General features: G+C 35.9%; 1 protein-coding gene across 1 annotated transcript; it reads left to right on the top strand.

Annotated features, from left to right (window-relative positions):
• The first annotated feature begins 5,268 nt into the window (after positions 1 to 5,268).
• On the top strand, positions 5,269 to 34,094 carry LOC142335407 (uncharacterized). Its single transcript, XM_075383883.1, has 3 exons — positions 5,269 to 5,431; positions 31,234 to 31,955; positions 33,804 to 34,094. Exons 1-3 carry the CDS (start codon positions 5,284 to 5,286, stop codon positions 33,906 to 33,908), a joined length of 975 nt encoding a protein of 324 aa, XP_075239998.1. The 5' UTR covers positions 5,269 to 5,283; the 3' UTR covers positions 33,909 to 34,094.
• Positions 34,095 to 51,464: the final 17,370 nt, after the last annotated feature.

Below are 51,464 nucleotides of genomic sequence, written 5' to 3'. Positions count from 1 at the left end.
CTGGAAATTTATACAAGAAGTTAGGAACAATGAAAAACAACGAACTGTAATAGACACTCTGCGTAACAGCTTCGGTGAGCTTATTACGAACGGAAAAAACATCGCAAACCTTTTGAACTTCAAGTTTTCAGTTTTGGGGGAATACTTTGGCGGAAGAAAAAAATTTGATAAAACATTGTTCTCAGCTGATACGGGAAATGCAAATAGATTCTTCTTCAAATATGTTACTTGTAAAGAAGTCCATGATTTAATAAAATGTTTGAATGTGAACAAACCTTGGGTCCTTCAAAAATTCCCGCATGGGCGTTGAAAGATGCTCAATCGGTCCTAGCGGAGCCTCTTTGTTTTCTGATAAATGAGTTTATTTCTGAGTCTTCTTTTCCGACTGACCTCAAAAAAGCTTTGGTCTCACCTCTTTATAAAAAAGGAAACACAGAAGATCCCACTAATTATCGTCCAATATCAGTAACCGGCGCCTGACAAAAATTTTTGAGCAAGTTATAAGAACCAAATTAATGACTATTTGATCTCAAATAAATTGCTGTCACCTAAACAATTTGGATATAGAAAAAAAATGTCCACAACAGATGCCATACTACAATGTACGGAATATGTAAGACCTGAAATGGATAAAAAGAATACAGTTTGTGGAGCATTCCTCGATCTCTCAAAAGCATTTGACTCAATCTCACACGAAATACAAATAGAAAAATTGAAATGTTTAGGATTCGACGGAACATCTACACAATTGATTAGATCATATTTGAAAGACAGGACTCAAAAAGTAGTTTTCTCGGGAAATGAGTCCGACTGGATTTTACTTAACAGAGGAGTACCACAAGGGACAGTATTAGGACCAATATTGTTCAACATTTATGTGAATGATCTTCATAGAGTTATTGATAGTGACAATTGTCAAGTAATCCAGTACGCCGATGACACTTTCCTCTATTCTTCTCATACTAATGAAAATTTAGCTAGAAGTTATTTGGAAGAAAATATTGAAAAACTATGTTATTACTTCCAATCACATCAATTAATGATGAACAATAAGAAGACTGAATATATCGTGTTTGCTCCATCAAAAAAAGCACGAACTCCGTCTCATCTCAAGGTTAACGATGTGAACATAGGAGAATCGTCGTCGGTAAGATATCTAGGAATAATACTAGACAACAAATTAAACTTTAAAGACGAGATCAAAAGAATACTCTCCAGAATGGCGTGCAGCATCAAAATCTTGAAAGATATAAGGAACTGTTTTCCTATAAAAAACTAGAGTAACACTATTGAACGCGCTTGTTTTAAGTAACAATCAATACTCATCTCTTATGCTTGTTGGTATCAGAAAAAACCTCATTAAAACATTAGGAAAAACAATTTAATTGGGGAAAAAAAGTGTGTTTCAAAAGAAAAAAGTTTGATCGCTCGACTGATTTAAAAATAAAAAACAGAATCATGCCTCTGAATTCCTTCTCAAATATCGATGTATGGTATTTTTCATGAAATATGTTAGGAAACAATTACCAGCTTTTAGTAACAACAATGAATTGCAAACTTCCAATTGTAAGCAAAATGCGAGAACGGGAAAAATTTTTCCGGCTATGAAAAGTAATTCGGAATTCCTCGATAAATCATTGATGCTGCAAGCCATGAAATTGTACAATGAAGTTCCATAAGAACAAAGACAAAAACTTGATACGGTTAAAAACATCAAAGGTTTTTTGAAAGAATTCTATTTCAAGGAATATCTGAAGGACCCAAAGGCACTGGAGTACAGAGATTTGTTGAGGGACTTTTTTTAAGCTTTCATTGTTTTTAATTTCCTAATTATCCAATATAATTTTTTAATGTTTTTAGTATTCCAAACGTTGTAAATAAAATATATTCTTATTGTTTTATGTATTTTAGAATTTGAACATTGCCGTTTTGTTGACACTTTTAAGGTGTGTAACATTTTGGAATTCAATGTATTCTTTTTTTTTGTTTTTTGCATTCAGTCCCTGCTGCTAACTAGTGAGTGGTCCTTCAAAAGAATGGAAAAAACTAATGTTAAATAATTAGCAAAGAAAAAGTTTTTACGACGCTATAGTGAAAATGGCAGACATTACAGTACATAGAAACTTTATTGTTCTCCTATCGGAATTGAGAAAATTTTAATACTATTTTCTGATTGGCTGACTGCTCCAAGGGTTTCTCTCAACATAATTTTCACGTCTTAAAATAGGAATTGAAGTTTTAAAAAATTATGCTCAGAAAAGAAGTTTAAGCCAAAAGGAAAATTTTTTCTTTTGACTGTTGTGACTTCTTCTTGTAATGGATTCATATCAAGTCCCACGGGCAACCGAGGCATGGCCCAATTAGCTAGGAGTATAGCCAATTAATGTTTTTTTTCAAAACTGAAGGCTCTACTATACCCATTTAGAGAGCGGGTAACTTTCGTTAAATGGGGTTTTCCTAGTAGATGTAATTGCTTAAAATGAAGTATGTAGGCGCCAGGTCACAATTAGAATTTTGAAATAGGCTAAGTCGAAAATAGGTTAAATGGCCGAACAAATTGCAATGTTCTAAATTTTTCAACGAATCAAAATCGTTGAAATTCTATAATTTGGTAAGCATATATGTTATGATGTTATCGGTATTTACTAAGTTAATATTTGGTTTTATTTGGCAAACCTTTTGTACCACGGCCATGTCTCACTAGGCTGAAAAACTTTATATGATATGATAACAACCAAAAAAAAACAAATTGGACCATTTGAAATATTTGCTTCGATCAAATATTTTTACACCCAAGAGAACGCAATTGCGTGTTTGATGCATTTCAAACTTTTTAGTGAAACCTATTTCCTTCATGTTTGTATCCCCGACTTACAACTTAATTTTCTTTTTTTTTTCATTCAAGAAGCAACTAAATTTATTTTTTTAAATGATTCAATGTTTGACTTCATTGCTCCTATATTATTTATAGCTTAAATTGTTCCTCTTCAAAAATCAACTTTTATGTAAGCTGCTCAAATTTTTCACGATAATTATCTTGTTCAACAATTGTAACCAAAATGTAAGACTAAGTCTGTAAATGTATTCAAGACTATGTCCGAAGGGCAATAAACTTGGATAATCACCTTCAGTCTTTTGCGGTGATCAAATTCGAATAGTTCTGAGAACTAAACTCCTTTGAAATTCACCCCAGTAATACCTACATATCTTCAGTTTTCTAGTGCTCTGACAATTGTACACTCGATCTGTAAGACAATATTTCAGTCTAGAACCTTTGTTGTCTGTGTGCCAGCATGTGAGTGAATGTGTTTTATGCGTATATATATATATATATATATATATATATATATATATATATATATATATATATATATATATGTACATATATATATATATATATATATATATATATATATATATCTATATATATATATATATGTGTGTGTGTGTGTGTGTGTGTGTGTGTGTGTGTGTGTTTGTGCGTGTTTGTGTGCGTGGAATTCCCGATGATGAACTACCGGTACCTTACCTCCAGAGTAGATCAGAGCTGGAGCAGAGTAAAATCAGGAAAACTCTCAGAGCTGGATCAGATTCTGATCAAGTCACTTTTTACGCTTGACAGAGTAGCTCCAGAGTAGAAGTACGTGGTTACCCTTGACAGAAGAGCTCGCAGCGTAGCCCTATTCTGGGCTATCCTTGACAGAGCTGGGCCCAGAGCAGGCCTGCTCTGGGACAACTTTTGACAGAGCAGGCCTACTCTGGGACAACTCTTGACAGAGCTGCCTCAGAGCAGGCCTACCCTGGGACAACACTTGACAGAGCCGGCTCAGAGCAGGCCTACTCTGGGACAGCTCTTGGCAGAGCTGGCCCAGAGCAGGCCTACTCTGGGACAACTCTTGACAGAGCTGGCTCAGAGCAGGCCTACTCTGGGACAACTCTTGACAGAGCTGGCCCAGAGCAGGCCTACTGTGGGACGACTCTTGACAGAGCTGGCTCAGAGCAGACCTACTCAGGGACAACTCTTGACAGAGCTTATTATACTTATTCGAGACCCAAGTAAGTCTGATGAGATCGGTCGAATAGTCGATCTGGACTTTGGTAGTGGTAAAGAAAATATGATACAAGGCTATGTGCCTCAACCTCAGAAAAGACTAAAAAAAACAATAGTGTGCAGTTCTTATGGAATAATGCTTAAGTAATCTCCGTGTAGAGACGGAAGGCGGATTTTTGTTATTGTTGTGACACCACCTTAGTTTTTTTGTGTGTTCAGTGTTGTATAATCAGAAAGCCCTTCGAGTGTAGAATATCAAAGTAAATTTTCAAACTTTGTTTTTTCCCATGGAGTAAGCGAGGTTTGATTTTTTGAGAAAAATCGACATGTTTCCGTTATTTTTGTTTACATTTTGCGTTTTTATCCAGTAGCTTTTTAAATGGCTTCCCTAACGTTTTCATAAAATTATGACTTAGTCTTAACAACAGTAGGCCCCATTTGACTGCTAAGGGGATGAATCGCACTAATTTTTTTCACCTAAAATTTTTGGGTTGCTATCACTTTTTAAAACAATAGTTTCAATAAGAACTTTACGAATCTTGTGTTTTTGTTCTTCATTTTGTCGCCTTGCTACTTTCTTTAATAGCGAGAGGTCCCCTCTGCTTAAGAACGAAATGCATTTTTTTGCATTTTTTGTTTTCTTAAGATTTTATGGATGCTTTTTTATTATTATTGCAAACTGCTTTTAAAAAATAATATTCACTTTGGGCCGTAGTTAAGGTTTGCTGTTGTTGTTTTTTCATGTGTCTTGTCTTGCAGTTTCATTACTGGCAGTTCTTATATCATCGGTCCTCTGTTGTGGCATTATATTTCTCAATTGGTGGTTTAAGTTTTTAACTCAATCTACTCACGCTTCAACCTTTTGAACAGTAGGCTAATTTCTGAAGGTTTCCTAGCTCTTCCTCATTTGCCAGACAATTAAGTCAAAAAGGTGGATGAGCGGTGTCAGAACATTATGATCAAAATGCACATTTTCGAGCCTCCTTGTTGGGTTTTTAGTTTTCATAGAACCAGAAGCAGATCCTATGAAAAACTGCACAGATTCGGGGCTCGGATTTTTTCTCTTTTTGATTCCGATATTGACGATGCTGATCACAACTCCTCTTATCATCTACAAGACGCAAAGAAACACAAGTAAACTGTCCAATAGATACAAAAAAGGGCCCAAGAGCACTGAAAAAAGGTTCCTGAATTCAAAGGGAGCAAAGAGAGTTGTGAACTCTTCATTTGAAATGAAGGATAAGATAACTTCCTCCCCGGTGTCTTCTAAAGGTCAAGATCGGATGAGTCAATCTACCGAATTGCAATCTTCACGAATAAAAGAGGAATGCTGTGTAGTTGATACAAATGTTGACGTGGATCTCTGTCGCGATGGTTACAGTAAGTAGACTCGTTTTCCCGTTTTAATTCGAATTTCAAACAGCAAATCTAGTGAAATTGAAAACGCTATGATGAGAGGCTGTTTTTTGAAAACTTGAGTACCCTTTGACAGCAAAAGAAAACAAACTATGTAAAATTTTACTCAGATTTTTGGCAAAAAAAACATCATTTCTATCGAAGTAGTCTCGTCTGAAATTTTATAGACTTTTCGTTTTCAGAAAAAATTAAGGAGGGAGTTATCAGCTCTTTCAAAGACATGGAAAACGTAACAAGCGTGTACTGTTACCAGAAAAAGCCTACTTTCAGACAGGTGACTAAAACTTACGCTACTTTTATAATACAGTTCAAATGTGGAAATCAGTTATAAAAGGGAGCAAATGTGCCCAAAAATTTGGTACCAATCGAATCTTACAATTGTACTGCCCGGGTCGAGGTTTTGTCGAAAATAATGAAAGAACTGCGGTGAACAGTTGTTGAAAAAAATTTACTGCAAAGCGCCCGAACTTGTTAGCGATGATTGCGGTTAAAGCGGTCAATTTTTGCATGATTTGCTATTTTTAGCGGTCAATTGTTTTCAGAATTGCAGCTTTTAGCGGTGATATGCTTAAAATGTATTCACCGGAATTCTTACAAAAAAGAAACTGTCGTACATGGGTTCGAACCTCTCACCTGCATGTCACCCACTTCTCATTCCATTTCGCCATCTGTCAAACGCTTCTTTGATATTTGAATCTAAACAAAATTCATGACAAATGAACAAAATTTGAATTCAACAAAATTCATGGGAAACATATGCGTTGGAAGTGTTGTAAGATTAGCAATTTTTAGCAATGAATTATTTTTCAAATGGTGAAAAATAATGTTTAACCGCTACTTTTAGGAAGCAATATAAAAAACGTCACCGTGATTTTTACCGGTGATTTGAAGTAAGATCTGCGGTTTTTTTGTTATTTCATTCTCGTTGCCTTCATTGATAAAATTTCATGTTTTGCTATTTCATCTGCAATCTTTGTTAAAAAGATAGCGGTGAATTTTTGTAACACTTGCGATTCTTAGCAGTGAATCCTTTCTTGTCACCTCACCATCGTATTCAGCGCTAAAAATAGCAATTCTTACATCTTTTTACCGCATTCACAGCATTTATTACATTCTTTTAACGATTTTTAGCTTTGACACCTCAATTCCAAGGAAAAGTTCTTTAATGATACAGATTTCCTAAGAACAGATTTTTGCATAAAATATAATTTTTCGGAGTTTAAATGAAAGATAAGATTCAGGGCTTAAACTGAAAAAACAAAAATTAGTTTGCATATTTTTTCATCCAAGAAATACCCAATCAAAAAGCTAATTGAAAGCTATACTTCTGAATGCTCATAAACCCAACGCACAACAAAGTCGGATTTTTTTTCTTGATTAAAACTTGAACCATCCAGTTATCTTGAATTGAAGTCCCTTCAAATGAAAAAGTAGAAATAGCGAATATTCGAAAACATTTTTAAATTTTAACACTCTATTAAATTTTGCTACGCATTTTCATGCAATTTTCGCTAGTATAAGAGTTGGTCATATAATATCTGTAGTAATATACGGTGACAGGAAGAGGGGGAGGGGGAGTTCTCAATCGACACTTAAACATGTGATCATCCAAAGTTATCCTCAGCGAGATAGGATAGGTGGTGTAAACTCTTTTACCTGATTGAAATGCGTGAGGATATCAGGGTATAGCTGAAATTTTTGCGGTTGTCCATTCGAATTTCGTGGCCAAAACAAACGCCAAATTTTCAGAAAAGTAATTTTTTGCAACACCTCCAATTTTTAATAACTCCAACCAAGTTAAATGCTCGGCAATTTTTCGTTCCATTCGATTCTGCAAAGCCAAATTTTTTAAAACGAAATACTTCATCGCGAAAAAATTGTAATAAAATTTCGAGTGCGCCTTTCCTTTAGACACATGAAAATAAACCGAGTGTCACATACAAAATCTTTACAAAAACGTTTAATTTGGAGCTGAGGTAAATTTGTTTTAATTCAAATGCCGAGAGACGCTACATTTTACTACTGTGTTTTGCTATGATTTCTATCACTGCTTCATTTTGCTTCAAAGTTGACAAAAGACCATTGAAACTGCTAGTTTTTTGAGAGCTTCTGCTCATTCGTAATCATTAATATCGCTATCGGATATTTCGTCTCCATCGGTGATTTCAGCTTCAGTAATTCCGCAATCAGGTTGAGTCCAATTATGAGCAACATCCAACAACTCAATCAAAGGGTTACTGAAATTTTTTCTCAGTCTTTTTGCTGAAGGAGGAAGGGGGCTAGGATGATTCGATAATCCTAATCCACATCGTTATAGCTATATATATATATATATATATATATATATATATATACATATATATATATATATATATATATATATATATATATATATATACACATCTAATAAATCTGTTCAAACTCTTTTTGTTTGCAATGACAGCATTTTTTACTGATTTTTTTTAGTTTTTCATCCAGCCTTGCAATTCAATATCACTCTTTGTTGTAGGTTAGGAGTTATGTTCTATCAGGTAAAGTGTCTTCAATCCATCAGCAAGAATGTATTCTTTTTTTTGAAGCTGACATTGATATCTTATTCTCAGCTACAGTTTTAAAGATATGGATTTCCGACGTTACTCTATTATTGTCATACCAAAGTGGCTTTGTGGAATATAGAGTTGTGTTATAGAGCGCATTTGTTAGGAACTTCTAGCATTTGTTAGGAACTTCTAGGAACTTCCATCCAGGAAAATCAAAGCAAAAGTTAACTTCGAATTTCTGGTATGTTAATATTTTTATCTCAATATAAAAATCTCATTTTGTGATTGGAAATAAAACAAATTAATTTGATGGAAAGCATGAATTACTTCGGAAACTATTCATAACAACTAAGGCGTGCCGCACTTGAATTCTGAGGTTTAGTTATCCTCGAAATCGTTTTTGAATTTGAGGACCTTGCTTCTGTGCTCAAGGCTGTACATTGGGTGATCTTCTGGGTGAGCAGAGAAGTCAAAATCGAAAGATATCACTTGCCTTGCGGGTACTTTGTAAAGAACAGGCATCTCGAATTTATCAAAAGGCTGCGTTTGTCTGAGTACAAAAAGCGCGCAACCAAAAGTTTTCTGCAACACATCGCATTAAAGAGGTATATATTTAATATTAAAAACCCAATGCAGTTAGTCCGGCTACTGATTGTGTTTTACCTTTGAGAAACGTTAGTTTAGGGCAAATTGCCCCGATATTTTTAACAAACACGTTAAACTTCTCGAATGCAATTTTTTGTACTCTTTCGCTGTTTTCTCAGCATCGTTTGTTAATTAATCTTTCATTCGATATTTCTTACTCGATTGTTTTCTCATCCCCAATGTTTTCATTAGTTTTCAGTGGATCAGCTCAATACAGTTGGATGCGTTGTTTCTCCTGCTGCTCTTAAAAGGCATTTTAATTCGGAATTTAGGGAAGCAGCATCTATTGCTACATAAAGGGCGATCAAAACTGTACTTTTTTGAGCTCCAAGGTTTGGAAAATTTTGTTGGACAATAGACAAGACAGCAATTTCAATTTGAGATAGGCGTCATAATAATGCTGCTTTGTTTTACAACCAATAAAAGCCATATTTCATTTGCGTGGTTCCATTTTTCCTTGGCTATATTTAGCCATTCAAAGTTTTATTGCACTTAGAGCGGGAGGGTCTGAGGAGTTTGTAGGGTCGACCAACCTCAAGAACTCAAGCACCGGTACAGATTGATAGTCATCCCTCTTGAATGTGCCTACTTGTCTGTGGGACTTTAATGAAATATCTTTTTCTTCGGAAGCTGGTATTAAACTGATATTACTAGAGGGTTCGCATTCTTGCAAGGCAAGACAGATGTGAAACCGGCGATAATTTTGAATATTTTGCCCTTTAAATTGAATGCTCTTCGAGGTTCGCAGCTGCTTGTTTTCCGATTGCACAGGGTATGTCCCCATACCAGCAATTCCCGCACTGTACTGAAACTGATCGAGATTTTTCATCTTTTTTCTCAAGTTCACTTTGTTTACATGTGTAACAATTTATATTATCTATCATTTTATCTATCATGTAAAATGCCTGTGTACTGAAGTGTGCTACACTCAGTAACACTATTTGATAATCTTAGTGCTATTTTGAGAATTTACGTTATAGTGCGTGAAGCACAAACTTGATTTGGACAAAGTCCATTTTGTCGTGTGAACAAATTACTAAGTAGTTTTGAATAAGCTACTATTTTAAGACCACTAACTTAAACTGAGAATATTATGACGTGATATTATCACGCCACACAGATAACACCAAGTTAACCTTGGTAACTCTGTCGACACTCATTATCTCTATCCAATAGGATACTAGATAACCACGTGTCCGCAAGTATAAAAGGAGCTTGCACGCTCAACTACAAACACTTTTTGGTCCCTGATAACTTCTGATTTAAAATCATACTCCCGTATTGCTCCCTTGCTCAATCTCAGCTTACTTGAGATATTTTTCTAACTTAGAATATTTTGTGACTTGTTCTTAACTAAGAACTCTCTAAGTCATAAAATATTAACTTAGCACAAATTTGGAAATCAGGTAAGTTCAGCTTAACTTCTCTAAGTTATAATTTAACATCTCTCAAACTCTATCTAAGTTACAAGTTAACTTAGAATAGTTCAATCTGTGCTATTTCAATCTTATAACTTTAATTATTCTATCCCTTAATGCTCGGTTCATATTTGATGCTGTTTAACATAACTTATTAATTCATATTTGCATTTAACTTTATTTAATACTTAACTATATACCAAGAGTAGAACTAGGGGTTGAACTCTCAAGTTATACATGTGGTCCCGCGATTAACCCCGTCGTTTAAGTATCTAATGTACGGACCAGCAGTATAAATGGTGGTCCCAGAGAGGCTACTTCAATTTAACTTGTTCATTTAATAGAGAGAGGCAACTTAATTTAACTTGTTCATTTAATATAGAAAAGGCATTCTCAATTTAACTTGTTCATTTAAACTATCAGAGAAGCCTGCCTAAATTTAACTTGTTCACTTATTGTAGAAAAGCCATTAAATTAACTTGTGTAAGTTAACTAGTCAAAGGGCTTCTCACTAAAATCCCTTTTTGATTTTGATCTAAACTATTCCTCTGTTCTTAATAATTCTAATACAATAACTTCAGTCCTTTAAACAATGGCCAGTCCTGGTGGTAGTACTCCTCCACCTGCCGTTACTCCCCCACCTGAAACTCCCATAACACATCCAAATCTTTCACTTGTATCTTTTTCAGGCAATGATCCTAATCAGGATGCCACTTCTTTTTGGAACTCTGTAGAAAACAAAATACTCTTTTCACTAGGAACTAGGCCTACAGCACCCGCTGCACAGACTAGCTATGATAAAAGGCAACAATCCTTATTCGGCTCACTTTTAACTGATACAGCACTAGAATGGTTTGAAAGTGAAGTCACAGATACTACAGATTGGAATACTTTAAAAGATGAATTTATAAAAAGATTTACAGACGGTAGAGACCAATTCAGATTTAGACTTGAGGTTGAGAACACATTCAGGCAAGAAGGAGAATTAATAAAGAATTATCTACATAGAATAAAGAGTGGAGTTGATAAAGGTTGGCCAGAAAAGATACCAACAAGTATTGAAGGTGATGACAATATCAGGAAAGAGAAAGAAATCCAACAAAGACAACGAAGTCAGAAATACATAGATTTTGCTATAAGAGGACTAAGGCCACAAGGTTTAAAACGCAAAGCGCACGAGAAACTTATTGAGAATCCTTCAATAACTTGGACACAGTTTGTTGATCACTTAGTCGTGAAAGACTTAACATTTTCTGTAACAACAGAATCTAGTGGAGCTACAGGAATAGATAAACTTAAAGCACTCGAGAACAAAATTAACGACTTAACCAGTCTTTTCAAAAGCAACGAAGTGAATGCTATAGATACTTCTAGGCCAAGAGACCCTAATATAAAAGGCAGACCTAACAGTACTAGATTCTGTGATTATTGCAGAAGCAATGGTCATTCCATCTCTAGATGCACAAAGAAACAGATAGATGATAGTGTTAACAAATTGAGAAAGGAACTTGTTGAACCAAGAAGGCCAAATATAACATTCTCTAATGATTACAGAAAGAATAACCGAGGCAATACAAGGTTCAATGGTCCTAGAAACCAAGGCTATCAACCAAGAGGTGGCTACTCAAACTATAATCCTAGGTTCAGCAAGCCTAACTATCAACAACAAAATACATCGTTTAGCAGTTATGGCAATAGATTCACTCAACCATACGAACAAACCTTCCCTCAGCAGAACACCTATAGAAATAATGAACCAAATCTTGAACAACAATCACCATCACCACAACAACAACAACAGCCACAACAAAGTGCTAGCTTCTATACACCAAGTAGAAATAACAATCTACAACAAAGACAATCAAAACCCAACAATATTCAGCAACAACCAAATCAAATAAGTTTCGTTGAAGGCGACGATGACTACGTAAATGCTATAACAGACTTCTTTCCTTTAAACTTTTGAAGTCTCCGAACGCTACTAAAGAAAGTAGTACTAAGTCAAGAATTTATCTCAACTTATATCACTTTGCCACCGGAGACATTAAAAATAATAGTGGTTTAGAAGTAGAATTCATGATTGACCCAGGATCAACCTGCACTATTATCAACCATCCTACATACCTTGCACTAGTAAACCTTGGACAAAATCTGCATTTACAAAATACAAATTGTGATTCAAAAACATATACTGGTTCATCAATCAGAATGCTTGGCTACACAACTATTCAATCTAGCTTCGAAACTGACGGTAAATATACAGTCCCCCATAAAGTATTCGTTACTAAAGAACAGAGACAGAACATAATAGGTATTGATTTTTGTCATTTGTTTTTAAAAGCACTTCACTTCGATATCCCCGCAGTAGAATTAAAAACTGAGAGAAACCTAATTTGCTACGGCTCACTTAACAATGAGAAAGATTACCCATACATAACTGAGATGACTGCTCTAAACATAGCTCAACCAATCTTTCTACAACAGAAAAGTACACAATTGCACAAGCAAAAGCACCCCAGTCAAGCCTTATTTCCACCAGGAACATATTTCATGCCCCATATTAACGTTGCAAAAACTGACCTAGTCTTTGTGAACACACTTTGTCCACAATCTGAAGAATTCCTACCCATATTCATGGAGAATCAAAAGAATCACCCAATACAGATAAATAGAGGAATAATAGGTTATGCTATGTGTGATATAACCGACAAACCTATACAAAGATACAATATCAAAAACTGTGCCGAATTCACAAGTACAATACTAAACGAAAGTGAGGACTATAACAGTTGCTTCATACTGAACACAGTAGTAAATAATCTACAAGAAGGACAGCATATTCCAGCTAATTCTTGCATTAAATATGTAGATTTCCGTACCCAATCTATATTTGACTCTAATATGCCTATAGCGCACACGATATCCTCAGATGCAGAAATGAGAAAAGGTTTTGCTAACACAATCTCCAAAAGAATACCCTTATTAAAGGACTACTGTAAAAGTAGAAACTGTGATATAGGTGACATAATAACTTTCAGAGCAGATAATAACTTAGTATATAATCTCATCACTAAGGCTAATCATTATGAAAAGCCAACAATTGATACAATCAAAACAACACTACTTGCTACGAGAGATCATGCACTAGGACTAAATTTACGCTGTATAGCGATGCCAAAAATAGCTTGTGGTTTAGACGGAATGGATTGGAGAGAGATATCTTCTCTAATTGAACAAACATTTAAGAATTCAGGAATAACTATCTATGTGTATACAAGCAAAGATGATATTGATAAACTACAAAAAGTAGGAACCAATACACTAGAACAGGAAGAGGTGCTCGAGATTATTGAAAGTGAGTTAATAGAAAAATGCAAAGAAGATGAGAGAGAACTAGCCACAGACTTCTCTACCGAAGCAAAAGAGTTATGTAGACCTAAAGTCAACGAACAGTTTCCTAAGTTTAGAGATAAACTACAAAGCAACCGAATCATAAATAAAGCAGTTAGTGATTTTGTAATTAAGCAAAATAGAAATACAGTTCAAGACATAGAGTATCTAGAAAGGTTCTTAGATAACTTTGATTTCACGCAAAGTGATTTGACTGATGATGAATTGTTTGAGTTGATAGAAATAATACTTCAGGATAATGATGTCTATTCACATCATAAGTATGATATTGGCAGAACGAAACATAAGTTCCATTTACCCCTAAAGAAAGACGCAACCTTTAAAAAGCAACGACCAAGCAAAATACCCATTCATCTCAGAGATAAATTAGAAAGACTAATGGATGAATTAATTCAAGCAGGGATAATCAGAGAGCTCAATGAGAACGATGATATGAATAGTTGGTTTGTCAATCCCGTCATCATATTACCTAAGAAGGATTATGTAAAACTAGTCATTGATGCTAGATACCTAAACTCTATAACTGATACAAGTAATTCTAGTTGGCCACTCGAACCATTAAATGTTCTAATGACAAGAATAACTGGAACTATATTTACAAGTAGTGATTTATCATCGGCTTATAATCAAGTACCACTAACTGAAGATACACAGAAGGTTACAAGTTTTATTGTAGGAGGCAGACAGTACACCTATCAAGTAGGATTTTATGGTCTTAAGCCATTACCCAGTTTCTTTAGCAAACTAATGCGTTATGCATTTGGACCCCTTATAAAACGTAAACAAGCCATAACATATATAGACGATACTTTATTACAAGCTAAAGATAAACAAGAAATGTTCACAATAGTAAAAGAGTATCACTCTTTGCTTCGAAAAGCAAACCTTAAAGCAGCCCCCGATAAAACAATGTTTTTCTTACGAAAAGTGAGATTTCTAGGACATGTTATATCTAAGGACGGACTATCGCCTATTGCTTCGCGCATAGATGATATTAGAAACCTAAAAACGCCAGAATCGAAAACAGAAGTTTTAAGAGTTTTAGGAATGATGGGTTTCTATCATACCTATATTTTGAACTTTCACATAGATGCAAAACCTCTATATGACTTAACTAAAGATACAACACTATTCAAGTGGTTACCAGAACACGAAAAGGTATTCACAGACCTTAAACAAAGATTTTGTCACGATATTTCTAACGCATTTCCTTCTAATGACTATCCCTTTCATATACATGCTGATTCATCTAATTTAGGAACAGGTTGTGTTCTTATACAAGATTTTCCTGATAGAAAACGTATGATTTCAGCAAACTCGAGAGTATTTGATAAAGCTGAACAAAAGATGTCCCCTCAACATAGAGAACTATGCGGAATAATATCTGCATTACAAACATATGAATTTTATGTGATTGGATCCCCTTTTCCAATTTACCTATATTGTGATCACAGACCAATTCTATTTCTTTGGTCACGACGAGGGCAAATGTCACATCGTTTCTTTAAGTATCAAGTTGTAATAACTAAGTTCCAAAACTTGCAAATTATATACACTGAAGGCAAAAACTTAGCGTTCCCTGACATTCTTAGCCGAAATGTTTCTTTAGCAGATGCTAAACTTTATCAACTAGAACACAAAGTGATACCTAAAGATATAAAGTTTCATATTAACGGAAAGGAAGTTAACTACTCTGTATTGCATCAAGACGATAAAGACGCAACCGCTAACGACTGTTATCCAATTATTGCTCAAGTCAAAGGCGAAAGAAAGAAACTTATTAATATAAATGATGAAGGTGACTTTAGCGTAGATGATGCACCAGACTACATAAATGAACACTGTAATGCTATACACAGTTTCTCTGATTGTTTTCGCTACGGCACACAAATAAATCAAATAAAGAAATTAACTTCAGAACTAACTAGCGATTATGATTACTATTCCGAGATAGAAGAAATAGCTGAAATAAGTGATGACCGAGAAGGTTATGATGACCAAGATTGGTTAGACTTAGTAGAAGGTAATATTGAAAACTCACTTATTGAACAATTAGAATCTGCTAAAGCTGACTATATCAGACGGACAAAATTTAAGAAGCTTATTGAACCAGAAGTTTTTCAAAACATCTCAGAAAAGGATGTCCACACAGATACATTAGATTTAATAGCTAAAGTTACAGATTTTGCAAAAAACGCTAATCTTGACACCGATAATATTCTTGAAGAACAAGTAAACGATTCCGTGATAAATAAAGTTAGAGCTGGTTAAAAGTAGGCAAAGCTCCAGAAAAGGACTACATTATTAAACAATCTAAAGCACTACAAACCTATAGAAATAATTTCAACCTGTTGTTTTTAGAAAGTCAATATGATTTACTCTGTTATTCCGAACCTTGTGAAGACGGCTCTTTTGACGTTAGGATATGTGCACCACTTTCACTATTTATAAAGATATTCGAAGTCGCACATACGCATGAACTTAGTGGTCATAGAGCAGAAAGCACAACTTACAATAGAGTTAAGCGATATTTCTATTGGCCCGGTATGTTTAAATGGATTGAAATGTTAATGCTAGATTGCTTAAGTTGCCAAACTAATAAGTCAGCACGCAAAGACTTGAACGAAGCACCCTTAGAACCATGGGGACAATTAGAAGCTATACCCCTACATACACTTCATATTGATCATAAAGGTCCACTACGACCACTCAGTAAAGGAAATAGATTTTGTCTTGTAATAGTAGACGCTTTCTCTAGATTTATACAAGTATATCCTAGCAAGAATGCTGAAGCTCTCGAAACAGTAAATCAACTAGAGAAATTTATAACTACATTTGGTATACCGCAACAAATAGTACATGATAACGGCAATGCTTTTATTAGTAATGATTTCGTTCACTACACAAACGAAATGGGAATTACACTATGCCCCCGAACTGCATATTCACCGTGGACTAACGGCAAAGTAGAAGTACAAAATAAACATTTGACTAATTACCTAAGACATTTTATTAGTGAAAGTGGATCTAATTGGTCCGAGTACACTAGTAAATTTGCATTTTCACACAATACTGCAGTAAACTACAGTACGGGATATACCCCTTATGAAATACTATTCGGAACGAAACCGCAAATACCCTTATCACTAAAGTTAGGACTACTACGAGATAATCAAAAGAAATGCACATCAGAGTATTGTAGTAATCTACCACCACACTCACATAGTGAAGAAACATGTAATAACAAAAAGATAGAGAAATTGTTACAAAACAGATTATCTAACGAAATGTTAAAGCGAGAGAATACATTTAAAACAATATACTCGAATACCTACACTAAATGTAGACAAACTACGAATAAAGCGCACAAGTATAGAAATAGATTCAAACTCGGAAAGCCTATACCTGAAGGTAGAAAAGTACTACTTGAAAATCACTCTAAAGGACTACTTAAGTCTAAAAAGCTACAAGAGCTACGCTCAGGCCCTTACACTGTGCAACGAATGATAACAAATACTACATATGAAATACAACATGATAAAACAAATGAGAAGAAAACCGTGCATAGAAATCATATAGTACCTTATTACCCGAAAGAAGAAAAAATACAAGAGTTAGTTGAGAACTATATAATCCCAGATGATACGGATGAATATTATACTCAATATAATAAGCATAATATATCCAAATCTAATGCTTATAGAGGCGCACAACATATTGCTATTTCGCAGTGGCCCTTAGTAGAAACACAATATACTGTTAATCCTAGTACTACACTACAGCCAACATTTAACGTTGAGGCTACTCCAACAAAAGATTTAGGCTTAGAATCGCTACAAACACGAGCAGATAATACTACGCATATACAAGGCACAAGCTCATCTAATTTCCTACCGCCACGCATTTCAACCCCCTACCCTATGCAAAATATGTATTCACCTAATAGCCCACAGCAAGAAAATTTTTCTACACCACCTGATAATACTAGTAAATTTAAAGCTACACGCAAATTATTCCCCCAAGCAACGCATAATAGCCCCACATCATCACCTTATAATTCTACACCTACAGCATCACCTGATATATCTAATTTACCTGACGCAAATGAAGTATTAAGCAGACCTCAACGTAATAGAAAAGCACCTACATTCTTTGGTGAACCTATTCCTTCTGACTTGATACATAAACTCAAAAAGAAATAGAGAAACAAAATCTCTTTTAATAATAATTTTTATATTCAAAGCGCCTTGCGCACCAAAATCATAAAAATAATAAAATAATATTTACAAAACTGCACAAACCAATAAGTTCGTTTGCTTCCTCAGAGAAACTTCTCCAAAAGCCCCCTCACAACTCAACACATTAAAGATTCCTCCTCGAATGCCAAGCACTTCGTATAGTTCCATTTTCTTATCTGCAAGTAACAGTCCTGCAATACAGGTCCCACTTGCAGATCCCACCAGGCCCTTTGCAATGCCACCAAGCGATTTTCCAACTGTATCACCCTGTCCCACCACTCGTCAACCCCCTCACTCCTCCGTCTTGCGTACAATCTTATGAAGAACTGAAACCAAAATATGCACCTGAATATTACACATTTCCACTTAATATCACCTAACATTTCTGTCTATTCTTTTACCCGGGTGAAAGCCTCAAATAACCAAATCATAATTGTTATTTAGAGTTTAAAACATAGAAACCAAAAATTAAAAAGTAAACTCACATCATCCCCCAGGAAGAACTTGATAATATCAGCCGTGTCTTCTGTCACACATTGAGTAAATCTCCTCTCCCAAGGAGAGGAACTTCCTCTTGCTCGAAGTATCCCATCAATTTCATCATCGGTTAATACCAATGATGAGGTCCGGTAACTAGTTGAGAAGAAGAACAAGAAATCTTGTGCCCCTAACCCATCCACATCAGAGTAGAGGAAGTGTAGATACTGCCCCCTTCGAATCTGCTCCACCGATTCGCTCACTTGTTCCAATTGCATCCCCCGCACAGCAATGCTCCATCGGGCAGCATCTAACTCCCCTCGCACTTCCTCGGTCTCTCTCAAATAATTTATCGTATACCAGTTCATGACTAAACGAATTAAAATATGAAGAAGAAAGAAGTGAATAAAAGAATGTATGAAAGAAAGAAAAATTAGAAGATACAAGATTAAGAAATTAAGGAGAAAAGAATAAAAAAGATTTAAGAAATGAAAGTTGAAACGAAGTGTTAAGGAAAAAGTTAAAGAAGAATCAAAGGTTGATATTAAGAGTTAATAAGAAGTTAAAGTTTGGAAGGAATCTAATAATCAAGAGAGCAACTTGAGTTAACGAGAGTTAAAGGCAAAAAGCAAATAGCCCACTCAATACAAATCTTACACAAAGTACGCAATTAATCACCGTTGCAAGCTGTTACACACACAACTCCTATACATGTTCAACATTCGTACATTTTCAACATTTATGCATACCTCTTATTGCAAACTAACGCTGAAAACACGTGTTACACAAAGCAAAGCTAAGTGGAAACGATTCCCCCATGAGCAAATACCTAATCTAAGTTAAATACCTTAAGTACAGAAATTTGTCCCTTGCAAACTATTTAAACACACTAAATCGCAATTAATCAGGAAACGCACATTTAAGCAACCCACATAGTCAACAAATAGAACTAGCTTTACTAGCTTAAGGACCAAAGGAATGTGTAAAATAAACATTAGAGCACTTATGTACAAACAGCTAACCGCAATTTTAAATTCCCCACGTAAGAATTATGTCGCCTAAGTGCAAACCTTACATATTTGTCAGGAAGAGCTATAACTCGATGAATTTATCCGCTCAACAACTCAGACCACATAGTTGCACAAACGCATGCTTGCTTTAATAGTTCACAAAAGTTTACAACACACAAATTAGAAATACCGTAGTATAAATCCCAAAAAAAGTTTAAGCTATTGAATTTATTTCTGTTCGCTCTTTTTATTAGCAATTACGATTCTGTTCAAACTTTAACGTTTCGAAAGTAAAATCTGTGATTAGTAGATATACCCTGAAAAACCAACTGACTTTTGAAAAGAAAGAGAGTTAGCAAAAGTTTTAAAGGAAAAATGAAACTTTTCTATATCGTTACCTTACAATCTTTAAAGTGTTCCCCTTTAGAGGTTTTACGCGATAGACAAGTGAAAGTTCGTTATAGAACATACAAAGTATTAGTAGTTAATGTGTTCAGAGTAGAATTTTCATTTTCGTCCAAAAAGTTGTCACAATTTCATAACAAGGACATGAAATTGGTGAAATTATAATTTTTGCATAGAAAAACCAAGATAAAATGAGTAAAACTACAAACAACTTGTTTTTCGCTGTCTCATACACCTACTAGTCACCCTTACGATGTTCAGTTAAGCGATCGGTAGATCTGAAGCCTTAGTCTTAGAATAACAACAATTTTTAATTTTTCCCCATGTATTAAGATTTGACATAGAAAAAAAAGTTAGCCCTAGAAAGTCTCAATCGTTTTTTCACGCCTATCTTTGGTTCAAATAACGTGTCTATAAAACAGCTATTGCACTGCCAAGTTTGCTCAATTTTGAAAATCGTGTCAGAAAGTACTGACCAAATCGAATTTTCTCCCATGTATTAAGATTGGGTATAGAATAAAAAAGGTAGCCCTAGAAAGTCTCAATTGTTTTTCCCGCTTATTTTTGGTTCAAATAACGTGTCGGCACAGCAGCTATTGCACTGCCAAGTTTGCTCAAATTTGAAGCTCTTTTCATAACGTAATGACCAAATCAAATTTTCCCCCATGTATTAAGATTGGCTATAGACAAAAAACGGTAGCCCCAAGAAATTAGCAAACTTTTTGTTAATTATTTCTATATCACACGACGTTCTGATGCACAAACTACCTTCAGCCCAAAAATCATCAACCTTGCTATCTTAGTTATGAATAAATTCAACTTTCACGATTCGCCCATGTATTAAGATTGGTTATAGACTAAATACCTAACTTCATGAAATAAATGACAATATAAGATATATTCAAATTAGTATTATGCCAGCTTTTAACCTAGCTACTGTCGACAGACAACACGTAATACACTGTTTGTTTTCATTTTACAGGAATGGTCAAAAACACACATAATTTGTGCCCAAAAACCTGCTAATAAACGTAATTCTGTGCTAAAAATAGAGAACTTAGCGCAACATTTCAATCATATCACAGTTTAACAACATGCCATATGCCACTAGTCACGGCTAGTGATTGGCCAATCAGAAATGAGCACACATATTTTGGTAACTTAACCCTGAAAACCACTATTTAAGAGCCTTACCCAAATTCAAAATCACTTTTCTCAGTTACCTTCTGAAATCAATCACTTCTTTCTCTCACAGATTCAGCTCTACCTTGAACATATCTCTCTCTCTCTCTCTCTCTCTCTCTCTCTCCCTTTCTTTCTCTCTGTCCCAAATTCTATCTTTCACATTTTGCCTCTTTCATCTAATAAACTTAGAAAACTTAGCAAAGTTTTCAAGCATTTCAATTTGTGAACACCAAATATTTGCAACAACACATCTCCACAACACATATACCAGGTATCTCAGTTCAATATTGATTCTCAATTCAATTCTCAGTCACTGACTATAGCAGGAGTTCATAACTCTTTAGAGACTGACAATTCAGAAAGTTTCTAAATCCCGACAAACACTACCTACACTAAACACTTTCATCACCAGCTAAACACACCACAATACACCGACACCGTAAAGACAATCAATCCTAATATATGACCGAAGTCTCATTCGACCAAAACGGTTTTCTTATTTCTCTTTCTATCAACCCTGATACACTTGTGAAAGTTTCCATTAAGGCAAATCAAAAGCTGAAATTTAATAGTGAATTTAACACCTTAACCAGTTGTCAAATTTCTAACGAAGTAAGAACTGTAGTATTCTTTGCTACTAACTCTAACGAAGACCCTATTGCTGTCTTCTGGGGAAAATACAATCCTCAACAACTTAACAGTCTATTACTTCAAATTCATTCTTCAAGCCTAGTTGACTTAGACATTTTAAATGTCCCTTGTTTGGTTTTAGAACCACCAACTGATCAATGAATATTCCGCTAAACGATTATTGGGTTATAGCTTCAAGAACAATTTTCTCAACTTCCTACAGTCCTTATAACATCCACCATAAAATTCTGAAATATAATAACAAGTCCGCAAAAATTGATCGATCATATATTTCATATAAAGAGAACATTATTATTTTCTTCGTTAAAGACCAGTTTGTAAACTTAGAAATAATTGTTAGTTGGACGCCTAACAAACCAGAACATATTGAACGCTTTCATTTCCAATTGAACAACAGAGACGAAATAGACCTTGATATCATCGAAGCTCCCTTTACTGTAGACCCTTAATCTATGTTACCACCTTCCCCTGAAACACAAGTTCTTACTGCCCTTGCATTCGACCCACTATCGTATATTAGAATATTCCTCCTACAGAAAATATTGAAATTCGGAAATAAAACTGTAACACTTGACAAGTGTTTTGTTTCTAATCAACAGAGAACAGTTGCATTCTTCGTAACATCAGAAAATAACGCAAAGTTTGTCATATTTTGGGTACCCTATAATCCCGCTCACGTTCACGAGCTAAAATATCAGATTGCTTTCACGGATAATATTAACTTGAATCTGTTAGACTCACCTTATACTGTCTTCGTTTATTAAATGGAAGACGGCGAAATCAAGAAATCACCAGCAATAGACGAAGTAATAAACGTAAGTCACAAAATGCTTATTTTTATATTACTTTGCTTAACTCTGTTCCTACCTGTAACAACTGATATTGAATCTGAAATTGCTCAGCATATTGCAGAATTAAAACTCCTAGTTGAATATAACAATTCTCATCCACACTTCATAGAATGTGTCGTAAGTAGAGATAATTGTCTACATGAAGAAATTCCGTACCTTAAATTTCTAGACCCTCCTGAAAAGCTATTAATTTGGTCAAAACGTAACGTCCATATGCCACTATCACTGATTAAAGACCAGTTCTTTAAAGATAAACTTACTGATAAGAAAGCGTTTCTTTCAAAAGTAGAATATTTTTTAACCTACATAGGAAACCAAATTCGTTCTGTTCAGTTTCTTAAGATTATTGCTATAATACCTCTCGCACTTCTCCGTGTTATAACTGCTTGCTCTGCAAAATACTTGATCTTTATTATATTTCTTGTATTATTACTCTTAACGTCTTTCACTGACGCCAGACCAATTGAAAAGATGAGTATCTATGAAAACACAGCTCCTAACCTTCATGTTAACCACTTTGATTGCTCAAAAATGATTTCAAACCAGACGTATTCTCTCAACAAAGTAGCACCTTGCGAAATTCGCTCTGATAAAATTAGCACTAATCAAGCACGAGTCACTCTCTACCAAAGAAATTATAAAGTAAAACTAGAAGCAACTATGTGTAAAGCAACCCAACAGCAATTACGTTGGTTTTGCGATTCTTTTGACTCTAGCGGCATAGATGCCAGACATAATACTATTACTACTTCAGTTAAGCTTGATGCTCAGAAATGCAAACTTGCAAAGGAAAGAAAAAAGATAAAACTTTCCTCTTCTTCTAAATCAGTAGAATTCGAATTTGACAAATCTTTATTCTCAAATTTTAACTCAGGCGATGTTGGAACTGGAAACAATGAATGTAACTCCCGAGGTTGGATTACACACTACACTTATGAAACATATATGCAAAATGTTAGCCTGAATGTAAACCTTAGAGATGGTACAGTTAATAACTGGCAAAATATACCTCTACCTTGTCCTTTATCAGCCGGAGGCTGCGATTCTACATCTACTGATCCATTTGCATACACTTGGGATGAACCCAATAATTGTCTTTTCACTATAATTCGCACTTTTGACGCTCAAATGGTTAAAGCTAATGACAAATACTATATAGTAAAGGATCCTAAATTTACTTCAGCTCAGTCAGATTTCGACTTACAAAGCTTTATGTTCCAAGTTTATAATAAACCACAGTCTTTATGTAGTCATCCACGAATAGTATATCCTACGCCATATGATTCTCTATACATTAGTCTTCGTGACGGATTTGATATGAACACTGGAGAACCCATTCACAAATTTAAACCCGATACTGGTGCTATAATTATGAAAAATAAATTCTATTCCAGTGACAACAAGACAGTTGATACAACATATTCTCAAGTTTATGAGAATATTGATTTCGAAGCACATCTTGGAACAAAAATTGACTATTTGCACTTTAATAATCTTCGGCAACTTCAAACCTCTACTCTAGAGCTATTAAGAAATGACTGTGAATTAGAGCGCTCAACTATTCTTAACACTTTAATGATTTCTCATGAAAATCCGCGTTTAGCTGGATATACCTTAACAAGAAACAGATCTATGTTTCTCAAAACAAATGGCAATGTTGCCTGGCTATATAATTGTCCTGAATTTCATTCACCCTTACAGATTCTTAATAAGTGCTATAATCGAATACCAATTCTTTATGAAGATGAAATTCATTTCGTTGATCCGATTTCTAGGCAAACTTTCACTGAAGCCGAAGAACAATTGTGCTCTGATAAACATTCCAACTTATTTCAACTAGATGTTGACGATGATAATTCATGGGTTGAACTAACCCCACAAATCACAAAAGTAAGAGGACCTGCACTCTTCAAACCACATATAGTTATTCAACAAATTGCAAATGTTATTACTGCAAGTATTTATGCTTCTATCTACACATATAAAGAAATGATGTCCTTCTGGAATTCAATAACTTTCAACTCCAATATGAAAGGAGTTCTCAAACACTTTACTAAGTCATTAATAGATAGCAGAGAATCATTTTCAAATATTTCAGGCACGAATTATTATAACTCTAGAACTATTTATCTAGATTCATTCATTTCACCGGACTTCTTTAATAATCAATTTGTTGAAACCTTTGGTAAAATACAATATATAATTGAGCGATGCGGAATATTCTTTGCCGCTTTCTTATTCATTAAGCTACTCATCGACATAGTCTTATGCTTAATTCGAGCAATGCAAATTAACAAAATTACAGATGCATCTATTCATTTTGGTAAAGCACTCTTTGCTGCCACATTTGATTTAATGTCAGCTCCAATTCTGACTTCTATCTATCTAGCAACTAACTCAGAGAATGATAATACTGATAAAAATAGAGAAAGGACGATGCGTGTTCCAAAATCTGAAGATACAACCAGAGTTACTCAAAGCCCACCTTATGAAATTAATAGAATGCAAGCACTAACTCATGAGAATAAAAGTGGTTATCCAAACCTACATGATGAGAATAATAAAGACGAAAATAGAAACGATCACAACGTTCCTACGTCTCCAGTATAGGATTAATTCCTCTATTACTTTAATATCATCAAACTATATGATGATAATACAGACTGACTTCAAAATTACTACTGATTTACTTTGAAAGAGAATACAAAAAAAATAAGAAAAAGAGAATACTAGCAAAATAACTTCAAAAAATATACTCTTAGAATAGAATAAGAGTAGAGAATACTTGATATTTCGGGAACTTTCTTCAATCCCTAACGAACTGATACCAGTCTTTCAGAAGGAACCTTCAAGTGGTTGGCCCGAATACAATACAAAATCAACTTCTAAACCCCAATCTGGAGTTAAACAACTTGACAGACTAGTACAACCCACAACTCACGTTACCCCATCTACAACTTTTCTCTCAGCTATCAAGATTTCAGCAGTACAAACTCAAGCAACTAGTGCAAATTCATCAACAACAGTTACATCATCATCTACATCATCCAAAAAGAGAACTAAAACTGCAGATACAATTGCAAAGAAACAACCACGTAAACAATTCATTAGAGAGACATTCAACCCAGCGACACCGCTAAAAGTAAATATACCCAAGACAAACAGTACGGTACCCAACGTCTTAGCAAACACTACATCTACTCAATCGTCACGACCAAACTTTCTTAATCTTCATCATTACACAACTACCCCCCTGCAAGACCGCCTACAAAAACAACATCAAGCTGAGATACAAGCTAAAACCCCCGGTTTTAGTGGACACCCGAACTACGATACAAATTTAATCTACCAGTTGCAACCCAACATCAATAGATTCAATCTCATTGGTTATTTGTCAAACAAAAATTCTTATCTACTAACTAATCACAACCTACAAGGACAAACAATACAAGTCCCGTTTGATAATATTACAGCAAACCTCAATCCTCAGCTTGATACCTTTACTTATCAGGTACAGCAAAACTTTCTGACAGAAAGACAACGCTCTCAACAGCTCGAACAACGGATTACTGAGCTCCAACTGGAGATCGCAAATCTGAAGCATCAACTCCACATCCTCCGCTCATCACGTTGAGCACTCACGGAATGGAATAGATAAATTTGTGGTTGTTGATGTTCAGTACTTCCTTCATTACTTCTTCTTCTTTCTCCCGCGGTGAGGAAAATTATTCGTTAGTTTAAACGCCTAATTATTAGTCATTTCGATTACCTTACTCTCTTTGATTCCATTACTCACATCAAGTAAAGTAATCCGCATTGAAACTATCTTCAATGATTACACTTAGCGCAATTTATGGTGAAAAATGAGTCTATTCCTATCTTCAGATTGCAGATTTGATTTGATCTCGCTTCTCTAATAAAATCTGTTCTTTATCTTTACGATTTATCTTGCTTACGACATCATTCGATTGTTCCTTTGAATTCCATAATTTAATTAATGTCTTACAACCTTTCAGTAGACGTTAAATATTTCAAAACATATTGTGATCTCGCTGAATTTATTCAATCGCAAGTTATTAAAACTTCGAAAACATTCTTAGTTGGAAATAAATTCTATACACCATTGTCAGTTCATTGGACATTTGAGTTACAAGAGATTATCTTATTCTTACAAGATAACAATTCTAATGAAATTGTAGTTTATTTTCATCAAGTTCCTGAGTACGATTTATTTGAAATTCTAAAACTTATTCATACAGAAGAAATTCTTAACATCAATAATCTAAACTTTCGACCGCTCACTTATTTCAATTAATATGTTAATCTTCAATACTTCAGTGATCAAGAATATAAAAATGTTACAACCCTTCGTTAACAGGTTTGCATTCATCGCCATCCGCCATTTATAGCTTAAGTACTATTTGGATCTTCCTTTCAAGGATTAATGGGTCTTCCATTCTCCCCATTGACATTAAAATTGAATTACTGCATTATTCAAAATGAACACATATTTTGAAGGAGGTGCTGATATCGAATGGTTTAAAGATTATTGTCAACTCTCTGATCATGTTGAATCCGCTTGGGTTAACTTTCCTAAGCAGATTATTTTTAACGATAAAGTTTTCAGAATCTCCGAATTATATTATTCTGAATTTCAATGCGAAGTCATTTTATTTCTTGAAGACATTGAACAAAAAGAAATTGTTATTTACTTTGAATCAATGACGAAAAGCAAGAATAATTATTTCATGAAGCTAATTCATAATGATCAACCCAGTCTAAATATTAATTCCTTAAACTATAGCAACAAGGCTTACTTCAATTGATTTATTCTTCAACAATACTCAAACAAAGATGAATTACGAAACGGAATTCTTTATTTGGGGAGTCATTGCGGCAACTCTAGCCTTTATGGTGTTGTGCGCAGTAATTTTAATTTCCCTATTCATTTACCTCGCTTGTCATTATAGACCATTAACTTAACCAGTATATTCTTCAAATTATATTATTCTATTATTCAACGTCAGATGTACTAGCAGCACAATTTTATAGAAAAACTTCAAAAGGTCTATTATAACGACCAGCCAAAAAAATTGGATCTATTATTTTGCACAGCCCTGTATCTTAGGACATCGTCAACCCTTCTTCAAGAGAGAACTCAAAAACAAGAAGCTACGATGAACTTTAGAACTTTAACCAAGTAAGCTACCTCACAAACTTTAAATGCTTAATTATTATAAAATTAAGCTGAATAATTTATTCGATTATGTAAAATTTGATGTTTTGATTTAATACCTATGGACCGGGATGGGATGTACTGAAGTGTGCTACACTCAGTAACACTATTTGATAATCTTAGTGCTATTTTGAGAATTTACGTTATAGTGCGTGAAGCACAAACTTGATTTGGACAAAGTCCATTTTGTCGTGTGAACAAATTACTAAGTAGTTTTGAATAAGCTACTATTTTAAGACCACTAACTTAAACTGAGAATATTATGACGTGATATTATCACGCCACACAGATAACACCAAGTTAACCTTCGTAACTCTGTCGACACTCGTTATCTCTATCCAATAGGATACTAGATAACCACGTGTCCGCAAGTATAAAAGGAGCTTGCACGCTCAACTACAAACACTTTTTGGTCCCTGATAACTTCTGATTTAAAATCATACTCCCGTATTGCTCCCTTGCTCAATCTCAGCTTACTTGAGATATTTTTCTAACTTAGAATATTTTGTGACTTGTTCTTAACTAAGAACTCTCTAAGTCATAAAATATTAACTTAGCACAAATTTGGAAATCAGGTAAGTTCAGCTTAACTTCTCTAAGTTATAATTTAACATCTCTCAAACTCTATCTAAGTTACAAGTTAACTTAGAATAGTTCAATCTGTGCTATTTCAATCTTATAACTTTAATTATTCTATCCCTTAATGCTCGGTTCATATTTGATGCTGTTTAACATAACTTATTAATTCATATTTGCATTTAACTTTATTTAATACTTAACTATATACCAAGAGTAGAACTAGGGGTTGAACTCTCAAGTTATACATGTGGTCCCGCGATTAACCCCGTCGTTTAAGTATCTAATGTACGGACCAGCAGTATACCTGCAATCCTTCAGCATGAATGAATTGTTTATTATTAAAGCTGACATTGATATCTTATTCTCAGCTACCGTTTTCAAGATATGGAGTTCCCACCTTACTTTATTATTGCCATACCGAAGTGGTTTTGTGGAATACAGCTTTGTGTTATAGAGCGCATTTGTTAGGAACTTCTAGCTTCTTTTTGTTACTTTTTTGCCGACAGCTTTCTCCAGCTAGGAAAAACAAAGCAGAAATTAACAACCTCAGGTTTCAGGTACGTTATTGTTTTTATCCCAACGTAAAGTTATCGACTTGTAAGTGAGAAGAAAATGTTTATAGTGGTGTTTCTCAGCATCGTAAAGGTGTTAACAATTTTACTATTCTGAAACACATTGTTGATTGTAAAACAGACGTCTCCATAAGTGGAGAAAAGACAGAATTACAGAATATTTCGCTGGGCCTTTGTTTGCGGTTAAATATGTTACTACCGTAATTTTTTCGGTAAAATTTAGAAAAAATGAGAAAAATTTTAATTTTTTACCTTTGATCCATATTTGCATTCAAAGTGAATTGTATGTACAAATTTATAAGACGGATTCTATACTCTTCATCAGCAACTTGGTTCAAAATAAAATTTTTCAGATTTTGAAATATTTCTGGAACTTTGAATTGGATCATTTGTTGCAGGAGCAGATTATTTTTTATTGAGATCCGCATATTTTCCGGAAAAATCTTGCCTGGAGAACCATCTGAAATAGTTCCGCTTAATGCAACTCGTTTTTTTCACTTTGTCAAATCTTCCTTGGGCATATTCCAAAACAAAACATTTGTCCAATTGTGCTGCCTACATATTTAATTTGGATGTAGACTTTGTTGTTATGTTTTATTTTCGAATCTTCTTTTCTTTGCAAATGCACACGTAGAACTGATTTTTTGCAAATGAGTTTCCCATATTCAAAAAAATTTTAACTTATGTTTTCGATAAAATTTGAGCCTGCTCATAAAGAATGCCATTCTGAGGAACTTATTGATAATGAATTGGGTTTTGAGGCAAAAAAAAAAAATTGAAATGAAGTAAATATTTGCAATCATCTTCCCTCTAAGAAAAAAATCTTTTATTTTCTGAGTTTTACCAAAATCTACAATAAGTTTTAAAAAATCCAAAAAAATGCATCAATTGATCATTTTTTGCACAAATTTCGTTCTCGGTTTAACTGCTCCCAGTGTTTCAACAAATAAATTTTGTCGGGAAACTAGTGGTGAATGATTGTGATTCGAAAAAATGCAAATAGGTGCAGTTAACAATTACTTGGAGAATTTTATTTTCTGTCGGAACACCTATCCCATCACTGTTAAATGGCATGTGTTATATTTTCAAAAATTTCTGTGCTCCTAATTTTTTATGCAATACTCTGACAGATAGTACTATTATGCAAGCAATAATCTTTCTACTACTTATAAAGCCAATTGAAAGAGTGACCTATGAAATGTTTGCCGATTGATCATGTGATTGAAGAAGGCTGTTTTATCTTTTATCATTGAGTAGATGTCTTACGGTTTTGTTCAACAAATTTAAGGTGGTACTGAAAAGTCCCCAAAACGCAATGAAATAACAATCATTCTGATAAATTAAATTTTCGATCAAATGAATGTTGAAAAATTAATTTTTTTGAAATGTCGAAATTTTTTCCACTATATTTAACTATTATTATTTAAAAAAATTTCATTGCCATAAAATTTCATAGCAATACAACAATCTTTCAAAAATCTGATATGATCAGACACGATTTATTCCTTACAAGCCAGCTCCACTCACAAACAAAGTGAACCATTTCGTCCATTTTACTGCCCTAATTCCACAAAACGCATTTCATTAAATGTAAAAGTGGAGGATATGGCAACAAAAGAACGATTATTCTAATTGGTAATTATACAATGTCTCCTCAAAACTCCACAAATTAGCGCAATATTATATAAGTAGTCTTACGAGGGACAAAATATCGAATGTCAAAATACCCAATGTGACAAATACCCAAAATATGCCCAAAATTTATTCAAACGTTGAAACTAACAGAACGGCTATTTAGCTTAATATTTAGTTAGTGCCTTTTGCCATGCCTCAGCGGCCCGTGGGACTTGATATGACACTATCCCAACCGATTATGGGATTAAGCTATCAACTTCGTTGTGACCAAACACGCTTGTAATACCGAGTGCTGAATTTTAATCGGATTATTGAACGAAAAGATCAGTAGAGGGAAAAAATTGGGTTTAATGGCACTGGGTATTTTGGCATTGATTATTCTGTAATGCAACCGTTACGAGATAAGCGTTGTCAAAAGAGATTTTACAAGATAGGAGTGTTTGTGCCACGAAGTGATAAATGTAAATGGGTGCCCTAGTTGAGACCTCAATTGAAAAGGGCCCTTCGGGACCATGACATAGTGGAAAAATAACGGCTTAACCATAATTAACTGTAAAAAAAATTAGTTTATCTGTTCGAATGAATTCCTGGAGTTTCGCTTAGCCAGAAATTTTTGTGCAGCAGAGATACGTTTCGACCTCAGAATGTCAGCGGAAAAAAATTTCACCACAATTTTTGTTTACACAAATTATCAGGCTACTTTTTCTAGATAATAATATGACTTAGAATTTGGGTCCATCAAAAAACCAAATAATGATTCGGAAAAATATTTCAGAGATATGAAAATAAAATAGCTTTTCCATTTGAAAATTGATCAATAATGCTGGGTCATGTAGTTTAGTCAATAATTTAGCAACAAGTCTTTTTGGGGTTTTCAAGAGTTTTAGGGTCTAAACTAAGTTGTTGCTTTCAGCTTCAGAGGGCCGAGAACCAATAATCCCCGAGGATGACAATGTGAGCCACAAACAAGGCACTGTCGCCACAGGTTTTTCTAGTAATCGAAGCCATACAGAGGAAGCAGACAAGAACTTGACCTTGAGTGTGAAAAAGCCAGATGTTGCAGCTGATCTGAGGGCCATTGATGGTGAGAAATTGGGCAGCAATGCGTCATCTGGGACAAGTAAAGGGTTCGGGGTTACAGTTGATGTTGAGGTTGTTTCTCAGCTGCAATCAGAAGGTGTGCCTTCTTGTGACGATATTCCAAATACGGAACCGAACTGTTTTGCGAATGTGGCCACCTGCTTTGGGAGCCAAAACGAGTCCTTAAACATCAGAAAAGTAGAAATACGAAAACTTGGAGCGTCGGTGCGCCGAACCGACAAAATACACACGGAGAAGGCACAGGAAAATTATTTGACAAATAGCGGACCGAAAAATCCGGATCTCTCAAATGCCCCGGATGGGAAGACTGAACCTGAAACTGAGCAAGAGAAGACAGAGCGAGAGAATGAGGCACAAGGGCTCCCTACATTTATAATAAACAAGAAGAGACAAGAACACGACCTCACAATCTCACTGATTGTATTGTCTATCGTCTTCATCATCAATTCGGTCATCATTTTTATCATACTGACCACCCAGTACCACAACCAGAACATTGGTGACGCCAGGGTACATGCCATGATTATGATCACTGTGAGTATCAATATTTTTCTCAGAACTCGATATTTGCCTGATTTCTGAAGTACTATGTCATCTAACGAAGAGGTTCGATTACACCAACTAATCAGGTTATGTCTTTAGCGGACTGAAGATTCTCTTCAGATTAATCCACTAAATTTAAGCAACCATCATCCTAATCAGATATCAACAATTAAATTGATCAAAAGTAATTCACAAAGAGTTGATGTAATGGAATAAAATTCCTCTCCAGCAAGAGAATATGACCCAGTGCCAATTTAACACCAGAATTTGTGAAAATTAATTATCCCTAGTTAAGAATTTTTTGGTGTTTGCACCTAAGAAATAGTCGGTATTAACGTTTTTTCTTTCCTATTGAATTTTTGTCGGTATCGTCGTTTTTGTTCGGTATTTATCATAGGAAAGATTCAGTATCGTCGTTTTTAAACGTAAGCGAGATTCGGTTTCGTTTAGAGAAAAATTAGCATTTTTTAAACCGTGTCTGAAAAGTAGATTAGTCCCTCGGGCCAAACAATAAAAACGATCGGCATTGGACGTTTTGAAACGCAACCAACCGTCAAAAATTTTGCTTGCAAACTACAAGAAAGCATGTAAAAACTCAGTGAATGAAAATTAATCAACAAAATTCTCATCAAATTTAAATAAATGTAAATTTTTTGAATACAAATTTAATCAAGAAATTTAGACTCATTCATTTATTTTTGTCATTGAGCTAAAAACGAGTTTTCAATGAACTTGCACCTTTTTTCAGAATTTTTTTCTGAGAAAAACGTTTGAAATGCCTGCTATTAAACCGTATAGAAAAGCTTAACTACATTATATGCATAAAAACAAGTTTTCAAATGGAAAAAATTGACAATTTATTACGTCTGAAACCAAACATACCGATGATCTCTAAATTTTAAATACCGAACAAACCCAATCCTCTAAAACTGAACATACCGATTCTCTCTGGAGTCCGAAAAAGACCATACAGGATAATTGTTAAGTGTGAAACCGACACTACCGAGCAAACCGAACATTGCAAAGCCTTCTTACGTTTGAAACCGAAAATAAAAAAGATTTCTTACAAATTTTTTGTTGTTTTTGTATGGTCATCTCAACTAGGGATGGCAAAAAATTACGATTTATTGCGTTATTTTAGATGTTAAATCGATGATATTGGGATGTTTTGTTTGTATATGTGTGTATGCGTATGTATGTGTATGTATGTGTGAGTGTTTGTGTGTGAGTGAGTGTGTGTGTCGGCGTGTAGGTGTGTGAGTGTGTGTGTGTATTGTGTGTATGTGTTTGTGTTTTTGTGTGTATGTAAAGGTATGTGTAAGTGTTTGTGTGTGATTGAGTGAGTGTGTGCGTCTTTGTGTGCGTCAGCGCGTGTGTTGTGTATGTATTTGTTTGTGTGTGTGAGTGTTTGAGTTTGAGTGAGTGTGTGTGTGTGTGATTGTGTGTGTGTGTGTGTGTGTGTGTGTCAGCGTGCGTGCGTATGTGTATCTATGTGTGTATGTGTGCTTGTGTGTGTGTGTTGTTTGTATGTGAATGTTTGTGTTGTGTTTGTGTGTTTGTATGTGTTTTTGTGCAGGTATATGTGAGTTTTTGTGTGTGAATGAGTGTGTCTCTCTGTGTGTGTGTATGTGTTGTGTACGTGTGTGTTTTTGTGTGGGTGAGCGTGTGTTTGTGTGTGTGTTTGAGTGAATGTGTGTGTGTCTGTGTATCAGCGAGTGTGTATGTGTATGTGTGCATGTGTGTGTTTGTATGTGTGCTGTGTGTGTTATGTGTGTATGTGTTATGTGTATGTGTGAAACTACAAGTGGGAAATTCATGAATCACATTCTTTCATTACAGGCTATGCTCAATGCTCTCAACAATTCGGTCAACTTGTTTGTATACATGAAGTCGAGCAGTTCATTCAGAGATCACCTTCCAAAAGTTATTTGGACCAAGAAGTAAACAGATACTCATTGAAGACAACGAAAACCCACATGGCCACTGTCTACACAAAAAATATATAGATCTCTGGGGCAGCTGGGTTATTTGTTAGCAAATTCTACCCAAAACTATTGCATCGTTTTGAAAGTAATTGGGGTAATGCGATGCAGTATGGGCTTTAAGAGCGGGATGCGAAGCGAATTTTTTATATAAGAGTAGTGGACCAACACAATGGTTTTTGTGCTAATCACAAAATATACTCCGAACAACAATACTCATGTCAGGAACATTTTGTTCTGTAACAGTCTGATAAGATGCCAAAATTTGCGCACGGCTCGCAACAAAATTCGCAGCAAGATCTGATGTGCGATTATAAAGTCTGTACAAAAGTCCGACCATATATCCCACAATCTCGTTAGTTGAGCTTTCAATAATCACTCGAATAAGGCCACGCTTACTGAAGTGTGATCAAAATTAAACTCTTGAAAACGGGCAACTTGGCATTCAACAATATCTTGGCGTCTTCGATGCAGAAATCTTCGGAATTGTTGAAAAATTAATTGGATTTACTTAATAGTCATAACTATAGTAACTGATTTTTACCAGTGCAACACAATAGCAACACAATATCATTTCACCCCTCAATCATTTCATAGCGCACGTTACCAGTTGGCAACGCAAGCTTGTTTTCGCATTATTAAATGGATAGCCTAATCTCATGTTCAGTTATTGAAATGGTCTCATTTGAAGTCCCGAACAGTACTGAGGCATGAGCGTAACCAGTAAGGGATGTTTAAAGTACTATGTGACCAAGGTTAAAATTACCAATTACAAAAATTATTAAAATCGGGATAAAATTATAGAGAACTGGCGTGATCTTGGCAAGTTTAATCATGAAATTTTCTTGATACAGCTTGATAAGATCATAGCAATATCTTATCAAAATGTACCAAGAATTTTTGTCCTATCGAGATCTTGGTAAGAAAATCCATGTTTTGTCAAGACAGTCAAGATCTTGAATGCCTTGGCAAGGTGTATCAAGTTTCGTTACACTGGGGAAGTAATCGGGGTGGAAAAAAGGAAGAAAAAGTAGGGCACTACAGTAAGGTAGGACAACAAGCCACACAAAATGGATGGAATGCGTTGCTCAATGTTAGCAACAATTCGGCCACCTTGTTTGTCGAATACTTCATTCCGAGTTCACCACCCATAAATTTTTGAGCGAAGAGAAAACAGATAACTAATTAGAACACACTCTACGGACCCAATCTCAAATTTCACCGACAAGACTATTGAGAGTGTTCTTTCGAATTTTTTAAAGCAAATTCTCCCCAAAAGTATTGCATTGGTTTTGAGGTTTATGAGAGAACAGCAACATAAGCGTTCTACTCGTTTTCACCACCCGGACTGAACGTCAGATCTTGATCAGTACTGATTCTGTAAAATTATATCAGAGCTCTGATCATGTCATTTCTAGACGTGGCACGTCCTAAATCAATTCTTGAGTCTTGACAAGTCTTGAGTCAAGTCTTCGCGAAGACTTGACAAGTCGTACGCAAGTTTTGGCCAAGACTTGGCAAGTCTTGAGCAGGTCTTGGTCAGGACTTGACTCAAGACATGCCGAGTCTTGGCCAAGACCTGACTTTGTCTTGACAAGTCTTGACATGGCTTCAGAAGTCTTAAGACGTTAGATAAGACATGATCAGTCCTGATTTGTCAGTTCAAGACAAGTTTTTCACTGGACAATTACCGATCGACTTGAAATTTGTTCCGGGCACGTTTAATATATCTGCACATCTCCAACCCATATTAATTGGCCTCCCCGTCATTTCCCCCTGCAAATTAGCAGTCCACAATATAAGATTGTGCTCTCATAATTGAGGTGATAATTTAATCCTATGTTCAGTTGTGTTATTTCATATCACGTCCTACTGGACGTTAAGGTACAATCATTGCTGGTGGGCGGACCGCGCTCAATTGATTACAATCGGATTGAAGTGATAGAGGAGTAAAAAATATTGGGTTGAAAAGATAGGGGGCTTAAAAAATGGGGTACAAAGTGGAACACCAAAGCAAGGTGTGATGGCAAGCCGCGGAGCCTTGATGGAAACTCAAATCAACTCACAATTTCAATTACTTTATTCTTTCGACCAATCTCATAATGATAGAAAAAGATGACTGCCTAGGTGAAGGTCCGCAACCTATTATAGGTATTGGACAGACCGACTTGGGTCGTGGATATAGTGCTCCAATGCAACCTGACTCAATGGTCTCGGGAAAATTTTTCCGCGCGTTCCGCTCGGCCAATTCCCAATTTTGGTTTATTCGTTCTGGCCAATACTATTATTTTAGTCTATTTTTTTCTTGCCAAAACTCACATTTCGGTTCGTTTACTCTGGAAAGTGCCCACACGTTTGTATGTTTAAGAAGGCTGAAACACTTTTTTTACAACTTTTATTAATATGTAATAACAAAATTAGTTGCTCCGGTCTTTGTCCACATGGACCACTTCGACTGCCCAAAGTCCAGAAGTCTAGCAAGAACAAGCCATTCTCTCATGCAAAAAAGTATAAAAAGACATTTTGCTGAAAAGACATTTTTTGTAAACAATAGCCGATCTTTCGCAACCAGTATCAAAATTCTGCTGCTGTTTGACTAGACTACTTCAAAAATTGATTTCTGAATTTTGCCATGGTCTTTGTTTGGATATTTTTTAACCAAAAATGATAAAAAGTACCTTTTATCGTTATAATTGTTCCTCTATCTTTTGAACAAAAATGTGAACTGATTAAATTATAATTGTTATTGGATGCTTCTATAATTGGTTCTGGTCAATCATTTGGTCAATGGTCTGGCCAATGGTATAGACAAAAAGTCTGTTCAGTCTGACCAATCCTGATCGAAGTCTGTGGTGTCTGGCCGAGGGTGTCCAAAGTCTGCTCGGTTTGACCAACACCTATACTTGAGTGTAGTTGGTGTGGAACCCCCTATCCACGACTCTGGCGGTTCTGACGTCCCAACTAATGTTGAATGTAGATCAGTTGAACGGATATTATTTTTAAGTTTGCAATTTATTTTTCTTTATATTAGTAGCACTGTTAAGTAGCGACGTCATGATGGATAAATTGTGTTGCTTTAACAAATAATTTGCTGAATTTAAATTTTGAAGAGATCATTGTAAATTGCATCAAAAATGGTTATTGCTCCTTTCGTTGCTTGTAAATCTGCCCTGAGCGCTGTAATTTGTTATTTTTGATGTTTCCGAATGATTGTTGCTGATATATAAATCATTTGCAGAATTTTTTTTGTTTAAGATAACTGTATCAATATATTTAATGTTTAACGTTTCGCCTTACCCGGGTCAAAGTTGTCTTCCCGAAAACATGTAAAAGTGGGGTTGTAATGGATGATTTTTTAAAAGAAAAATGCAGCTTAAACTCCTGCGTGTTTTTTGTAGCAATTTGCCGCCAGTGATTTTAAAAGAGTGGGGCTGCCGGGGGGTAAAATGACGTGAGAGTGGGGCTGCCAGGGGATAAAATGACGTGAGAGGGGGGCTGACAAGGCGGGGCGGGGGAGATGAAAAAGTGGAACTGCCGGGGGGGGGGGGGGGGGGGTATGTAAAAATGGGACTGGCAAGGGGGTAAATTGATGCAAGCGTAAGGCGTGTTATAGTAAGGGTTAAAACTAAAAGAGTAACGTTTTACCCTGGATGTCACTTATAAAAACTGCGGACACAACAGCCAGAATAGCTGGATGTCACTTATAAAAACTGCGGACACAACAGCCAGAAAACAGACAATGCGACTACCTAATTGTCCAGATCAAGCGTTCATTGATTAAATTAGTTGATGAGCCGAAAAATTATCCAGATTTTTTTGTTGGAGGCACAACAAAATGTTGTTTGAACACTAAATAAACTGATTCAAGAAGTTCTTTTTGGCGTCATTGGTCCTTTTCTTTTATTTTATCATGTTATTCGAATTTTGTTTATTAAAGCATGACGAAATTTTTGTATTATAAAGCTATACAGAAGAGGAATGGTTGTTTATTGTATACTGATAGCTCTAATTAAAAAACTTTTTTCTTTTGAAACGTAAAATTTTGTCATTTCAATTTTATAAATACACATTTTGTTCTCAGATCCCTAAAAACACCAAATTGATCACTTTTGCCGTCTGATCATTTTGGCAGCTTGATTTGTTGCTTCTATGTGCCCTAAACTAGTATCTTTTGCTTGCACGTATATTGTGCTAACCATTGCACAAACTCGTCTTACGATCTTGCACTTTGACTTCTCTAGTCTTTTCAATAGCTCTTTCTAATTTTTCAGATTTTGATCTCTTTAGCCATGTATATGTTAACTAAGTAGAATTTTTGTCAAGCTATGTCCAGTTTACCTTATGCGCAGTTTACTTGAGGTTGTTCTCTCTCATCTTTCCAACAGTGACTCCTAAAAAATTTCCATATTGCAATTTCAAAAAAGGGGAAACCTATTCAAACTATGTTTTCAAGCCGCAAGTTTATCTTTTGGATTCGTTTGTACACATTATTATAAGAAAACTGGACCAGTTGTTTTTATTTTATGAGATGGCAATTCACTGCTCGAAGATAAGATGATCTGTTCCGAGTAGAAGCCAAATTGCGAGTTATCGAAAAGTTCAACGGTTAAAGTTTAGAAATTTAAAAAAATCCTTAACCGATGTTTCTGATACAGTATGCCCGGAGCTACTCAGAAGAGTATTTCAGTAATAGAAAATTACATTCTATTAATATTTTTTAGCAATCCAAGTATACTGGACATGAATTAAAAGAAATCAACACCACCGAATTAACCCCACCGAATTAATAGAAATTTTCTTACCCGATGCTTCTGATACAGTATGCCCGGAGCTACTCAGAAGAGTAATTCATTAATGAAAAATTATATTCTCATAGTTTTATAGTAATCCAGGTATACTGGTCATGACATTATATAGCCATTTCATTTTATCTTATAGAGTAAGCCAGGTTTATAAACGGGTCTTAGTCTGTCCATCATGATTTATAGGCACATCCTTATTTGAAACCGGAAGTTTGTCTTCCCACCCTGATTTATAACCGGGTCTTTGTCTGTCCACGTTGATTTATAACCGGATCATTTTCTGCTCATCTTTATTTATAACCGGGTCTTTTTATGAATCCTGATTTATAATCGGGACTATGTGTCAATTGTTTTGATTATAAGCAATTATAAATACCACTTATCTACCACTTATCTGAACTATTCGCACGCTTATTGCAAAGCAGTTCAAGCAAAACGATTTTATTAAATAAACTAAATTAAAGCTGCTACATGTAAACTGCACAATCGAACAGAATATTACAAAACAAGCGATATCACACAAAATCATGCAGATTACAAAATCATGCAGATTAAAAATAAAAACAGATTATAAATGATGAGTTTTATGATAGTTATAAATATGATAGTGTATATGACTCTAGTCAAACCATTCCCGTTTGTAAATAATGATGGTTACACTTGTCCCGGTTATAAATAATGACGGACAGACATAGTCCCGTCTGTAAATCATGATGGAGAGACAAAGACCCGGTTATAAATCTGGATGGCCGAACGAAGGCCCGGTTATAAATCACGATGGGCAGACAAGAACCTATTTATAAATCATTATGGACAGACAACGACCCGTTTATAGGGCTGGATACACTTCAGATGTCTTGGATCACTTTTGTCTGCAATTCTTTTTAATGTCTCAGTGCTGAAATGCTCGAAGCGAAAAGTCCGGGAAATCGCATTTAAACTGATTATTTTTGCTCCAAACGTCTTCATAACACAAATTTAACAGTAAACGTCAGTATACAAACCAGTGCGATGAATACGGCCCATACACTATTTGTCGTGAACAGAAACCATCCGATACTCCCTCTAGATATAAATTACAATTTTTCTGTGCGAAAAAACGACGCTTTTGGTGTAAAATCCGCAAGAGTGCTTGCCATAAAGGGCAAAGGGTAAAACTTGATCAAATCTAAGATATAAATTAAACAAAATTAATTTAATTCTTTAGAGAGAGGTATGCCTAATTTTTCTTACTGATGCACATTGCCCAGATCAACGACGGATCAGAATTTTTTTCCATAAATTGAACCACACGAGGTTTTATTTACAATTTCTTGGTAAGCATTAGCGGAAGCATATTTTTGTTCCTTTCAAAAAATAATGACGCTGCCAGGCCGGAAGTGGAGATGGAAAAACGCATTTAAATGCTTGTTTGGATTGAAATACCATGAGTCATAGAAATACTAACAAACTGTCTTAGGATCGACAGTCCGCTGTTTATAAATTAGCCGGTGGTATCTGCGATTTCATCTTTAGATATAAGATTGTTTTTAATTTAAGAATGGGTGAGATATGACCTCAAAAAAAAAACGCTGAATTCAATCAATTATTGCTGTGCAAAAACAAATGAGTAGATTGCGTAAAACAAAATGGCAGTGCAAAGTATCAATAATAATAGCAATGTCATTACTGAAAAAATTTTAGTTATTCAAATTGGAACCCAAGAAAGGTTAGTTTTTAAACCTTGCATTGTTCCGAGATAAACAATCTGATAACTGCATGCAAGGGTCTCCTCTAAATTCTTCAAAAAAATGATTGAAGTTTTGTTTTTTGAATTTTTTTATTTTCGTTTTTTCTTAAGAGACAAGGTAAAGAATTCCAGTCCTGTAAAGCTTTAGCTTTTTTCCACTTCTCAAAAACGCCTTTAGGAAATTGAAGGTAAGGTTCAATTGTAATAAGGCAGCGGTTAAATCATTTGATATAGATGTGGAGGTGAGGCAAAAAATCGTCGCTGGTTTTAAAAAGAAAAAGATTGATGTCTTCAAAAAAATTGAGTTTTTCTGCAAATATGGGCAGCATTAAAACTTAGAATAAATCATGTACGTTTTTATCGAAGCAACAACTTCTAAGTTTAAAACCAGAGAAAACGTTTCCCGATTAAAAACGGGATGGTAATAGAACGACAAGAAGTGTTTCAACTTTCAGTGAAATGGGAGTACAATAATATGGAAGATAGGAGAAAAATGCAAATTGACACAGATTCTGGTAGCACTGTATTTTGGCAAAAATATTGAACTGAGATTGTCAAACTTCAAATCAGCGGTGAAAATCAGACATCATAAGTCCTATCATAAACAGACGCTTCTGGAACAGCTTACAGAGTAATATAACATTTTATAGAAACAAAGAAGCTGCAAACAACAACGGCCGCAGTTGCGCATTCGGGTACAAAAACTTAGCTTAATGGTGCAGATATAACACCCAAAGCATGTCAAGAGAGAGTAGCTGCTGTCAAAAGATACAAAGCCCATGTGAAACCAATATGACGGCTTCTACTCCTAAAAGACAAGTTCAGGACAAAACTGAAAAATTGGCTTGCTAAGGGATGGAACCGTTGTAGCCAGATGAGGTCTCAAATAAATCACCAACCGTGAGGCACTGAAAAAAAGAACAAAGACTGTGTATGCACCTGAAAACTCATTTCAAGGTCGAACTCATTGACAAAAATCAGCGAATATAAGGCAGGAGATTTTTTCCTCAACCTCGATGGTGCCTCTTATAACGACAGAGTTGACTGGTCTGATGCATACTACCAGATTGAACTTGAGAGGGTGTAAAAGATTAATGCACAATCAAGATTTCGCAAAAGTTTGTGGAGATGTGAATAAAAAAGTGAAGACCTGATGTGAGTGGTTGAAGACCCTTGATTGTATTACACGAGCAGCATAGAGTTTGCTATGAAACGACAGTGGCTGAGGTGATCTTCTAAGGAAATATACTGATGTCTAGAATATCACAAGAGCTGTACAAGAAACGAAAATTTGCAGTCTCAGGTCCTAAGCCAAGTCGAACGGAAGCATATTTCTGAATCTTAAGAAACGATAGCTCGTCAAATAAGCTAAAATAGGGCAAACAGGATCTGAAGTACAAAAGAAAGAATAGGCTTGCAAAAACCTTAGAAAAATACAAAAAACACTACAATATATGAAACAACTTCCCAGGTCGAGGTGGCCAGACCGAAGTGACCCCTGATCAGACGAGTTTCGAGCGCACACATGTTCCCGGTGCGCTCGAATTACATGGTCTGGAAAAGGCTTCGAGCGCACTTTTGTCTGGACAATGGTCTGGAACTTGCCTGATCAGAGGCCACTTTGTTCTGGGACGGTCTGATCGGAGGTCACTTTGATCAGAGGCAGTTTCAAGCGCGCAAAAGTCTGATCAGAGGCCGATTCGAGCGCACACTAGTCTGACCAGAGACCCATTCGAGCGACATTTTTTTCAAGCTTTTTTTGTTTTCTTACCAAATTTTGTTGTCTCTCGTAAGAGTCAACAAAAAAACATTCTGATCAAAACTCCATTTGAAAATCTGATGCGTTTGATCAGAACCAAGGGGTCCAGCTGATAACAACTGCCGGTCCCCTCAAGAAAAGATTTTGAATCAAAGTAGATCAAGACGTTTTTATGCAGAGCTGTCTAAGTTCATTTTTTCAGTTAAAAGCATAAAAAAATGGCATACTCAGTAATTTTTTTGATCATTTTTTTTTCGATTTACTTTCATTAACAATACTTTCAGGATTGGTTTTTTGTTAGTTGAAAATAAGATTGATAAAAATGATAGATGAAATGAATATATTATAACCATATTGAGAGATTTGTTCATGTTTAAAATCATTCTCTGATCAGACTATTTCGAACGCACTTTAGTCTGGACAATGGTCTGAAACTCGTCTGGACAATGGTCTGGAACTTGTCTGATCAGGGGTCACTTCGGTCTGGAACTCGCCTGATCAGAGGTGGCTTCGAGCGTACTTCGAGCGCACAATGATCTTCGAGCGCATTCTCGTCTGATCAGAGGTCACTTCGGTCTGGGACGGTCTGATCAGAGGTCCCACTTGTCTGGGACGGTCTGATCAGAGGCGATTTCGAGCGCGACCTCAACCTGGGTTGCGTGCAATGTCCGTTTGGAGAAATTCATTACACAAATGATGCCAGACGTTTCTACAAAGATTATCGCTGAACAAAACCCGACAAGACGAGCTTAGATGGGGAGAAGTTTAGCAAGCAGAGTTTTCTTGTGTCGATTCCGGAAAACACATTGCGTTTCAGACAACTTTCAAGCTTTCAAGACAATCAATAGTTTCTCGTGTCGAATTTTAACCCCAAAAAAGATGTAAGACTGGGGGGTGGGGTAATCGGGGGAATTTTTAGCCAATTGCACTCAAAACTCTTACATCATTTGAGGGGTAATGGGGGGGGGGGTAATTCAGTGCAAAAGTGTGAGGTAATTGGGGTAAATTTGGGGCGGGGGTTAAAATGGTGAAAGAGTAGGGGTTAATTATCGCCATTACCCCCTTTATCTTACATCATTTTACCCCCTAAATTTACCCCCCTAATCTTACATCTTTTCGGATGTTCTTTTTTTTTGGGGGGGGGGGGAATATAAAAATCTAACCTCCCATTCTCCCCAAAACCCCCATATAACCCCTAATTTCCCCCCATTATTTCTTAGGGGGGGGGGGTTAAAATCTCAAAATCCCTCATTACTCCCCATTACTCCCCATTAACCCCCTTAATCTTATATAGTTTTACCCCCTAATATTACATTTTTCTAAGGGGGGGGGGTAACTTCGAGGTGTAAAATCTAAAAATTCCCCCCAATACCCCGATTAAGAATCGGGGTATTGGCGAAACCACATGGCGTAAAGGATATTGATCGGCAATTATGTTGCACAATTTTGTAATCTCTTTTATAGAGTGTTAAAACTTGAGCCGTTTTAAGATCGGATGGTAGTGCAGATTTAGTTGAAGATTATATTAAACAGTAAAGAGAAAGTTTGGAACTTTGTTATGCGTGGCTTTTGTGGGATGGGGTTAGAGGGTTAGGCTAGTTGTGTGTCTTGCCGTCTCTGGTTGCAATATGGTAACGTGTTCTCACAGCCTGAGACGCTAGTTTTAACACCTGTTGCAATAATAGCAGTTAAATAAACTGCCAGTGTAATAAATTTTAATGCGCGATCGACACTCGAAAAACACTTCAGCTTTAGACTACGAGTTTATCACACTCTTTTATCACCACTGTTACTAAGTAAACAGTGTCGATAAACGAATGATGATAAACTCGTAGTCTACTGATGGAAACAGTTTGGTAAACTTGTAGTCTAAAAAACAAAGATGATCGCAACAGGTGTTGATCAAAAAATTACCACACGGTTGTTATCGCCCTCGAAGTTATCATAACACCTCGGCGTCGGAGTTTGATAACTTCTCGGTGGCAATAAAAACTGTGTAGTCATATGCTCGGTATTTTTTATTACTTTCGAAAATTTGAATTTCCTTTGGTTTGGTCTGATCAAGGTAAAAATCAAGTTTTAGTCTATTAAGTGCATTATCATGACTTAAATTTGTTTTAAATATTTCATGTTCAGATATATGTACAAATATACTGTATTTATGCTGATTCAGAACTGATTCTTCCATTTACTATGTGAATATAACGATTCAGCTCTGAGTTGTACTGCGACTAGGGTACGCTTTACTAAATAAAAACAGTGATCATTTAAAGGTCTTGATTTGTTCAATCGTAGCGAGGAGTACATGCAGAAACCTGATAAAAGTCGCAACAACTGGGGGTGGGGGTGGTAGAATGCTTAGCTTCACGTCATTTCAATCCCTTAACATTTGGATACGTCGAACACTTGGAAACTGATCGTCTAATTAATATGCATCTGACCTCGAATTCCAATTGAGTTCGTTTGCTAGAACATGTTTGTTGTCCGTTTTACAGATGAAGATCAGAATTAATGATTACTATGAGGCACCCCTAGTTGAGGCCACATGGGGAGCTTAGACCTCGACGAGCCTAGATGGGGAGAAGTTTAGCAAGCAGAGTTTTCTTGTGTCGATTCCGGAAAACACATTGCGTTTCAGACAACTTTCAACATGTTTTTATCTTACATCATTTTACCCCCTAAATTTACCCCCCTAATCATACATCTTTTCGGATGTTCTTTTTTTTGGGGGGGGGGGGAATATAAAAATCTAACCTCCCATTCTCCCCAAAACCCCCATAACCCCTAATTTCCCCCCCTTATTTCTTAGGGGGTTAAAATCTCAAAATCCCTCATTACTCCTCATTACTCCCCATTAACCCCTTTAATCTTATATAGTTTTACTTCCTAATATTACTTTTTTTTAAGGGGGGGAAACTTTGAGGTGTAAAATCTAAAAATTCCCCCCAATACCCCGATTACCCCCTTACCCCCTAATCTTACGTCGCTTTACAATCCAAAAAATTACCCCCCCCCCCTAATTTTACATCTTTCGGGGGGTAAAATCTGAAACGTCCCCCATTACCCCCATTAACCTCCATTACCCCCTAGTCTTACATCGTTTTACCCCCATAGACAGTTACCAATTACCCCTCCCCCTTTCATCAGAATGGGGGGTGGGGGTAATTTCGACACGGGTTAAGAGGCATCAGCGAAATCACATGGCGTAAAGGATATTGATCGGCAATTATGACGCACAATTTTGTTATCTTTTTTATAGAGTGTTAAAACTTGAGCGGTTTTAAGATCGGATGGTAGTGCAGATTTAGTTGAAGATTATATTAAACAGTAAAGAGAAAGTTTGGAACTTTGTTATGCGTGGCTTTTGTGGGATGGGGTTAGAGGGTTAGGCTAGTTGTTTGTCTTGCCGTCTCTGGTTGCAATATGGTAACGTGTTCTCACAGCCTGAGACGCTAGTTTTAACACCTGTTGCAGTAATAGCAGTTAAAGAAACTGCCAGTGTAATAAATTTTAATGCCCGATCGACACTGGAAAAACACTTCAGCTTTAGACTACGAGTTTATCACACTCTTTTATCACCACTGTTACTAAGTAAACAGTGTCGATAAACGAATGATGATAAACTCGTAGTCTACTGATGGAAACAGTTTGGTAAACTTGTAGTCTAAAAAACAAAGATGATCGCAACAGGTGTTGATCAAAAAATTACCACACGGTTGTTATCGCCCTCGAAGTTATCATAACACCTCGGCGTCGGAGTTTGATAACTTCTCGGTGGCAATAAAAACTGTGTAGTCATATGCTCGGTATTTTTTATTACTTTCGAAAATTTGAATTTCCTTTGGTTTGGTCTGATCAAGGTAAAAATCAAGTTTTAGTCTATTAAGTGCATTATCATGACTTAAATTTGTTTTAAATATTTCATGTTCAGATATATGTACAAATATACTGTATTTATGCTGATTCAGAACTGATTCTTCCATTTACTATGTGAATATAACGATTCAGCTCTGAGTTGTACTGCGACTAGGGTACGCTTTACTAAATAAAAACAGTGATCATTTAAAGGTCTTGATTTGTTCAATCGTAGCGAGGAGTACATGCAGAAACCTGATAAAAGTCGCAACAACCGGGGGTGGGGGTGGTAGAATGCTTAGCTTCACGTCATTTCAATCCCTTAACATTTGGATACGTCGAACACTTGGAAACTGATCGTCTAATTAATATGCATCTGACCTCGAATTCCAATTGAGTTCGTTTGCTAGAACATGTTTGTTGTCCGTTTTACAGATGAAGATCAGAATTAATGATTACTATGAGGCACCCCTAGTTGAGGCCACATGGGGAGCTTAGACCTCGACGAGCCTAGATGGGGAGAAGTTTAGCAAGCAGAGTTTTCTTGTGTCGATTCCGGAAAACACATTGCGTTTCAGACAACTTTCAAGCTTTCAAGACAATCAATAGTTTCTCGTGTCGAATTTTAACCCCAAAAAAGATGTAAGATTGGGGGGTGAGGTAATCGGGGGAATTTTTAGCCAATTGCACTCAAAACTCTTACATCATTTGAGGGGTAATGGGGGGGGTTAATTCAGTGCAAAAGTGTGAGTTAATTGCGGTAAATTTCGGGCGGGGGTTAAAATGGTGAAAGAGTAGGGGTTAATTATCGCCATTACCCCCTTTATCTTACATCATTTTACCCCCTAAATTTACCCCCCTAATCTTACATCTTTTCGGATTATCTTTTTTTTGGGGGGGAATATAAAAATCTAACCTCCCATTCTCCCCAAAACCCCTATAACCCCTAATTTCCCCCCATTATTTCTTAGGGGGTTAAAATCTCAAAATCCCTCATTACTCTACTCCTCATTACTCCCCATTAACCCCTTAATCTTATATAGTTTTACTTCCTAATATTACTTTTTTTTGAGAGGGGGGAACTTTGAGGTGTAAAATCTAAAAATTCCCCCCAATACCCCGATTACCCCCTTACCCCCTAATCTTACGTCGCTTTACAATCCAAAAAATTACCCCCCCCTAATTTTACATCTTTCGGGGGGTAAAATCTGAAACGTCCCCCATTACCCCCATTAACCTCCATTACCCCCCTAGTCTTACATCGTTTTACCCCCATAGACAGTTACCAATTACCCCTCCCCCCTTACATCAGAATGGGGGGTGGGGGTAATTTCGACACGGGTTAAGAGGCATCAGCGAAATCACATGGCGTAAAGGATATTGATCGGCAATTATGACGCACAATTTTGTTATCTCTTTTATAGAGTGTTAAAACTTGAGCGGTTTTAAGTTCGGATGGTAGTGCAGATTTAGTTGAAGATTATATTAAACAGTAAAGAGAAAGTTTGGAACTTTGTTATGCGTGGCTTTTGTGGGATGGGGTTAGAGGGTTAGGCTAGTTGTTTGTCTTGCCGTCTCTGGTTGCAATATGGTAACGTGTTCTCACAGCCTGAGACGCTAGTTTTAACACCTGTTGCAGTAATAGCAGTTAAAGAAACTGCCAGTGTAATAAATTTTAATGCCCGATCGGCACTGGAAAAACATTTCAGCTTTAGACTACGAGTTTATCACACTCTTTTATCACCACTGTTACTAAGTAAACAGTGTCCATAAACGAATGATGATAAACTCGTAGTCTGCTGATGGAAACAGTTTGGTAAACTTGTAGTCCAAAAAACAAAGATGATCGCAACAGGTGTTGATCAAAAAATTACCACAAGGTTGTTATCGCCCTCGAAGTTATCATAACACCTCGGCGTCGGAGTTTGATAACTTCTCGGTGGCAATAGAAACTGTGTAGTCATATGCTCGGTATTTTTTATTACTTTCGAAAATTTGAATTTCCATTAGTTTGGTCTGATCAAGGTAAAAATCAAGTTTTAGTCTATTAAGTCCATTATCATGACTTAAATTTTTTTAAAATATTTCATGTTCAGATAGATGTAGAAATAGACTGTATTTATGCTGATTCAGAACTGATTCTTCCATTTACTATGTGAATATAACGATTCAGCTCTAAGTTGTACTGCGACTAGGGTACGCTTTACTAAATAAAAACAGTGATCATTTAAAGGTCTTGATTTGTTCAATCGTAGCGAGGAGTACATGCAGAAACCTGATAAAAGTCGCAACAACTGGGGGTGGGGGTGGTAGAATGCTTAGCTTCACGTCATTTCAATCCCTTAACATTTGGATACGTCGAACACTTGGAAACTGATCGTCTAATTAATATGCATCTGACCTCGAATTCCAATTGAGTTCGTTTGCTAGAACATGTTTGTTGTCCGTTTTACAGATGAAGATCAGAATTAATGATTACTATGAGGCACCCCTAGTTGAGGCCACATGGGGAGCTTAGACCTCGACGAGCCTAGATGGGGAGAAGTTTAGCAAGCAGAGTTTTCTTGTGTCGATTCCGGAAAACACATTGCGTTTCAGACAACTTTCAACATGTTTTTATCTTACATCATTTTACCCCCTAAATTTACCCCCCTAATCATACATCTTTTCGGATGTTCTTTTTTTGGGGGGGGGAATATAAAAATCTAACCTCCCATTCTCCCCAAAACCCCCATAACCCCTAATTTCCCCCCATTATTTCTTAGGGGGGTTAAAATCTCAAAATCCCTCATTACTCCCCATTACTCCCCATTAACCCCCTTAATCTTATATAGTTTTACCGGATCTTTTCCGTTTGTGCCCCCCCCCCCCAGCTTAGTGGGTGCATATTATTTGCAACCCCCAGACGCACGTGCAATATTTTTACATAATGATTTACAATGTAATGACACGTGCTCTGTCACTGGGGGGAGCATAACGTACTTGGGGGGCACAAACGGAAAAGATCCGTTTTACCCCCTAATATTACATTTTTTTGAGGGGGGAAACTTTGAGGTGTAAAATCTAAAAATTCCCTCCAATACCCCGATTACCCCCTTACCCCCTAATCTTACGTCGCTTTACAATCCAAAAAATTAACCCCCCCTAATTTTACATCTTTCGGGGGGTAAAATCTGAAACGTCCCCCATTACCCCCATTAACCTCCATTACCCCCTAGTCTTACATCGTTTTACCCCCATAGACAGTTACCAATTACCCCTCCCCCTTTCATCAGAATGGGGGGTGGGGGTAATTTCGACACGGGTTAAGAGGCATCAGCGAAATCACATGGCGTAAAGGATATTGATCGGCAATTATGATGCACAATTTTGTTATCTCTTTTATAGAGTGTTAAAACTTGGGCGGTTTTAAGATCGGATGGAAGTGCAGATTTAGTTGAAGATTATATTAAACAGTAAAGAGAAAGTTTGGAACTTTGTTATGCGTGGCTTTTGTGGGATGGGGTTAGAGGGTTAGGCTAGTTGTTTGTCTTGCCGTCTCTGGTTGCAATATGGTAACGTGTTCTCACAGCCTGAGACGCTAGTTTTAACACCTGTTGCAATAATAGCAGTTAAATAAACTGCCAGTGTAATAAATTTTAATGCCCGATCGACACTGGAAAAACACTTCAGCTTTAGACTACGAGTTTATCACACTATTTTATCACCACTGTTACTAAGTAAACAGTGTCGATAAACGAATGATGATAAACTCGTAGTCTACTGATGGAAACAGTTTGGTAAACTTGTAGTCTAAAAAACAAAGATGATCGCAACAGGTGTTGATCAAAAAATTACCACACGGTTGTTATCGCCCTCGAAGTTATCATAACACCTCGGCGTCGGAGTTTGATAACTTCTCGGTGGCAATAAAAACTGTGTAGTCATATGCTCGGTATTTTTTATTACTTTCGAAAATTTGAATTTCCATCAGTTTGGTCTGATCAAGGTAAAAAATCAAGTTTTAGTCTATTAAGTGCATTATCATGACTTAAATTTTTTTTAAATATTTCATGTTCAGATAGATGTACAAATATACTGTATTTATGCTGATTCAGAACTGATTCTTCCATTTACTATGTGAATATAAAGATTCTGCTCTGAGTTGTACTGCGACTAGGGTACGCTTTACTAAATAAAAACTGAGTGACCGTTTAAAGGTCTTGATTTGTTCAATCGGAGCGAGGAGTACATGCAGAAACTTGATAAAAGTCGCAACAACCGGGGGTGGGGGTGGTAGAATGCTTAGCTTCACGTCATTTCAATCCCTTAACATTTGGATACGTCGAACACTTGGAAACTGATCGTCTAATTAATATGCATCTGACCTCGAATTCCAATTGAGTTCGTTTGCTAGAACATGTTTGTTGTCCGTTTTACAGATGAAGATCAGAATTAATGATTACTGTGAGGCACCCCTAGTTGAGGCCTCATTTTTATGTCCAGAATCAATCGCGGGGGGGGGGGGGGGGGTGGGTGAACCCAAGCTAAATTCAAAGCCAAATGTGGGGAATAATAAGAAAAAGGGCAGCTGAGAACAGGCCGCTGTGGCCTAATGCTGTTCCGCTGCGATTACGCAGGAACAAATTATTATTATTATTAAATGATTTTCATAACTGAATACTGTTAGAGGACAGTCTTTAAAGAAGCCGATATAGCTAAGGGAGTTTTTCAAAATGCAAAAAAGTTCTTTCTAAGAATATCGTCGCTAACAATAAAGTGAGAGCAAAATGCAAAATGAGGATATTGAAACAACATGGCAGATTTACACTCATGCTGTCTCCATCTTTGGCACGGGAAAAAAACTTATAAAACTTAGTGCAAAGCAATAGTTATGGGTATTCATATAATTGACAACAACTGTACTTATCTCGGTCATTTAATTGACTTCTGATCAAATTTAACACTGAGTACATCCATGTACATCTCATCCTCTAAAAGTCAGAAATCATCTGGAAAAAAACTCAAACATTAGCATGTCGGATTCGAAAAGCGGGCTAACAAAGTGTGCTATGAACACATAACCTAAAACTTTAGCATTGGAACACATAAGACTGATGGAATGAGCAACAAAGTTACCAATTAAATGGATCTACTCGTTTAGCTGTAAGTTCTTAACGTAGAAAGCGATTCCCTTCACCATTAAAGCCCTCGATTCTACCCCAGCTCTTGTCTCGTCTTGTTTACATAATCGTAGAAATTAAAGCCCGACACCCTGTATACGCGCATGCAGGCATACACACACACACACACACACACATATATATATATATATATATATATATATATATATATATATATATATATATATACATATACCAACACATACAAACT

This window comes from Convolutriloba macropyga, chromosome 2, assembly GCF_964194025.1.
Source record: "Convolutriloba macropyga chromosome 2, txConMacr16.3, whole genome shotgun sequence".
Lineage (NCBI taxonomy): Eukaryota > Metazoa > Xenacoelomorpha > Acoela > Convolutidae > Convolutriloba > Convolutriloba macropyga.
The sequence above is the reverse complement of the archived record's forward strand: the minus strand, read 5'-3'. Positions and strand labels throughout refer to the sequence as shown.

Bases quoted from the DNA above. Each gene is read 5' to 3' on its own strand.
- LOC142335407 (XM_075383883.1), top strand. From the start codon at position 5,284: ATGAAGGATAAGATAACTTCCTCCCCGGTGTCTTCTAAAGGTCAAGAT. The intron at 5,432-31,233 runs GTAAGTAGACTC...TGTTGCTTTCAG, and splicing joins TCTCTGTCGCGATGGTTACA to CTTCAGAGGGCCGAGAACCA. The intron at 31,956-33,803 runs GTGAGTATCAAT...CTTTCATTACAG, and splicing joins ATGCCATGATTATGATCACT to GCTATGCTCAATGCTCTCAA.